We start from the raw sequence: 70,658 nt of genomic DNA on the forward strand, positions 1-70,658 counted from the left end.
CGTCCAGGCGTGGGAGCGCCAGCGAGCATCAGCTCCCACAAGGCAGGAACCACTTCCCAGAATGCCACTGAGAAACCCCAACCCCCCTCCAGCTCCCCCCGTGGAAGCAGTAAGCCCCCCACCATCCCCGACACCTGCCAGAGCAGAAACCACAAGCCCTCCAAACCCTGCCCAACCCCAACAGGGTACACAACCACCTGCTCCACAACATCAACCACGCCACGTAGAAAGCCCTACTGGCAACAGGACTTTAGCCGAGGTTGTAAAAACTGGGCGCACTCCTCCCCCCCCAAATACCACTAAACCAAAGCCGCAACGATCCCCCCTCAAGGCAACTCTGCCTATTAAAAGAACCTCACCCCCCCAGGTTGTCTCTACCCCACAACACATACCCCTCCCCTCCCCAACCCAACCTGAAACAGAGAAGGCAGAGACAACACCACTGCCCTCAACATCAAAAGCCACAAATGTACAACCACCAAGAGCCATACCAGCTCAAGCCATACCCGCCGAATCCGTCCAAGCCACAACTGCACCAGCAGATACCAACAACACTATTGACATCGTCAGTGGCCAGACCACTGCACAGGAACGTTCCGTTCAGGTCGAACAGGAACAGCCACTACAGTTGCTCTCTAAGATTTGGGCGTTAATAAAGTCCCTCATTTCACCAGCCTTCCTAGAAGGCATAACCCAGCTATGCACCAAAATAGCAGCAGCCCCTGACCTCATCTCTACAATCTCAATACTTGCCACCAACATCCTACCGCTGCTCTCCAATGGCAAATGAAGCTGAGAGGCAGCATATCACCATCGCCATCTGGAATGCAGATGGCATCTATCACGACAGGTATGAGCTTGAGATGTTCTTGGATGATCATGGAATAGATGTAGCTCTCCTCAGTGAGACACATCTAACGCCAGACGACACCTTTCACGTCCGAAACTACCAACTAATTAGGACGGACCGTCCTAACAGACAAGGTGGCGGTACAGGTATCCTGATAAAACGGCGCATATGCCATCGTCAGGTACCTGTGCCAAGACTCATTAACACAGAGGCAACAGCGGTGGAAGTTGTTCTCAACAACCGCCCCACTCACCTGGTGGCAGTATACCATCCGCCAAGCACGACACTATTTCCTCACGACCTGGACGGTCTTCTGAATGGCAGTCAGAACACAATAGTAGGAGGGGACCTGAACGCCAAGCACAGGGCATGGGGTTGCCGCTCCACGAACACCAGTGGAAACCGGTTATTAAGATACCTCGATAACCATCCGGCAGTGCGGGTCGTCTCTCCAGACGAGCCCACTCACTTCCCGTATGATTCGAGGTGTCGACCGGACATTCTGGACATATTTCTGTTAAAAAATATCAATCTGGCAACCACCACAGAAGTTGTCAACAGTCTAAACTCTGATCACAGCCCCGTGGTACTCAGATTTGAGGGAGATCAGGAAGTACCCACCAACAGAACACACACAACGGTGTACACTGACTGGGAAAGGTACAAGCGACTGGTCGCCTTTCACATCCCAGACCATGCGCCAGACATGCCAACCCATGTGGAAATTGACCATGCAGTTGAGGAATTTACCAACATTATCAAGGCATGTGGAAAGGCTGCCACCACCAAAATCACACATAACTATGGGCGATCCAACCTGCCCCCAGAACTAGCACAATTAATCTCAGATAAAAACCGCACGCGCAAAAGATGGCAGACCTACCGGGACCCCCAGGATAGGAGACGTATGAATCAAATGGCCCATGAAATTCAGACCAGACTGAAACTCCTGAGGTGTTCCAGGTGGGAACAAAGTCTCCAGGCAGCTGAGAGAAACCCTGAAAAGTTCTGGGGGATAATAAAAGCTAGGCGGCAACCCCACAAAGCCAACAGACCCCTACACGGGCAGAACGGCTTGGTGTACACGCCAGAGGACAAAGCGACTGCCATGTCAAACACCCTCGAGCTCCAATTCCAGGAGAATGTCATAGAGGACGACGAGGACGAAGTAGATGCCCTGGAACAGCGGGTAGAACGACACCTCCATCGTAGACTTCGCGCCAGGTCCGACTCGACCTTCGAACTGACCAGCGAGCGTGTAGTTGCAGCTATCATCAGGCGAATCGGCACTACAAAAGCCCCTGGTCCTGACAACATCAAACCATCCTTCCTTAAGGCCCTCCCCGATCCTGCAATCTCCCATCTCACTGCCATCCTAAATAACTGTCTTACAGCACAATATTTCCCTTCAACCTGGAAGGTTGCTAAAGTAATTTCAATCCCTAAACCAAATAAAGATCACCTATTCCCTCAAAACTATCGACCAATCTCCCTGCTCAACCACCTGTCTAAGCTACTTGAAATCCTCATCCAAAACTCTCTACTACAATTCCTATCTGCCAACAATATCCTTATTCCCGAACAATTTGGTTTTCGTGCTGGGCATAGCACAACGCAACAAGCCATTCGTCTGGTGGAGCACATCTGCACAGAGAAGAGACAGGGCAATAGCACAGCTGCCATTTTCCTGGACATTGAAAAGGCGTTTGACCGGGTTTGGCATGGCGGCCTGCTATACAAACTGTCAAAGATGAATTGCCCACTTCACCTGCTTAAAATAGTTCAATCGTTCCTGGTGGAAAGGAAATTTTACTCTACAGTAGATCGAGCAAACAGCGAACTAAAACAAATAGAAGCAGGTGTCCCACAGGGATCTGTGCTTGGCCCCCTCCTATATCTACTGTACACAAATGATCTGCCGAAGGAGCCGGGCGGTAACATCGCCCTATATGCAGATGACACTGCATTATACCACAGTGGCAGGAACATCAACTATCTAGCCTATCGCCTACAACGACACCTAGACAAAGTGACAAAGTGGTGCAATCTGTGGAAGATAAAAATCAACGCAGACAAATGCCAGACCATATTATTCAGCCACAAAATAAAACGCCCCATACTGAACATCTCACACGACGACCAGGTACTACCCTGGAAAGAAGTAATTACATACCTTGGGCTAAAACTGGATAAGAATCTGACATTTATGCACCACATCAAAGAGGCCAGAAACAAGGGCTCTGCCCGGCTCTTTCAGCTATACCCACTCCTTAAAGGCAGGGGACTCACAGTACCTGCCAAGCTCAAAATTTGGAAAACGATCATTCTCCCAGCCATGCTCTACGGTTCAGAAGCGTGGAGTATGGCAGCAGATACCAATCTCAAACAGTTGGAGATCATCCAAAACAAAGCCTTCCGAATCGTTGCAGACGCTCCGTGGTACTCGAGCAATGAGGAGATCAGAGCAATGTTAGGACAGCCCTCATTCTATCATATCATTAAACAAAAATCATTAAACTTCTACCTATCATCAAACGCATCACCACACCAACTCATCAACTCTCTGGGAAGGGACGAAAACCCTGATCAGAGAGCACCAATCACCACAATCCATCGCCAATTCAGGCGATAGTCATATAAAACCACACTCAAACATACACTTACATCATCATCACTGCCGCCTCCACTAACATCATCAACCCAGGGGAGAAACGACCCCTAACCATTACCACATAACCCCCAATACGCACCACTAAGTTCCAATTCGTAAGACAGAGCGTTTTCAAGGACGCTGGCTCTTCAGACACATCAAGGGTCTATATAGACCCAGCCATTTCACTTCGCTGGGTGCCACTGTGTGGGGAGACGCTGACTAGAGCGGAGCGCTTGCTGCTGGTGTTGCTGCCGTACGTTCTTGTTTGTTTGCGATGCCGCCCAAGACTAGCGGGAAGGCCGCCAAGAAGGCTGGCAAGGCGCAGAAGAACATTTCGAAGGGCGACAAGAAGAAGAAGCGCAAGAGGAAGGAGAGCTATGCCATCTACATCTACAAGGTGCTGAAGCAGGTGCACCCTGACACGGGCATCTCGTCGAAGGCGATGAGCATCATGAACAGCTTCGTGAACGACATTTTCGAGCGCATCGCGGCCGAGGCGTCTCGCCTGGCGCACTACAACAAGCGCTCGACCATCACGTCCCGCGAGATCCAGACCGCTGTGCGGCTGTTGCTGCCTGGCGAGCTGGCCAAGCACGCCGTGAGCGAGGGCACGAAGGCGGTGACCAAGTACACGAGCTCCAAGTAAGGAGGTGGCTCTGGAATGGAAGGAGATCCTCCGTTGCGAGAGCGGCAAAACGGCCCTTTTCAGGGCCACCAAATGGCCTTTGCGGGAAGGGCGGAATTGTTGTTGTTTTTGTTTTGTTTTGTGTGTGAGTGGGTGGACGGCGGCAATAGCTACCGCTTTGGTTGCGACGCGACGGGGTGGGGTGGCCGATGCGATGAATAATTTGATTGTTTAGGGGGCGCGTCGCGTGTTGCGGGGTACGGCCACGGTGTGACGTGGAATGGAGGCACGTGCGCACAACTCGTTGTCTGCGAGGGGGGTGGGGAAGTGCGATCGGTGATGTGCCCTTTGGATGGAGGTGCCGGTTAGTTACGTGACGGGTGGAAACGAAACGCGATTGTTGGGAATGTCAGTGTGTAACGACGGCCGTTTGCGGGTCGGTTTGCACGCCATATATGGCGAGGGTGAAATGTGTCTGTAAATGGAGCGTGGAGGCGTGTGAGTGACGTTTGAATGTGAACGCGCATTGAGACACCACTGTGTATTGCATTGTACGGGCGACACGCACGATGATATGTACCTTTCCCCCGACTCTGATTTCGATAGTCGTGTCTGACTGACTGTGTCTGCTTGTGTGCGTACGACGCACGCACACCGACGTCGTCATTGAAGATGCATGCTCGCGTGTCCAGTGCAGTACAGTAGAGTAAGCGCGACGCTAGAAGACGACGGTCGCTTTGGCGAATGTGCGTACACGTGTTTGTGTGTATGTCGGTGATGTGGTCCGATCCGTCGCCTCTGGGAAACTGTCGATCGGCGCGGTACACCGGACGTCTTGAACACCCGTCATACCGTCATACCGTTGGTACACCGTCGCGCTGAGAACGGTTACCGAAAGGTGAACGAACCTCTGATCGGTCGAATGTCTGGGCAGAACGTGAGGAGAGAATGGTGGAGGAAAGGACAGAGGGGAAAAAAAAAAAAAAAAACAAAAATATAGAGAGAGAGAGAGAGAGAGAGAGAGAGAGAAAACGGAAAAAAAACCAAACAAAACGGAGAAACGCAGTGTAGAGCAACGGAACGTTGCCGTGTCGGAGGTGTATTGTAGCCGCACTGAAATGCGTGTAACGGCGCGGCGGCAAGTGTCTGCCGTGGTGAACGTTACCTTTGACGGCTGAATTGTGCGTTGCGTTGCTTTGCTTTCCCGGATGTGTGTGTAACGTAACGTAACGTTCGTTGAGATGGTTCTGAGGAAGAATGTACGACAGTGCCCGTGCCGTCTATGTTCGTGTGCAAAGCCATTGTGTGTGTGTGTGTGTGTGTGTGTGTGTTGTTTTGAGAATTGCGTCCGGGAATGGCGGTGGGCGTGCCCTGCATGTGGCCCGGAAAGGCTGTTCGTTTCGCGGTAGTGTGTGGACAGGGGAGGGGCACGCGTAACGCTGCTGGCATGGCATGGCATTCGGGAGATGGGAGGGGGCAAACGAAGAAAACAAGACGCGGAGGCTATAAAGACGGGGAGGGGCGCGGTGTGGGTGGCTTGCGCTGCGCTCGGCTGGCGCGTGCGGCGTTGTTTTTGTGCAAAAGAAGAGAAAACGAATGGGTTGCCGGGAGGGGGCCGTTGTGGTGTAGCCGCAGACGCGGCTGTCAGTGAACGTGGTGAGACCGACGGATGCGGGAGGGGCGGGGAAAACACTAGAAGAAGGAGAAAAACGCTGCTGCAACCAACATAAAGTGAGGCCTTTTGTAACCTGCCAGCAACAAAACAACAACAACAAAAAAAAAAAAAAAACAAAAAAAAGAAAGGTCTATCAACATTGAATGGAAATGGAAATGGAAATGGAAATGGACCCAAGTGTAACCTCCCCGCACAAATAGTCGTAAGTAAGTGAGTGAGTGAGTGAGTGAATGATGATAAAAGTGTGCCAGAATGTTGTTAACGTCCCTAGAAAATGAACGAACGAAGATTGATGAGAAACTCGCGATAATATGATGAATGGAAATAATGAACCATGAACATCTCAACAGACATAATTGAAAACCCGCTAAACGTTGTAAGGGCAGCGCTGGCTGACCTTCGGCCCTGTGTATTCTGAAACGTCTCCCTTTGAACAACAATGTATACAAAACTGTGCTTAAACTGACACACAATATTTTGAGCGCAACGCAATCTGACTATCAAAGATCCCTGCAAAAGAATGGCCCTGAGTAACATTAAAGTACACCTGTCGGAAATCACTTACCTCACAAAAATCTTCATTACTCGAACTACTGCAATACAGCGAGCACCACTGCTGCCAGCTAAAATAAGAGATTCCAAACCACGGAGGGCACTAACTACCGATAGGGATAGTTAGCAAAGTAAAGATGTTTAATAGAGAACAACAAACAATGTATTTACCCTTAATATCATCACCAGTCATAATATATGTAATTTGAAAAGTCCGCCATCTCTGTCCGCACATGCACCAGTGCTGGCGGCTCACCCCTAACTGCGCAACGCTACGCGCTGTTCACATCCAGCTATAGCAGTTCATGACAACAATGCAAACTAGCCACAGACTGCACACAGCACAGGCAGTGATTTTCACGCGGAGCGCTACGTGGCATGACCAATATAAAAATCTAAACAAACAGCGTACGTACAAATTAGAATAAGAAGAGCAAAAGATCGTTACGTCAAAAAAAAAAACAAAACAAAAACAAAAAAGAGACAAAAGAGAAAAAAAACAAACTGCATCTATATGTGCTCTTAACTGTCGATACCTGTACACAGCGTCGTGCAATGAATGCCGGCTCACATTTAATTTTGATTGTTGGAGGAAATGCGTAGGAAATATTCTTTAAATGGAAATGAATGGTTGTACTTTAAAAAAGTTTGTTTGGAAACAAAGTATTATTGGGGCATTTTGTTGTGAAGAAAATAGTTACAATTGACATACAGTATTAGATTTGCGCAATGCAGCTTCATTACCTTACCTGTAATAACAATATGCATCGTCCCGAACGGAGACCAGAGTCGCGAGAAGAGCACGCCGCCGCCCGCTCAGTACAACCGTCCACTCGCTGATACTGTCGACTGACTACTACCTCTCCCGACCCGCCACATATAGATGACAACTGTTCCTGCCGACCCGCTACGTGCTACTAGTGTCGTGTGGCGCAGACTAGCGACGATAAGAAACGCTCTGGTCAGAGATTGTGTCGTGCCTCGCCATCGCTGGTAATGAGTACATACGTGTTTCAGCGCGCGTACCGGAAGACGCAGTGCGGAGCCAGAGACTGTGTTGTCGAGGCCGTCGACGCAGTGCATGTCGGTCGGTCGGTCGAGTGCGTGCGGGAGGGCAGAGAGGCAGCGTCGGCACGGAGATGCACGCACGGGGGCTGCGGCGTGGCGCGTTTGCGGTAGGCGCCTTTGGTGGCAACGGCCGGGACAAGCAGCGGTGTATGGTGTGGTGCGGGCCGGACAGGGGCGGAGGAGGAGGCGGCGCGACGATGGCATTGGGGCGGAAACGGGGACGGGGACGGCGACGGCGGATGTTGAGAGGCGTCACGCGCGGACCGACACAGACGCACAGATAGATAGATAGATAGATAGGTAGGAAGAAGAAGGGGCGGCTGGTGAGTGAGTGCAATTTAGGCGGTAGACACAAGAGGTCGGCACGGCATTTGCGTGATGTGGCGTTGTGACGGGGTGTGCTCGCTTGCCTCGTTTTGTTGATGCGCGCAGGAAGATGTGCAGAGCAGCGGCGGGCGGCTCGGTTCGGTTTGGCCCGGCGGGCCGCGCTGTTGTCGCGGACGTGAGCGCCCCCTGGCGGGTGGCCGGAGGCGGCGCGGCGTGTTGGACGTGTGGCTGGCGGCAGTGCACAATTGCGAGTGGCTGGCGGTGTGGCGGTTGGCGCGTCGGGCGGCCGAGAGAGAGGAGAGGTATGTGTTTGCGGGCGCCTTTGCTGCGCGGCGTCGTGCAGGGAGGGAGGGCGGGCGGGCGCCTGTCGACTGTGTGACTGTGTGTGTGTGGCGAATTGGCGGCGTTGTGCTCCGGCCGAAGGCGTCGGGAGAGGAGAGTTGAGTTGGTCGTGATGTCATGTCGCGCCGTGTCATGTTTGCGAAACGGCTGCCGAGAGGTGTGGTGGTAGCGAGCCGGTCGGTGTCGGTGCGATGGGAATGTGCGTTTGGCGGTTTCGGTGTGCTTTTTTGCGGCGTGAGAGTGGGGCGGGCGGGCGGGCGGGCAGGCTTGCTGTTGTTGGTCCCTTGTGTCTTGTGTGTAGCTTGATGGCAACGTGGAAGGGCGCCGGTTTCGAGCCGTGCGTGTGGTTGTCGACGTTGACTGGTTGGGGTGTGCCGTTGCACGTGCATGTTTGGGTCGTTGGTGTGGTTTTGGCTGGCTGGCTGGCTGTGTGTGTGTGTACGACGGGAAGGGGGAGGCGGCGGTGGATAGTGCAGTAGTTGTGTCGTTGCCACGGGCGTCGGGTGCGGCTGTGCGTAGTGGCGGAAAGGTGTCGGTTGCGGGAAGCGAGGCCGTCGTTGGCGGTGTCGCGTGCCTTCGTGAATCGAGTGGGGCGGGGAAAGGAGCAGCGTGCCGCTGCGTCGTGGCCGTTAGCCAGAGGCTGTGCTTTGATAGTTTTGTGGACGGTTCGTGCGAGGCGATTTGTTGCCTGCCCTATGTTTGTTTGTTGTTTTGGAGACGACGACTGGTTGGTGGCGTGCGCGCGAGCGAAGTGGCGGTGTGCGTTTCCCGTGTCGACTGCCGGCCGGCGACAGGTGCGCCGTCGGTGGGGTGGGTGGCCGGCACAAGTAGAGGCGGCGGCGTCGTTGCGGTGTGTTTGTGTTGTCGGCGACAGCTGTTTGTGCGGTGCGTGTGAATGGTGGTGCAAACGTGTGCTGGCGTTGAGGCTGCGACCGCGGCGTGTTGTTGGTTGACGTTGAACAGCGGCTGTGTGCGGTGGTGGTGTTGCCGCACGTGCATCCGGCCCGGCGCGGAAAGCGCAGTTGCGGCGGCCCTTCGGTGCCAGCCAGCCACGTCGCGTGAGCGGCGGGTTGCTCTGGTCGACACGTGGTGCTCTCTGGTTTGTTGTTTGGTGCCCTTTGGCCGGTGGGTGGTCCGTGTGTCTCGTTCGCGCTCGGTATCTGGTCGTGGCCGTGCTGCCCGTTTGTCGGCGTTGTCTGTGGCTTCGCTTTTGTTTTTGCGGCGTGCCGACGACCCGACGCGACCTTTACACCCAAAGTGTGGCGCCCGAAGGTGAACCAACGTCGTAATCCGACCTCGGCGCTTAAGCTCTAAGCCTAAGCTGAGCGAACCGAACCGAACCTGTAGCGTTGCGTAGCGCGAGGTGAGGTGAGGTGCGGTGAGGTCAGCCTCAGCGCCAAGTAAGCCAAGCTGTCCGGCCGTGAGGTGGGTGGGTAGGTAGGTGCGGCTGCTGCGGCCACCTGACGCCCGACGTGTGTTTGAATGCTTAACCTAAGTTTTGAGGCTTAACCTAACCCAAGTGGCCTTAACCTAACCTAACCTAACCTAACCTCTGACGCCCGACGTGTGTTTGAATGCTTAACCTAAGTTTGACGCTTAACCTAACCCAAGTGGCCTTAACCTAACCTAACCTAACGTAACCTCTGACGCCTGACGTGTGTTTTGAATGCGTAACCTAACCCAAGTGCCCTTAACCTAACCCACGTCCACCGAACCTAACCGAGACGTGTGAACCTAATGTCTAACTCGTAACGCGTGATGTTGGCTGTCGTGTGTGCTGACGGCAGATTGGGTTGGTCTGTAGTTGCGGATTTCGGGTTTGCCTCGGGCGAGGGGTTGGCTCGTAAGCGGCGAGGGGCGCTCCGGCGGAGCATGTTGCTTTGCAGGCGGCGCCCGTTTTTTGCGGCGGGCACAATTGAAATTGTTGGGAAACGAACGAAAGGGCTGTGAATGTTGGCGGGCGAGAGGAGGAGGACGTGGCCCGACGGCTGCGGGCCGATCGGGAAACGGTGGGAGGGCGATGGGGCGGCGGAGGTGCGTTTGCACGGCCGTCATCGCCGCACGCCTCCGCTTGTGTGGCTGTGGCGCCGGCCGCGCTGGCCGGGCTGCCGCGGCGACGGTGTGGGGCTTTTGCCGAAGGTTTGGCCATTGTGGCCGGTCGCCGGCTGGGGCTGTGGGGGCGGCATTTGGGCGTGGGCGGCGATTCTCGGCGGGCCGACCCAGGCTGTAGCGCGCGGTGGCTGCAGTTTGGCCGTGGTTTGCGGCGCTGCCGTGGCGACTGGTTGGCGGCTGTGGTGTGGCTGTGTGTAGCCCCATCCTCGGTGGTTTGAAAGGCGCGGGTGGTTGTGGCGCAGGTGTGGGGCTGCTCCGCACAGGCTGTCGGACGTTGGGCGGTAGCAAGCGCTCCGTCCACCTTCTTATGGCTACTTATTAGCTATGTGGCGCAGGATTTACTTGTTAAGCATTGCCTGCTTCTTCTGGGGTTGGCGTGTGGGGTCTGTGCTTCTTTATTTTGTGTGTATCTTGTGTGTGTGTGGGACGGGGGTTGAACTTCTTTGCATTAAAGCGTTACGGAGTTTTCGTCAATGTTTCGTTTCTTCTGAGCATTTCACAGCTGTATTTGTTCGTCTTGTTGTTGCGTCGTTTTTATCGGTCCAGTAGTGCTATAGGTCTCTTGTATTTATCTCGCGGATTTTGCGGTGCGCCTAATGCTCTTATGAGTGGGTTGTCTGCTTCTTGTGTCTTGCTGTAAAATCTTCTTGCCAGGTCTTGGTGTCGTTGCATTACTTCAGGTTCTTCTGCAGCTTCTTGGAGATAGCGGTGCGGAAACTGTGAATGGACGTGAAAGATGCGTCGGAGAATTTTGTTTTGGAGAGACTGGAGTCGCTGGATATGCGTTTTTGCTGCACCTCCCCAAACTTCGGCGGCGTAATCCATGAGTGGCCTGATGTACATTCTGAAGATTAAAATTCCATTTTCTATTGAGAGGTCCGAGTCTTCGTTGATAAGGGGGTATAAAGCCCCTATTCTCTGGTTTACTTTCGCTCTTACGTCTTCTATGTGGAGTTTCCACGTCAGTCGTTTGTCCAAGATGACTCCCAGGTATTTGGCGGAGGTGTCCCACGGTAGTTCTACGTCGTAAAGTCTGAGATGGCGTGCAGGCATGGTCTTACGTCGCGTGAAAATGACGGCTTGGGTCTTGGCAGGGTTGAAACTGATGCGCCACTTGGCAGCCCATTGCTCAAGGGCGTTAAGAGAGCTCTGAAGGCGAGGCACGAGGACTTCTCTCCATCTGCTTCGCGTGAAGATCATTGTGTCGTCTGCGTAGATGGCCTTTTCCACCCTCGGCTGCGATGGGATGTCAGAGGTGAAGATTGAGTACAGGACTGGCCCAAGGACAGATCCTTGCGGCACTCCGGCGTTTATAGGGCGATTTGTTGACAGTGAGTTGTCAACCCGGACAGCGAACGTGCGATTCTTCAGGTATGATGCTATGAGACGAATGTATGGCTTCGGAAATTGTAGTCTGTTAAGTTTCCAGATGAGGCCTTTGTGCCAGACGGTATCAAAAGCTTTGGTGACGTCCAGCAGTACGGCGCCGCAGAATTCCTTCTTGTTGAATGCTTCCGTGATGTATTCCACAGCTCGAAGTATCTGCTGCGTCGTACTGTGTCCGCTGCGGAATCCAAATTGTTCTTGCGGTAGCACTTCGTTTCTATTGATGATATTTTGTAGCCTTGGCAGGAGAATGCGTTCAAATAGCTTGCTGATGTGCGGCAGGAGGCTTATGGGACGATAATTCTGCGGGTGATGGCGATCCTTTCCCGGTTTAGGTACTGCTGTGACTATGGAGTGCTTCCATTGTGATGGATATGTGGCGGTGGCGATGATCCAGTTGAAAATGGCTGCGAGTCGCACGATCGCTGTCCAGGGCAGTTGCTTCAAGACACGTCCTTGGATGTCGTCTGCGCCGGGTGCTTTGTTCGAGGGTAACGCCCGGATGCCAGCCTGTACTTCTTCTGCGCTGATGGGTGGAATGAGATCGTCTTCTGCGTCGTCGTCTTCGTCGTCTTGATGATGGAGTATGGCGTCTGCTTCCCTTTCGATGATTGCGATACGTTCCGGGTCAGTCCTGTCGTTCAGTGGTTGGAAATTAGCTTCAAATGTATCTGCCAGCATGTTGGCCTTGTCTTCTGGTCGGTAGGCTGTTCTGTCTTGATGTTGGAGCGGTGGGGTTGTCGTCCTGCGGTTTGTGAAGAAGCGTATCATATGCCAGTGTTTTGGGTCCGGTGTGAATGCTCGGAGTTTGGCAGCCCATTGTTGATTTCTGTGGGTGACTATGGCGGCTTTGATGTCTCTTCGTAATCGATTAATTAGCTGCTTGAGGTGCGGATCTCACGTGATGCGCCATTCTCGGTTGAGGCGATTCCGGTGTCGGATTGAGGCGAGAATTCCTGGCGGCAGTCCCGGAGTTGGCAGATGCGGTGCTCTCGGTGGTGGTGTGGCATGAGTGAGGGCTTCTGTGATGGAGTCCGTGAATGTGGTGATGGAGTCTTCTGTGATGTCCTCGTCGCCGTGCAGTTCGTCCACAGAGAAGGTGACTTCCTCTCGGAATGCGTCCCAGTTTGTGCGTCTGAGGTTGAGGCGGCCGGTGTGATGTTCAGGTGCGGTATGAAGGTAGAAGATGACTGGAAGATGGTTAGAATTAAGCGCGTGGATGACTTCTGCGGTCATAAACTGAGGGATGCCCTTCGTTATGGATATATCGATGACGTCTGGGCGACCGCGCGATGGGTAGCATGTCGGTTCTTCCGGTCCGCAAACATACGCGTTTGCCTCTTCTGTGGCCTGTAGAAGAAGGCGACCGCTCATATTCGTCGTCAAGGAGTTCCAGGCCGCATGTTTCGAGTTCAGGTCTCCTGCGATGAATAGTCGTCCGGGCGCTCGGAGCAGTTCTCGCGCGTCGTCCAGGTCCAGTAGTTGTCGTGGGCTGCGATATACGGAGATGAACGTAATGGGTCCGGTTTGCGTCTGCACAGAAACGGCGGTGGCTTCAATGTGGCGGGTGATGGGTGGCTGAACTTCGTGATGGATGATGGAGCGGCGTATGAAAATGGCGGTGCCTCCTCCGTGCGTCGGTCGATCCGTCCGATAGCAGTTGTAGTTAGGTATGTTTGAGCGGATGCCGGGCTTCAGGAATGTCTCGTTCACCATGCATATGTCAATGTTGTGGTCGGTCAAGAATTGCTGCAGCTCTGGGATGTCGTGGGTCAGGTTATCCGCGTTGTACGCCATAATGCGTAGCTCTTCAATCTGTGGCGCTCTAGGCATGTTGCTGTGATGTAACTGCTGTGGCTGCCGGCAAGGCTCTGCTGATCGTTGCTTCAATGGTAGCAGCGATGGTGTGCGGGAGTTGTGCAAGAGTTTTGCTCACTTCCGCAAGTGTTGAGGCAATCTGCGTGAGCAGGACGTAGATGTCAGGCTGGTCAGGCGTAGGTGGTGGCAGTCGCGGCGCTGGAGGTGGCTGTTGTCGGTGTATTGTCGGTGCTGCCTGTCGTTGTGGTGCTGGTGGTGGTGGCGGTGGCGCGGTGGGCGGGAGGCCCTGCTTCAGTGCGTCTGCCGCAGAGAGGTCTGCTCGTAGGCGATTTGCCCGATGCTGCATGGGTGTGGGCCAGCTTCGCTGGTCCGTGATCGGCGTTGGAGGTGGTGGCGGTCGTTGCCGCCGAACAGAAGGCTTCATTGGTGGCAAGCCACGGAATCTTCTACTGGCTTCCTTGTGTCTAGGGCAGGTGCGATAATTCGCAGGATGTGCCCCGCCGCATAGTCCACAGGTTGGTGCGTCTTCTTTTGGTCTGTTGCATTCTCGGCTGTCGTGTTCCGCGCCGCATTTTACGCAGACAGGCGGCATGGTACAGTATCGTGCCACGTGATTGAAGCCTTGGCATCTGAAGCATTGTACGTGGCCGCGCGAGCGGCGCAGGCGTTCAACCTTGATTGATAGGTCGTATATTCTTGTCAACTGAAAGATGCTGCGGTGGTCGGGCGTGTCAGACAGTATGACCACCCGATGTCCTGTCATCTGGTTTGTTCCTGGCATACGGTGGTGTTCGATAAGTGTCGCTACGTATCCGAGGTCTTCCAATTCTTCTTTTACCTCCGCGTGTGTTAGCGACACGGGGATTCCTTTGATCAGCGTCTTCAATGTCGGTGGTCTGACTGCTGGTGTGGTATACATTGGTATGCCGTCTTCCCCAAGTTTGCCAACGACTTTTACATAATCCTCTGTAGTGTTCAGGATAAGTTTGAGCGTTTCCTCGCCGGTCTGCTTGACTGTAAAAGATGCTTTGCAGTGCTGTTTAAGCCATGTATGTAATGTTTTGTACGATTCCTTGTAGCGGATGACTATTGGTGGAATCTTCTGGTGTGCCGTACGGGCTGGCTGTTGTGGCGCAGCCGGTTGGTCTGCTTCCATTGTCTCGTTTTCTTGTCTTCTTTCTTGCTCATTTTGCGCGCGCTGTTGCGCTTCTCTGAGCTGTTGTCTTTCTATGAGGTCAGCTGTTGCTGCATTCAGTGTTGCCCCCGTCCCTTGGAGAGGTTGGTATCTGTTTGACGTGTTTAACTCTCTTGCGACTATGACTGGTTGTAGTCGTGCTTGCTTCTTTCTAGGCGGCAGCTGGAAGTCAGCACCGCTTGTGCTCGCCTGTGCTCGCTGCTCGTCATTAGAGTACTCGCCGTCTCGTCTTCTATGGTGCTTTCCGTCTCTCAACTCTTCAGCGTGCACCGTGTTATCTTCATCTTCAGGCAATTCCGGCGTAAAATCCATCTCGGTGTCCGTAGGCATCTCCGGCGCAAGGGTACTACTACTTCCCCTCGCGCCGGGTCGAGTTGTCATCGCAGGTGTGCCGGCTGGTGGCGGGGCGGCCGATGGGGCAAGCCCCATCGGACCGCGGCCGGCCGGCACGTGATCGCTCGCATCTCGCGCGCGCGCTAGCACCCCGTCCGCACTATGCGACATCTCAGTCGGCACTGGTAGCAAGCGCACCGGTCCGCATCATCTAAACTACCGGCAGGGTTGAGGGAATGTAGTATTTACCCGAAGGCATTGACTACTAAGTCTGGGTATGGGAGAAGGAACTTCAGGTGGAGGAAAATGTCTTCTTTATTGGCGGATTAGAGAATCAAATGGAATTGGACTTCTGTGGGTTGGACACTGCCAGGTGCGTTACCTGTTAAGCAGTGCGACTGGTCGTTGGTATGTGTCCCGAACATCTGACGGGACTCCGATGTTCCGTATGAGTGGGTTCTCCGAGACCACGGCTTTGTGATACAGGCGTCTGGCTTTTTGTTGAAATCTGCGAAGGACCTCAGGTTCCTGCAGAGCGTCGTGTACGTAACGAGACGGGAACTGCGGGTGCACGTGGAGGATTCTTCGGAACGCCTTATTCTCCAGCGCTTGAAGTCGTTGAATGTGGCGGGTGGCAGCATTGCCCCAGGCGACGCAGGCATAGTCCATAATCGGCCGTACGAACAGCCTGTAGATGAGGAGGCCATTCGCAACCGACAGTGAGGAGCCTTCATTAAGCAGCGGGTAAAGGGCTCCCAGGCGCTGGTCCACTTTCCGGCGGGTGGCCGTGACATGCTGTTGCCAGATGAGCTGACGATCCAGCACGACACCGAGATACGTCACTGAGGGCAGCCACGCGATGACTTCGCCGAATAACCGAAGTTCCGGCACTTGCGGCGGTCTTCTCCTGGTAAAGATGACGGCCTGGCTCTTCTGTGCGTTGAAGCGGATCCGCCATTTGCGGGACCATCCTTCAAGGTCGGAACAGGCTTCCTGAAGCCGACGGTGCATGGCCTGAGGCCAGCGGCTGCGGGTGTAGATGGCGGTGTCGTCAGCGTATATAGCTTTTTCCACCCTGGGGGAGGTGGGGATGTCCGACGTAAAGAGGCAGTAAAGGATCGGCCCAAGGACGGATCCCTGAGGGACGCCAGCGTCGATGTTCCGGAGAGTCGAACAGGAGTTGGCAACGCGAACAGAAAAGGTTCGCCCTCGGAGGTAGGAGGCGAGCAGCTGTACCATCGATCGGGGAAAGCCGTGCTGCATCAATTTCCAGAGAAGCCCCTGATGCCAGACGCTGTCGAATGCCTTGGAGATGTCGAGGAATACGGCCCCACAGTATTCCCGGTTATTAAAGGCGAGGGTGATGTCTTCGACGACGCGGATCACCTGTTGTTCGGTGGAGTGGCCGCGTCGAAACCCAAACTGCTCCGGCGGGAGGAGCCTCCGTTGGTCCATTATGGTGCGGATTCGTCGTAGCAGCAGCCGTTCGAAGACCTTACTGATATGAGGGAGGAGGCTGATAGGTCGATAACTGGCCGGTTCCTTCCTGTTCTTCCCCGGTTTTGGAACGGGGATAACTGCAGCCCGTTTCCATGCCTCGGGATACGTCAGCGCCCGGAATATGTTGTTAAAAACCGCAGCCAGCCAGACATAGGCTGCTGGAGGAAGTTCCTTCAGGGCTCGGTTGGGTATGTCATCTGCCCCCGGCGCCTTGGTGGTGTTCAGGCCAGCGATGCACGTCCGAACTTCGTCCGTCGTAACGGGCGGAATTTGGTCCTCACCGACAGCAGCAGGTTGGTCCAGGTAGTGCCGGACTTCCGCTTCCACGCGCTGAACGTGATGGACGTCTATCGGGTCATTCACAGGGACGAAGTTAGCTTCAAATACATCGGCGAGTGCGTTGGCCTTGTCCTCAGGGGTGTAGACGAGTCCAGCTGGGGCGTCCAATGGAGGAACAGTCGTCCGACGTTTAGTGAAGAATCGAACCGTGTCCCAATGATTGGCATCCGGCGTAAAGGCCTCGAGTTTCGAGGCCCACTGCTGGTTCCTGTGGGCGATGAGGGCGGCCTTGACGTCGCGCCGAAGTTGGTTGATACGTCTCTTAAGGTCCGGATCCCTGGTGAGACGCCAGTCTTTGCAGAGACGATTGCGAAGACGGATAAGGTCCAGGATCTCATGAGGTAACCCTGGACGAAGTGGCTGCCGCTGACCGGCCTGTGGCGTGGACTGCCGGAGGGCCGTGGTAACAGCAGTGGTGAACTCCGCCGCGGCAACATCGACGGGCGCATCCGGTGGAGTGAATGCCAGCAGATGGGGGAGCCGTTCCCGGTAGCCATCCCAACGTGTACGTCGCAGATTCCACCGCGGCGTCTGCGGAGGAAGATGGACATTCAGCTGGAAAATGACAGGCAGATGGTTAGAATTGAGAGCATGTCTCACTTCTGCCGTCATGAACTGATTCAGGCCCTTGGTGATTGCGATATCCAGGACGTCCGGAGTGCCCCTGGAGGGGTAGCATGTCGGTTCATCGGGCCCACAAGCATGCGCATCAGCTTGCTCAAGGACGTGGAGGAGACGTCGACCGTCATAAGTGGTGGTGAGTGAGTTCCACGCTGCATGCTTTGCGTTAAAGTCACCGGCGAGGAACAGCTTCCCAGGAAGGCGCAACAAAGCCTTCGCATCGTCGACGTCAATATGCGGCTTAGGTGGGCGGTAGACGGCCACAAAGGTGACGGTGCCGACCGAAGTCTCGACGGCCACAGCTGTCGCTTCCATCTTCCGCAAAGGAGGCGTCGGGACAACATAGTGCGAGATCGTCCTCTTGATGTAGATGGCTGTACCGCCGCCTTGAGTGGGGCGATCGTTCCGATAGCAGAGATAATTCGCGAGATTAGCCCTCAGGCCCGGCTTCAGATGCGTTTCGCTGACCATGCAGATGTCGACATGCTCATCTTCTAAGAATTGGCGAACCTCCAGTAGGTCGTGGTAAATGCCATCCGCATTATAGGTGGCTATACAGAGGTCTTCATAGCGACGGGGCCTAGGCATGGTGAGTAGGTGCGACGTCGCTGGTGGCTCGAAGCGAACTACGAATGGCCGCTTCAACTGTCGTGGCAAGAACTGCCGGGAGCGCTTGAATTGCTCGGCTCATCTCGGTGACGGCCGTCATCATGGTCTGCATGAGCGCCAGAAGTTGGTTGACGTCAGCTGCCGCAGTGGTCGGTTGGGGACGTCCAAAGTCGTCGGTGCGCCGGCCGCGAAGAGGTGGAAAGGACGCCGAGGCAATCTCAAATGCCGCTGGTGGGGGTGCCGCCGGAGAGGCGTCGCCCCGCAAGACATCCGCCGCCGTCGGAGACTGGAGGACGTAAGCGGCGCGTCGTTGCATCAGTGGAACGCGCTCCTGCCGCGGTGCATCGGTGTATCTGCTGCTGGCAGGTGTGCTTCTGACGACATGGGTCCCAGCACGTCTAGTCTTGGCATTGAGAGGCGGTAAACCCCTCTGTCGGCGACTAGCATCTTTGTGTTTCTGGCAGGAACGATAGCTGGCTGGGTGCTTGCCGCCACACAGTCCGCATTTTGCAGGTTCTTCTTTGGGGACGGGACACTGGCGGCTGTCATGAGGGCCGCCACACTTCACACATAGAAACGGCATTGTGCAGAGCCGCGCCACGTGGTTAAAGCCCTGACAGCGGAAGCACTGAGTCACTCCTCGTGACTTACGCAGCTTCTCGACAGAAACGGAGAGTGCACAAATTCTGGTGACTTTAAACACATCACGATTTTCTGGTGTGTCCGGGAGAACCACCACACGGAGGCCTGACTTCTGCTGCGTGCCAGGCATCCGATGGTAGTCGACGACCGTTGCCGCAAATCCCAATGCAGACAATTCGTCCTTGAGTCTGTCGTTCGGAAGAGAATCGACGATACCTCGAAATATCAGCTTCAGAGTGGGCGGTCGAACAGTGGGAAACGTGTAGCACGGGATTCCCTCGGCGCCCACCATGTCCATAACCGTGACGTAGTCTTCAGTGGCCGTGACAGTGAGTTTTAACTTATCGCCTCCAGCCTGCTTCGCTGTGAAAGGCTGCTTCAGATGTTGCGTCAGCCAATCGTACAACTTCAGATAAGTGTCCGGATATTGCAGGACGATCGGTGGAATTTTATGCTGCTGCTGTCGTGGTTGCTGCTGCTGCTGTTGTTGGTGGTGGTGTTGTGACTGCTGTGGTGCCGCATTAGCCGGCGGCGCCACACCTCCATCGTCGATGACGTCAAACCTGTTGCTTACAGGCACGACAGGCGCGGCCGCCGGGGCCTTGGTCTTCGCCTGCTTCTTTTTCGGCGGACGAAGAAAGCCGTCTTCAGTGGGCGCCACATGGGGCAGTCCAGGTCCAGGATCGCTGCGCTTCCGTCGAAACTGGGACGTCGACGGGCGAGTAGCGTCGTCGTCCAACGACGCGTCAGTAGAATAATCCATTGCCATGTCCAGAGTCCTCGCTGTGGTCGTCAATAGATCATTGCCCTTACGCCTTTGCCGGGTCGTCATGGTTGGGGGGCCGGATGGGGCCGCCGACGAAGCGAGCTCCGCCGGACGGCGATCCGCCACACCCTCCGCTGAGCTAGATGCCGAACTCATGGCAGCGCACGCGTAGCACGTCTGCACACTACGGAAGACTAACTCGAACTGGGTAGCAAGCGCGGGAGGCGCGGCGCGGCGGCGCGCAGAGTGGCGGCCGCTCTCTCGGCCGTCCGCGCCCGCCCGCGACACTGGCTGGGCCTGTGGCGCGAGGCGGCTATTCCTCTGCTGTGCGCTCCGCTCGCTGCGTGTCTCCTCTCGCTCTCGCTGCTCGCTGTGTTGTGTGTTAACGCGCGTCGTCGAAATGGCAGATCAGGCGGCTACGAACGAGACTGCTGCGGCACCCGCCGCCACCGGCACTACGAAGAAGGCAAAGTCTGCGTCGTCTGCGAAGAAGCCGCGCGCCAAGCCTGCGCACCCGCGCACCTCTGAGATGGTGACGGCCGCCATCAAGAGTCTGAAGGAGCGCGGCGGATCGTCGCTGCAGGCGATCAAGAAGTACATTGCCGCGCACTACAAGCTGGACGCGGAGAAGCTGGCGCCGTTTATCAAGAAGTACCTCAAGTCGGCCGTGGTGGCGGGCGAGCTGGTGCAGACGAAGGGGAAGGGCGCGTCCGGCTCTTTCAAGCTTGCCGGCGCCGGCGGCGGGGCGGCTGAGGGCGGCAAGGCTCGGGCCGGCGGTGCCAAGAAGAAGCGCGCCGCTCCGGCCAGCAAGGAGAAGAAGGGCGCCCGTGCGGCCGGCGCAAAGAAGGCTGGTGGCGTGAAGGCGGCGACTGGTCGGAAGGCGGGCGCCGCCAAGAAGGCGTCTGCGGCGTCGGCCGCTCCCGCCGGTGCGAAGAAGGCGGCTGCTGCCAAGCCGGCCAAGGCCAAGTCGCCGTCGAAGGCGAAGAAGGCCGCCAAGGTTCCGACGAAGAAGCCGAAGGCGCCGCGCCCGAAGAAGGCGACGACGCCGTCTAAGGCGAAGGCTTCGCCCAAGAAGAAGAAGTAGAGGAGAAGAAGAGAGGAATGGGAAAGGAAGGGTTGGCGGTTGACTCCGTCGTCCGCACCCCCCGTCCCCGTCGTCTAGTGGCGCGCAACAGACGCGCGGCCCAAAACGGCCCTTCTCAGGGCCATCAAAGCACGTCTGGAAGGTTTTGATTGTCGTGTTTGTGTTGCGGTGTGGTTGTGTCGTCTGGCGTTTCCTGTATGCCCGTGTGTGGACACTGTTTGCGTGCCGTGGTGGTTGGATTGCGGGGGGGTCGGTGGCGGGTGCGGGCGGCGGTAGCGGTTTTGTCGTTGCGGTTGATTGTCGCCGTTTTTTTTTTTTGGTCGCGGCCGGCCGACGGTTGGTTTTGTGTCATGTTGTTTGAATACTTTGGTTTGCCTGCCTGCCGTCTTCTCGGATGTGTCTTGTCTTTTGTGTGTGTGTGTTTGTTCTTGCAACGGGGGCGGGGGACGTTGAGATGTGGAAAGGGTCGGTGGCGTTGGACGTGCCTGGCTTTTTGTTTGTTTTTGTTTTTTTTTTTTTTTCTTTTCGAAACGAAGCGTCGGCCGGCCGTGTGGTTGACGGCGTCGGCCGATGGGTATTGTGCGCTTTGAGCGCCGCGCCGGGGAGGGATGATGTTGATTGTTGCGCGCGCCAGCAAGCTGGCAGAGGAGAGCGGCTGTGGCGGACGGACGGGAAGTGGAAGTGGTGTTTTGTCTTTCGTTCTGTGGTTGTGGGGCGAGAGGCGACCGACAAAGTTTGCTCGCGACGGAGTGATGTTAGTGGCCCTGAAAAGGGCCGTTTTGTTTGTTGCGTGCGTGGGCGGTGCCCAGCGGCTGGCGCGGTGTTTAGGCGCGCTCGCCGCGGATGCGGCGCGCGAGCTGGATGTCCTTGGGCATGATGGTGACGCGCTTGGCGTGGATTGCGCACAGGTTGGTGTCTTCGAAGAGGCCGACGAGGTAGGCCTCGCTGGCCTCCTGCAGGGCCATGACCGCGGAGCTCTGGAAGCGCAGGTCGGTCTTGAAGTCCTGGGCGATCTCGCGCACTAGGCGCTGGAATGGCAGCTTGCGGATGAGCAGCTCTGTGCTCTTCTGGTAGCGCCTGATTTCTCGCAGGGCGACGGTGCCCGGCCTGTAGCGGTGGGGCTTCTTGACGCCGCCGGTGGCGGGCGCGCTCTTCCTCGCCGCCTTGGTGGCGAGCTGTTTGCGCGGCGCCTTTCCGCCGGTGGACTTGCGGGCCGTTTGCTTTGTGCGGGCCATAGCGGTAGCGGTAGCGGAGCGGCGTGGAGGCGAGGTGCTGCGTCGGGTGCTGCCTTGACGACACGGGCGCGCGCCAGCCACCGTGGTGCGCTTATATGCCCTCGGTTGCGCGTGGTGGGGGGAGGGCGGGCCAGAGTCTATATAGGGGGGCTGGCGCGTGCGCCGGGCGCGGCGCCCGGCATACCGAGTTAGTATTCGCTGCTCGACTCGCTGCGACACATTGCTACTGTCACCGCGCACGTCACGCTATGGCTGTACAGCAGTTTGCCGCCGCACTGGAAGTTCTCCTCCACGCGTTGGGGTTCACCGGCCGCCGCCCACGTCCGCCACGGCGCAGGCGAACGCAGCAGCATCGGATGGGCCTCCAGTGCTACAATTGCCAGCAACTGGGGCATGCCGCGCGGGAGTGCACGAACGCCGTCGCGTGCTTGAAGTGCGCGGCGGCTCACGACACTCGCCGCTGTACGAAGCCTCGTGGTTCGACCAGCAGGTGCGTGAATTGTGGCGGGTCGCACGCCGCGAATTCGCGTAGCTGCGGCTACCTTCGGGAGTTTCGCCGTCTGTCCGCCGCACCACGTCCTGCGGCGGCGTCCACGACCACGTCGGCCGCCCCGCCCCCCCGCTCCGGCGTGGGGTGCGAGCCGCGCCGTCTTGAAGCCGCTACCGACCACGCTATGGCCGGCTTCCAAGCCGCCTTTGCGGCCGAACGGGCCGCGCTGAAAGAAGAGCTCACGGCCGTCCATCGCCAGCTCCAGCAGCTGCGCGATGAGCTGCGAGCCGTCAAGAAGACGTCGGCGGTTTCCGCCGCCGCCCCCCCCCGTGCCCCGGCCGGCGGGGGTCGATGCGGCCACGCAGGCACCTGCCGACCCGTCCCCTGCCGCGACGCAAGTGGTTGCGCCTATGGACACCGGCGATGTGCCGCCGCAGCCGTCCCTCTCAGTTCCGACGCCTGCCGGCCACCGTGCTGTGACAATGACCGACTCATCCCCTGTGGAGCAGCCGCTCATCAAGAGGTTGCAGCGCCCCAAGAAGACGTCGGCGGTTCCCGCCGACGCCCCGCCCGTGCGTCGGCCGGTGGGGGTTGATGCGGCCGCACAGCCGACCGCCGCTCCGTCCCCTGCCGCGCCGCCAGTGGTTGCGCCTATGGACACCGACGCTGTGCCGCCTCCGTCGTCCACCTCGGTTCCGACGTCTGCAGGTCAGCGTGCTGTGGCAACAACCGACTCCTCCACGGTAGAGCAGTCCATCATCCAGAGGTTGCGGCAACCCCGCTTTCCCTCTGAACGCGAGATGCAGCCTTTTCTTCGGGGCCTAGTGTCATCGCTCCAGGACGGGTCTTATCCCTTCTTTGACCACCCGTACCCCTACACTCTGCCACGTTTTCGGCCTCCCCTCCCCCATCACCCTAATCGCTTTACCCAGTATCAGCTCAGGTGGCTCAATTTCTTGACCAGGAAGGAGTTACTCCTCATTGACAAACATCCCATCTTCTCGAGCAGAGAATGGCAACTGTTGGCCGAACTCATGGAACTCCATGTGACGGGCCGTCCCCCCGCCGAGTATCGCCAGTACTTCGACTTCGGATAGCCATGCAGTGCGAGGTCATCATCATCATCCGTCAGCGTGCGTCATTCTCCCCTCCGGCCAGCCATTTCGGCCGTTCGTTTTCCGCCTCTCTAACTATTCCTCTGCCTATTCTTTCATCTTTCAAAAAAAAAAAAAAAAAAAAAAAAAAAAAAAAAAAAAAAAAAAAAAAAAACCAGCACAAGTCAAGCAGCAGAAACACCCGCCATGTTATCCCGTAGCATCACCCCGCCATTTCAGAAGGAGAAGCGCGTAAGCGCTAGAACTTCGTTTCCGGAAGAGGGTCCATCCCTCAGCAATGTGCGAAGTGGCGCCGGGCGCAGACCGTAGCCGACTCGCTAGCGCCGGGTGAGGAGCCAGCCGCTGCAGCAGACGTTTTGCTTGCCTTGAGCTTTTTTGAGGATTTAGAAGAGATGACTGGCCGCGGCAAGGGAGGAAAGGGGCTCGGCAAGGGTGGCGCCAAGCGGCACCGCAAGGTGTTGCGCGACAACATCCAGGGCATCACGAAGCCCGCGATCCGCCGCCTGGCTCGCAGGGGCGGCGTGAAGCGCATCTCTGGTCTGATCTACGAGGAGACCCGCGGAGTGCTGAAGGTGTTCCTGGAGAACGTGATCCGCGACGCGGTGACGTACACTGAGCACGCCAAGCGCAAGACTGTGACGGCGATGGACGTGGTGTACGCCCTGAAGAGGCAGGGGCGCACCCTGTACGGTTTCGGCGGTTAGGCGCGTCGCAGCCGGTGTGCTGTGCCGCGATGGCCTTCCCGCGGCCGTGGGAGAGACGAAAACGGCCCTTTTCAGGGCCACCACACTGTTCGGAAATTGAAAAGTGCGAAAGAGTCTGTGTTGTTGCTGCGTGTGTTGCCTGCCTGCCTGCCTGCCTGCCTGCCTGCCTGCCTTCTTTCTTTCATTCTTCATTTCATTTCGTTTGCGTTTGACTGACGTGACGTGACTGGGAGAAAGGAAAGGAAGCGGGTCTTGTGGCTGTGTGTGTGTGTGTGCGCGCGAGAGAGGGCGTTGTGTGTTTGTTTTGTTTATCGATCGATGGAGACGCCGGGCTGTGTGTTGTTGTTGTTGTGCGAGAGGCGGTGAATATTTGCGTGGTTTTGGCTGTGTGTTTGCGGCGGCGTTGGAGTTGCCGAGGCAAGGCGTGCCCATAGGCGGCCGCATCAGCTGTTTCGTTTGTATGGGGCGCGCGGGAGTGGAGGGCGGTGTGTCGACACGCTCGTTTAACAGTGGTGATTATTGCTGTCGTTGTCGTTTGGAAGGCGACTGTGCGTGCGTGGAGGTGCTTGAGGCAAACGAAACAAAACAAGAGAAATGTGTGTGTGTGTGTGTGTGTGTGTGTGTGTGTGTGTGTGTGTGTGTGTGTGTTTGTTTGTTGGGCCACACGGGCTGTGGACGACAAGATGGCGGCGGCTCTTCTTGTTCTTCTCTGTTTTAGTCCTCTACCGTTAGAGGGGGAGTTGGTGGAGGTTATTGTCGCCTGTGGACATTTGCTCCTCTTTTCTGTGTGTTGTTCTTATCTTTGGTAGTGTGCTTTTTCGGACGTTGCTGTTTGTTGAGAGTGATTATGTGTTCTGTTTGTGCTACTGCTGGAGTAGCGACTCGGGTCGGGTCTTGCACATCTGTTCATATTGCCCAAGGGTCAAGACGTAATAGTCATTTTCTGAATTCCGCGCGGTGGCGTAGAACGCTTCTGCCAGGGCGCGGAATCGTGTTGTGGGTGGTTCTAGGCAGGTCTGCCGCGGGGACGTGTAAGGCCCGTCGTAGAGCGCTCTGCTTTGGACCCTTCTGTAGGCGATGCATCGTCGATCTGGCTGCATAGCCCCATACAGGGCGCGCATATTTCCAGTATCGCTACCCCTGTTGCGGGGTCGAGGGAACAGGGGTACAGGATCTGCATCCTGGCGTGAGCGTTTGTGCCAAGTTCCCCTATGTGACACTTGGATGTCAGGCGTGACACCGAGGTACCTCGCAGAATATCTCCCCCTGCAATCGTAGCAGTTGGTACGGTCTTCTTGCCGGCGGCGGCTGTGGAAGTGAAGTTAAAGTAAAGTAAAGCGCGGCGAGGACGACTGAAATTTTGCTTTGGACGTAGGTTTGTGTGGTGGCCCTGAAAAGGGCCGATTGTTGTGAGCCGAGGCGAGCCGGCAAAGCGCGGCGTGCCGAGTGCCTGGCCTCTCTGTTTAGGCCTTCTTCTCGGTCTTCTTTGGCAGCAGGACGGCCTGGATGTTGGGCAGGACACCACCCTGTGCGATGGTGACGCCCGACAGGAGCTTGTTGAGCTCCTCGTCGTTGCGGATGGCAAGCTGCAGGTGGCGCGGGATGATGCGCGTCTTCTTGTTGTCGCGGGCCGCGTTTCCGGCCAGCTCGAGCACCTCAGCCGCGAGGTACTCCATGACGGCGGCGAGGTAGACGGGCGCCCCGGCGCCGACGCGCTCGGCGTAGTTTCCCTTGCGCAGGAGGCGGTGGATTCTGCCGACCGGGAACTGGAGCCCGGCCCTGCTTGAGCGGGACTTTGACTTGCCCTTGACTTTGCCTCCCTTTCCGCGTCCGGACATGGCGATGCGCTGTGGTGTAAAAACGAGACGAGACGAACGACGGTGCGAGCCGCAGCGAGTCGAGCAGCGGAGTGGCGGCGCCGCCAGGGGTGGGGGTCCTTTATGCTCTCGGGTGCGGCGGCCGGTTGCGCTCGCGGCCCATTGGTCGGCGGCCACAACGGGGCGAGCTGGTAAAGGTGCGGCGGCGGGGCGCGCTGGGTGCCAGGCCATTCCGAGGTGGGACTGCGAAGCGGACGGACGTGCGTCTACCTGTGCTCCGCGCCGCTATTGTGCTCCAGCCCTGGAATTTCCCACCGCGCGCTCTCGCCGCCTTTGTCCGGAGCTCGCCTCGTTGCTTGGCTCTCGTGTGCTTGGTCGCCGTCTTGCGTGCTCGCGCTATAGCGGCGTGCTCTGCCGTGTCGTTAGGGCTAGCGGGTCGCGCTGTGTTCTGGTTCTCCGGACTTGGTCGAGTGTGTGTTTCTCAGGAAAAGCAAAACTGTCGATTCTAGAAAAGCAAAAGTCGTGCTGCACACTCGCGACCGGGGACGGAATTCTGGACCACTTGAGCGCTCGTTCTGACATGGGATAGATCGAGAAGAAGGAAGTACATCGCGCCGCGGGTAGGCGTATTAATCAGCGATATTGTTCGAGAATTTCTGTGCCATAGGTGTTAGGGAAGCTGCAGTCCAGGGACCCGCCGAGCCACATAGTCAAACAGACTGACTGTGAGGCCCTTGGTGGTATCCCGCGCCTGCCAGGTGTAGGGAAAGGTCACTGGCACGGAAATTGTCGAAATATAGGACAAACTCTGTAAACCGTTTCATTTCACGGTTGCCCCACTATGGGGCACCCACAAGATCGACATCCAAGCAGCGACTCACACAGTGTGGACCCGACATCTATCACGACTTCATCATCATCTCTTGCTCCATCAATGGACCACCCACCCCCATCACCATCTTCAGTCACTAGCTCGGACTCTGACAATCTTGTCATTGCCACCGACAGTGACGCCAGCTCTATCTCATCACAGGGCGAGGGACGTCTGCGGCGAAGCGGGAGGCTGCTTCAAAAACAGGAAAAGTCTGGGCAGCCCCTGCAACCCGCTATTGCGGAAGAAAATCAACTGCACACGCCACCTGCCTCAGCAAAAGAAAACCCAAAACATGTCGAAACAGCTGAACAGGTAAATCCTGTACTGCCACAACAATGCCAGGGCACAGAAATCGAAATCACGAAATCTGACCGCCCCCATAAACCAACAACAGATACTAGTGCAAACGCAGAAAGCGCAGCACCAACACCAAATGTCACCCAGAGGACGCCAGAGGGCGGAAACAGGGGACAGGAGAAAACAGGCCCAGTAGCCCCCCAGGCGCAAGGTGGCCCCACCCAAAATAGAAACCAAAGAACCAACAGAGGCCGAAGGGTTCCCCCTATCACCGTGTTCGAGACAAAAGGGTACACGACCTTGATAGGGCAAATCCAGGGAAAACTAACGGGTGCCCTCAGTACCACATACAAGGGTGATAGCATCGTATACCAGGCTACCAACCCAGACGATTTTCAATACCTCAAGCAAGAATTCAGGAAGCGCAATCTAGAATTCTTCACGTACAACGACGACCCGAAGAGTACACTGAAGGTCGTCGTTAAAAGACTGACGCCCTACTGGACCCCAGAGGACGTCAAGAACGCACTCGCCGAGAAGGGCTTTCCGGTGCAAGACGTATTCCAAATGTCTAAACCACAGACAGAAATCGATGACGCTGGAAACATAGTATCAGCGCCAAGAAGAAAAACGGCCAATTTTCAGGTCAACCTATTGAACACAGCGGAGGCTAGAAAAATATTCAAAGTAGAGAGACTACTTCATATGAAGGTTACCATAGAATTATACCAAAAACCTAGTGGGCCCACACAATGCTATCTATGCCAGAGATTTAGACATGGGGCAAACCAATGCGAACTCGCCCCCAGATGCGTTAAATGTGCAGGACCGCATCTTTCTGGTGCCTGCACAAAGAAAAGGGAGGAACCGGCCATATGTGCCAACTGTAGGGGCAACCATCCAGCCTCCTTCAGGGGCTGCCCAGAAAGACTGAAGATCGTCCAGGCGTGGGAGCGCCAGCGAGCATCAGCTCCCACAAGGCAGGAACCACTTCCCAGAATGCCACTGAGAAACCCCAACCCCCCTCCAGCTCCCCCCGTGGAAGCAGTAAGCCCCCCACCATCCCCGACACCTGCCAGAGCAGAAACCACAAGCCCTCCAAACCCTGCCCAACCCCAACAGGGTACACAACCACCTGCTCCACAACATCAACCACGCCACGTAGAAAGCCCTACTGGCAACAGGACTTTAGCCGAGGTTGTAAAAACTGGGCGCACTCCTCCCCCCCCAAATACCACTAAACCAAAGCCGCAACGATCCCCCCTCAAGGCAACTCTGCCTATTAAAAGAACCTCACCCCCCCAGGTTGTCTCTACCCCACAACACATACCCCTCCCCTCCCCAACCCAACCTGAAACAGAGAAGGCAGAGACAACACCACTGCCCTCAACATCAAAAGCCACAAATGTACAACCACCAAGAGCCATACCAGCTCAAGCCATACCCGCCGAATCCGTCCAAGCCACAACTGCACCAGCAGATACCAACAACACTATTGACATCGTCAGTGGCCAGACCACTGCACAGGAACGTTCCGTTCAGGTCGAACAGGAACAGCCACTACAGTTGCTCTCTAAGATTTGGGCGTTAATAAAGTCCCTCATTTCACCAGCCTTCCTAGAAGGCATAACCCAGCTATGCACCAAAATAGCAGCAGCCCCTGACCTCATCTCTACAATCTCAATACTTGCCACCAACATCCTACCGCTGCTCTCCAATGGCAAATGAAGCTGAGAGGCAGCATATCACCATCGCCATCTGGAATGCAGATGGCATCTATCACGACAGGTATGAGCTTGAGATGTTCTTGGATGATCATGGAATAGATGTAGCTCTCCTCAGTGAGACACATCTAACGCCAGACGACACCTTTCACGTCCGAAACTACCAACTAATTAGGACGGACCGTCCTAACAGACAAGGTGGCGGTACAGGTATCCTGATAAAACGGCGCATATGCCATCGTCAGGTACCTGTGCCAAGACTCATTAACACAGAGGCAACAGCGGTGGAAGTTGTTCTCAACAACCGCCCCACTCACCTGGTGGCAGTATACCATCCGCCAAGCACGACACTATTTCCTCACGACCTGGACGGTCTTCTGAATGGCAGTCAGAACACAATAGTAGGAGGGGACCTGAACGCCAAGCACAGGGCATGGGGTTGCCGCTCCACGAACACCAGTGGAAACCGGTTATTAAGATACCTCGATAACCATCCGGCAGTGCGGGTCGTCTCTCCAGACGAGCCCACTCACTTCCCGTATGATTCGAGGTGTCGACCGGACATTCTGGACATATTTCTGTTAAAAAATATCAATCTGGCAACCACCACAGAAGTTGTCAACAGTCTAAACTCTGATCACAGCCCCGTGGTACTCAGATTTGAGGGAGATCAGGAAGTACCCACCAACAGAACACACACAACGGTGTACACTGACTGGGAAAGGTACAAGCGACTGGTCGCCTTTCACATCCCAGACCATGCGCCAGACATGCCAACCCATGTGGAAATTGACCATGCAGTTGAGGAATTTACCAACATTATCAAGGCATGTGGAAAGGCTGCCACCACCAAAATCACACATAACTATGGGCGATCCAACCTGCCCCCAGAACTAGCACAATTAATCTCAGATAAAAACCGCACGCGCAAAAGATGGCAGACCTACCGGGACCCCCAGGATAGGAGACGTATGAATCAAATGGCCCATGAAATTCAGACCAGACTGAAACTCCTGAGGTGTTCCAGGTGGGAACAAAGTCTCCAGGCAGCTGAGAGAAACCCTGAAAAGTTCTGGGGGATAATAAAAGCTAGGCGGCAACCCCACAAAGCCAACAGACCCCTACACGGGCAGAACGGCTTGGTGTACACGCCAGAGGACAAAGCGACTGCCATGTCAAACACCCTCGAGCTCCAATTCCAGGAGAATGTCATAGAGGACGACGAGGACGAAGTAGATGCCCTGGAACAGCGGGTAGAACGACACCTCCATCGTAGACTTCGCGCCAGGTCCGACTCGACCTTCGAACTGACCAGCGAGCGTGTAGTTGCAGCTATCATCAGGCGAATCGGCACTACAAAAGCCCCTGGTCCTGACAACATCAAACCATCCTTCCTTAAGGCCCTCCCCGATCCTGCAATCTCCCATCTCACTGCCATCCTAAATAACTGTCTTACAGCACAATATTTCCCTTCAACCTGGAAGGTTGCTAAAGTAATTTCAATCCCTAAACCAAATAAAGATCACCTATTCCCTCAAAACTATCGACCAATCTCCCTGCTCAACCACCTGTCTAAGCTACTTGAAATCCTCATCCAAAACTCCCTACTACAATTCCTATCTGCCAACAATATCCTTATTCCCGAACAATTTGGTTTTCGTGCTGGGCATAGCACAACGCAACAAGCCATTCGTCTGGTGGAGCACATCTGCACAGAGAAGAGACAGGGCAATAGCACAGCTGCCATTTTCCTGGACATTGAAAAGGCGTTTGACCGGGTTTGGCATGGCGGCCTGCTATACAAACTGTCAAAGATGAATTGCCCACTTCACCTGCTTAAAATAGTTCAATCGTTCCTGGTGGAAAGGAAATTTTACTCTACAGTAGATCGAGCAAACAGCGAACTAAAACAAATAGAAGCAGGTGTCCCACAGGGATCTGTGCTTGGCCCCCTCCTATATCTACTGTACACAAATGATCTGCCGAAGGAGCCGGGCGGTAACATCGCCCTATATGCAGATGACACTGCATTATACCACAGTGGCAGGAACATCAACTATCTAGCCTATCGCCTACAACGACACCTAGACAAAGTGACAAAGTGGTGCAATCTGTGGAAGATAAAAATCAACGCAGACAAATGCCAGACCATATTATTCAGCCACAAAATAAAACGCCCCATACTGAACATCTCACACGACGACCAGGTACTACCCTGGAAAGAAGTAATTACATACCTTGGGCTAAAACTGGATAAGAATCTGACATTTATGCACCACATCAAAGAGGCCAGAAACAAGGGCTCTGCCCGGCTCTTTCAGCTATACCCACTCCTTAAAGGCAGGGGACTCACAGTACCTGCCAAGCTCAAAATTTGGAAAACGATCATTCTCCCAGCCATGCTCTACGGTTCAGAAGCGTGGAGTATGGCAGCAGATACCAATCTCAAACAGTTGGAGATCATCCAAAACAAAGCCTTCCGAATCGTTGCAGACGCTCCGTGGTACTCGAGCAATGAGGAGATCAGAGCAATGTTAGGACAGCCCTCATTCTATCATATCATTAAACAAAAATCATTAAACTTCTACCTATCATCAAACGCATCACCACACCAACTCATCAACTCTCTGGGAAGGGACGAAAACCCTGATCAGAGAGCACCAATCACCACAATCCATCGCCAATTCAGGCGATAGTCATATAAAACCACACTCAAACATACACTTACATCATCATCACTGCCGCCTCCACTAACATCATCAACCCAGGGGAGAAACGACCCCTAACCATTACCACATAACCCCCAATACGCACCACTAAGTTCCAATTCGTAAGACAGAGCGTTTTCAAGGACGCTGGCTCTTCAGACACATCAAGGGTCTATATAGACCCAGCCATTTCACTTCGCTGGGTGCCACTGTGTGGGGAGACGCTGACTAGAGCGGAGCGCTTGCTGCTGGTGTTGCTGCCGTACGTTCTTGTTTGTTTGCGATGCCGCCCAAGACTAGCGGGAAGGCCGCCAAGAAGGCTGGCAAGGCGCAGAAGAACATTTCGAAGGGCGACAAGAAGAAGAAGCGCAAGAGGAAGGAGAGCTATGCCATCTACATCTACAAGGTGCTGAAGCAGGTGCACCCTGACACGGGCATCTCGTCGAAGGCGATGAGCATCATGAACAGCTTCGTGAACGACATTTTCGAGCGCATCGCGGCCGAGGCGTCTCGCCTGGCGCACTACAACAAGCGCTCGACCATCACGTCCCGCGAGATCCAGACCGCTGTGCGGCTGTTGCTGCCTGGCGAGCTGGCCAAGCACGCCGTGAGCGAGGGCACGAAGGCGGTGACCAAGTACACGAGCTCCAAGTAAGGAGGTGGCTCTGGAATGGAAGGAGATCCTCCGTTGCGAGAGCGGCAAAACGGCCCTTTTCAGGGCCACCAAATGGCCTTTGCGGGAAGGGCGGAATTGTTGTTGTTTTTGTTTTGTTTTGTGTGTGAGTGGGTGGACGGCGGCAATAGCTACCGCTTTGGTTGCGACGCGACGGGGTGGGGTGGCCGATGCGATGAATAATTTGATTGTTTAGGGGGCGCGTCGCGTGTTGCGGGGTACGGCCACGGTGTGACGTGGAATGGAGGCACGTGCGCACAACTCGTTGTCTGCGAGGGGGGTGGGGAAGTGCGATCGGTGATGTGCCCTTTGGATGGAGGTGCCGGTTAGTTACGTGACGGGTGGAAACGAAACGCGATTGTTGGGAATGTCAGTGTGTAACGACGGCCGTTTGCGGGTCGGTTTGCACGCCATATATGGCGAGGGTGAAATGTGTCTGTAAATGGAGCGTGGAGGCGTGTGAGTGACGTTTGAATGTGAACGCGCATTGAGACACCACTGTGTATTGCATTGTACGGGCGACACGCACGATGATATGTACCTTTCCCCCGACTCTGATTTCGATAGTCGTGTCTGACTGACTGTGTCTGCTTGTGTGCGTACGACGCACGCACACCGACGTCGTCATTGAAGATGCATGCTCGCGTGTCCAGTGCAGTACAGTAGAGTAAGCGCGACGCTAGAAGACGACGGTCGCTTTGGCGAATGTGCGTACACGTGTTTGTGTGTATGTCGGTGATGTGGTCCGATCCGTCGCCTCTGGGAAACTGTCGATCGGCGCGGTACACCGGACGTCTTGAACACCCGTCATACCGTCATACCGTTGGTACACCGTCGCGCTGAGAACGGTTACCGAAAGGTGAACGAACCTCTGATCGGTCGAATGTCTGGGCAGAACGTGAGGAGAGAATGGTGGAGGAAAGGACAGAGGGGAAAAAAAAAAAAAAAACAAAAATATAGAGAGAGAGAGAGAGAGAGAGAGAGAGAGAAAACGGAAAAAAAACCAAACAAAACGGAGAAACGCAGTGTAGAGCAACGGAACGTTGCCGTGTCGGAGGTGTATTGTAGCCGCACTGAAATGCGTGTAACGGCGCGGCGGCAAGTGTCTGCCGTGGTGAACGTTACCTTTGACGGCTGAATTGTGCGTTGCGTTGCTTTGCTTTCCCGGATGTGTGTGTAACGTAACGTAACGTTCGTTGAGATGGTTCTGAGGAAGAATGTACGACAGTGCCCGTGCCGTCTATGTTCGTGTGCAAAGCCATTGTGTGTGTGTGTGTGTGTGTGTGTGTGTTGTTTTGAGAATTGCGTCCGGGAATGGCGGTGGGCGTGCCCTGCATGTGGCCCGGAAAGGCTGTTCGTTTCGCGGTAGTGTGTGGACAGGGGAGGGGCACGCGTAACGCTGCTGGCATGGCATGGCATTCGGGAGATGGGAGGGGGCAAACGAAGAAAACAAGACGCGGAGGCTATAAAGACGGGGAGGGGCGCGGTGTGGGTGGCTTGCGCTGCGCTCGGCTGGCGCGTGCGGCGTTGTTTTTGTGCAAAAGAAGAGAAAACGAATGGGTTGCCGGGAGGGGGCCGTTGTGGTGTAGCCGCAGACGCGGCTGTCAGTGAACGTGGTGAGACCGACGGATGCGGGAGGGGCGGGGAAAACACTAGAAGAAGGAGAAAAACGCTGCTGCAACCAACATAAAGTGAGGCCTTTTGTAACCTGCCAGCAACAAAACAACAACAACAAAAAAAAAAAAAAAACAAAAAAAAGAAAGGTCTATCAACATTGAATGGAAATGGAAATGGAAATGGAAATGGACCCAAGTGTAACCTCCCCGCACAAATAGTCGTAAGTAAGTGAGTGAGTGAGTGAGTGAATGATGATAAAAGTGTGCCAGAATGTTGTTAACGTCCCTAGAAAATGAACGAACGAAGATTGATGAGAAACTCGCGATAATATGATGAATGGAAATAATGAACCATGAACATCTCAACAGACATAATTGAAAACCCGCTAAACGTTGTAAGGGCAGCGCTGGCTGACCTTCGGCCCTGTGTATTCTGAAACGTCTCCCTTTGAACAACAATGTATACAAAACTGTGCTTAAACTGACACACAATATTTTGAGCGCAACGCAATCTGACTATCAAAGATCCCTGCAAAAGAATGGCCCTGAGTAACATTAAAGTACACCTGTCGGAAATCACTTACCTCACAAAAATCTTCATTACTCGAACTACTGCAATACAGCGAGCACCACTGCTGCCAGCTAAAATAAGAGATTCCAAACCACGGAGGGCACTAACTACCGATAGGGATAGTTAGCAAAGTAAAGATGTTTAATAGAGAACAACAAACAATGTATTTACCCTTAATATCATCACCAGTCATAATATATGTAATTTGAAAAGTCCGCCATCTCTGTCCGCACATGCACCAGTGCTGGCGGCTCACCCCTAACTGCGCAACGCTACGCGCTGTTCACATCCAGCTATAGCAGTTCATGACAACAATGCAAACTAGCCACAGACTGCACACAGCACAGGCAGTGATTTTCACGCGGAGCGCTACGTGGCATGACCAATATAAAAATCTAAACAAACAGCGTACGTACAAATTAGAATAAGAAGAGCAAAAGATCGTTACGTCAAAAAAAAAAACAAAACAAAAACAAAAAAGAGACAAAAGAGAAAAAAAACAAACTGCATCTATATGTGCTCTTAACTGTCGATACCTGTACACAGCGTCGTGCAATGAATGCCGGCTCACATTTAATTTTGATTGTTGGAGGAAATGCGTAGGAAATATTCTTTAAATGGAAATGAATGGTTGTACTTTAAAAAAGTTTGTTTGGAAACAAAGTATTATTGGGGCATTTTGTTGTGAAGAAAATAGTTACAATTGACATACAGTATTAGATTTGCGCAATGCAGCTTCATTACCTTACCTGTAATAACAATATGCATCGTCCCGAACGGAGACCAGAGTCGCGAGAAGAGCACGCCGCCGCCCGCTCAGTACAACCGTCCACTCGCTGATACTGTCGACTGACTACTACCTCTCCCGACCCGCCACATATAGATGACAACTGTTCCTGCCGACCCGCTACGTGCTACTAGTGTCGTGTGGCGCAGACTAGCGACGATAAGAAACGCTCTGGTCAGAGATTGTGTCGTGCCTCGCCATCGCTGGTAATGAGTACATACGTGTTTCAGCGCGCGTACCGGAAGACGCAGTGCGGAGCCAGAGACTGTGTTGTCGAGGCCGTCGACGCAGTGCATGTCGGTCGGTCGGTCGAGTGCGTGCGGGAGGGCAGAGAGGCAGCGTCGGCACGGAGATGCACGCACGGGGGCTGCGGCGTGGCGCGTTTGCGGTAGGCGCCTTTGGTGGCAACGGCCGGGACAAGCAGCGGTGTATGGTGTGGTGCGGGCCGGACAGGGGCGGAGGAGGAGGCGGCGCGACGATGGCATTGGGGCGGAAACGGGGACGGGGACGGCGACGGCGGATGTTGAGAGGCGTCACGCGCGGACCGACACAGACGCACAGATAGATAGATAGATAGATAGGTAGGAAGAAGAAGGGGCGGCTGGTGAGTGAGTGCAATTTAGGCGGTAGACACAAGAGGTCGGCACGGCATTTGCGTGATGTGGCGTTGTGACGGGGTGTGCTCGCTTGCCTCGTTTTGTTGATGCGCGCAGGAAGATGTGCAGAGCAGCGGCGGGCGGCTCGGTTCGGTTTGGCCCGGCGGGCCGCGCTGTTGTCGCGGACGTGAGCGCCCCCTGGCGGGTGGCCGGAGGCGGCGCGGCGTGTTGGACGTGTGGCTGGCGGCAGTGCACAATTGCGAGTGGCTGGCGGTGTGGCGGTTGGCGCGTCGGGCGGCCGAGAGAGAGGAGAGGTATGTGTTTGCGGGCGCCTTTGCTGCGCGGCGTCGTGCAGGGAGGGAGGGCGGGCGGGCGCCTGTCGACTGTGTGACTGTGTGTGTGTGGCGAATTGGCGGCGTTGTGCTCCGGCCGAAGGCGTCGGGAGAGGAGAGTTGAGTTGGTCGTGATGTCATGTCGCGCCGTGTCATGTTTGCGAAACGGCTGCCGAGAGGTGTGGTGGTAGCGAGCCGGTCGGTGTCGGTGCGATGGGAATGTGCGTTTGGCGGTTTCGGTGTGCTTTTTTGCGGCGTGAGAGTGGGGCGGGCGGGCGGGCGGGCAGGCTTGCTGTTGTTGGTCCCTTGTGTCTTGTGTGTAGCTTGATGGCAACGTGGAAGGGCGCCGGTTTCGAGCCGTGCGTGTGGTTGTCGACGTTGACTGGTTGGGGTGTGCCGTTGCACGTGCATGTTTGGGTCGTTGGTGTGGTTTTGGCTGGCTGGCTGGCTGTGTGTGTGTGTACGACGGGAAGGGGGAGGCGGCGGTGGATAGTGCAGTAGTTGTGTCGTTGCCACGGGCGTCGGGTGCGGCTGTGCGTAGTGGCGGAAAGGTGTCGGTTGCGGGAAGCGAGGCCGTCGTTGGCGGTGTCGCGTGCCTTCGTGAATCGAGTGGGGCGGGGAAAGGAGCAGCGTGCCGCTGCGTCGTGGCCGTTAGCCAGAGGCTGTGCTTTGATAGTTTTGTGGACGGTTCGTGCGAGGCGATTTGTTGCCTGCCCTATGTTTGTTTGTTGTTTTGGAGACGACGACTGGTTGGTGGCGTGCGCGCGAGCGAAGTGGCGGTGTGCGTTTCCCGTGTCGACTGCCGGCCGGCGACAGGTGCGCCGTCGGTGGGGTGGGTGGCCGGCACAAGTAGAGGCGGCGGCGTCGTTGCGGTGTGTTTGTGTTGTCGGCGACAGCTGTTTGTGCGGTGCGTGTGAATGGTGGTGCAAACGTGTGCTGGCGTTGAGGCTGCGACCGCGGCGTGTTGTTGGTTGACGTTGAACAGCGGCTGTGTGCGGTGGTGGTGTTGCCGCACGTGCATCCGGCCCGGCGCGGAAAGCGCAGTTGCGGCGGCCCTTCGGTGCCAGCCAGCCACGTCGCGTGAGCGGCGGGTTGCTCTGGTCGACACGTGGTGCTCTCTGGTTTGTTGTTTGGTGCCCTTTGGCCGGTGGGTGGTCCGTGTGTCTCGTTCGCGCTCGGTATCTGGTCGTGGCCGTGCTGCCCGTTTGTCGGCGTTGTCTGTGGCTTCGCTTTTGTTTTTGCGGCGTGCCGACGACCCGACGCGACCTTTACACCCAAAGTGTGGCGCCCGAAGGTGAACCAACGTCGTAATCCGACCTCGGCGCTTAAGCTCTAAGCCTAAGCTGAGCGAACCGAACCGAACCTGTAGCGTTGCGTAGCGCGAGGTGAGGTGAGGTGCGGTGAGGTCAGCCTCAGCGCCAAGTAAGCCAAGCTGTCCGGCCATGAGGTGGGTGGGTAGGTAGGTGCGGCTGCTGCGGCCACCTGACGCCCGACGTGTGTTTGAATGCTTAACCTAAGTTTTGAGGCTTAACCTAACCCAAGTGGCCTTAACCTAACCTAACCTAACCTAACCTCTGACGCCCGACGTGTGTTTGAATGCTTAACCTAAGTTTGACGCTTAACCTAACCCAAGTGGCCTTAACCTAACCTAACCTAACGTAACCTCTGACGCCTGACGTGTGTTTTGAATGCGTAACCTAACCCAAGTGCCCTTAACCTAACCCACGTCCACCGAACCTAACCGAGACGTGTGAACCTAATGTCTAACTCGTAACGCGTGATGTTGGCTGTCGTGTGTGCTGACGGCAGATTGGGTTGGTCTGTAGTTGCGGATTTCGGGTTTGCCTCGGGCGAGGGGTTGGCTCGTAAGCGGCGAGGGGCGCTCCGGCGGAGCATGTTGCTTTGCAGGCGGCGCCCGTTTTTTGCGGCGGGCACAATTGAAATTGTTGGGAAACGAACGAAAGGGCTGTGAATGTTGGCGGGCGAGAGGAGGAGGACGTGGCCCGACGGCTGCGGGCCGATCGGGAAACGGTGGGAGGGCGATGGGGCGGCGGAGGTGCGTTTGCACGGCCGTCATCGCCGCACGCCTCCGCTTGTGTGGCTGTGGCGCCGGCCGCGCTGGCCGGGCTGCCGCGGCGACGGTGTGGGGCTTTTGCCGAAGGTTTGGCCATTGTGGCCGGTCGCCGGCTGGGGCTGTGGGGGCGGCATTTGGGCGTGGGCGGCGATTCTCGGCGGGCCGACCCAGGCTGTAGCGCGCGGTGGCTGCAGTTTGGCCGTGGTTTGCGGCGCTGCCGTGGCGACTGGTTGGCGGCTGTGGTGTGGCTGTGTGTAGCCCCATCCTCGGTGGTTTGAAAGGCGCGGGTGGTTGTGGCGCAGGTGTGGGGCTGCTCCGCACAGGCTGTCGGACGTTGGGCGGTAGCAAGCGCGGGAGGCGCGGCGCGGCGGCGCGCAGAGTGGCGGCCGCTCTCTCGGCCGTCCGCGCCCGCGAGACTGCTGCGGCACCCGCCGCCACCGGCACTACGAAGAAGGCAAAGTCTGCGTCGTCTGCGAAGAAGCCGCGCGCCAAGCCTGCGCACCCGCGCACCTCTGAGATGGTGACGGCCGCCATCAAGAGTCTGAAGGAGCGCGGCGGATCGTCGCTGCAGGCGATCAAGAAGTACATTGCCGCGCACTACAAGCTGGACGCGGAGAAGCTGGCGCCGTTTATCAAGAAGTACCTCAAGTCGGCCGTGGTGGCGGGCGAGCTGGTGCAGACGAAGGGGAAGGGCGCGTCCGGCTCTTTCAAGCTTGCCGGCGCCGGCGGCGGGGCGGCTGAGGGCGGCAAGGCTCGGGCCGGCGGTGCCAAGAAGAAGCGCGCCGCTCCGGCCAGCAAGGAGAAGAAGGGCGCCCGTGCGGCCGGCGCAAAGAAGGCTGGTGGCGTGAAGGCGGCGACTGGTCGGAAGGCGGGCGCCGCCAAGAAGGCGTCTGCGGCGTCGGCCGCTCCCGCCGGTGCGAAGAAGGCGGCTGCTGCCAAGCCGGCCAAGGCCAAGTCGCCGTCGAAGGCGAAGAAGGCCGCCAAGGTTCCGACGAAGAAGCCGAAGGCGCCGCGCCCGAAGAAGGCGACGACGCCGTCTAAGGCGAAGGCTTCGCCCAAGAAGAAGAAGTAGAGGAGAAGAAGAGAGGAATGGGAAAGGAAGGGTTGGCGGTTGACTCCGTCGTCCGCACCCCCCGTCCCCGTCGTCTAGTGGCGCGCAACAGACGCGCGGCCCAAAACGGCCCTTCTCAGGGCCATCAAAGCACGTCGGGAAGGTTTTGATTGTCGTGTTTGTGTTGCGGTGTGGTTGTGTCGTCTGGCGTTTCCTGTATGCCCGTGTGTGGACACTGTTTGCGTGCCGTGGTGGTTGGATTGCGGGGGGGTCGGTGGCGGGTGCGGGCGGCGGTAGCGGTTTTGTCGTTGCGGTTGATTGTCGCCGTTTTTTTTTTTGGTCGCGGCCGGCCGACGGTTGGTTTTGTGTCATGTTGTTTGAATACTTTGGTTTGCCTGCCTGCCGTCTTCTCGGATGTGTCTTGTCTTTTGTGTGTGTGTGTTTGTTCTTGCAACGGGGGCGGGGGACGTTGAGATGTGGAAAGGGTCGGTGGCGTTGGACGTGCCTGGCTTTTTGTTTGTTTTTGTTTTTTTTTTTTTTTCTTTTCGAAACGAAGCGTCGGCCGGCCGTGTGGTTGACGGCGTCGGCCGATGGGTATTGTGCGCTTTGAGCGCCGCGCCGGGGAGGGATGATGTTGATTGTTGCGCGCGCCAGCAAGCTGGCAGAGGAGAGCGGCTGTGGCGGACGGACGGGAAGTGGAAGTGGTGTTTTGTCTTTCGTTCTGTGGTTGTGGGGCGAGAGGCGACCGACAAAGTTTGCTCGCGACGGAGTGATGTTAGTGGCCCTGAAAAGGGCCGTTTTGTTTGTTGCGTGCGTGGGCGGTGCCCAGCGGCTGGCGCGGTGTTTAGGCGCGCTCGCCGCGGATGCGGCGCGCGAGCTGGATGTCCTTGGGCATGATGGTGACGCGCTTGGCGTGGATTGCGCACAGGTTGGTGTCTTCGAAGAGGCCGACGAGGTAGGCCTCGCTGGCCTCCTGCAGGGCCATGACCGCGGAGCTCTGGAAGCGCAGGTCGGTCTTGAAGTCCTGGGCGATCTCGCGCACTAGGCGCTGGAATGGCAGCTTGCGGATGAGCAGCTCTGTGCTCTTCTGGTAGCGCCTGATTTCTCGCAGGGCGACGGTGCCCGGCCTGTAGCGGTGGGGCTTCTTGACGCCGCCGGTGGCGGGCGCGCTCTTCCTCGCCGCCTTGGTGGCGAGCTGTTTGCGCGGCGCCTTTCCGCCGGTGGACTTGCGGGCCGTTTGCTTTGTGCGGGCCATAGCGGTAGCGGTAGCGGAGCGGCGTGGAGGCGAGGTGCTGCGTCGGGTGCTGCCTTGACGACACGGGCGCGCGCCAGCCACCGTGGTGCGCTTATATGCCCTCGGTTGCGCGTGGTGGGGGGAGGGCGGGCCAGAGTCTATATAGGGGGGCTGGCGCGTGAGCTGACCACAGCACCGCTTGGCACAAGCAATTCCTTCGACGCCCTCAGCGACTCGGAAGACGAGGACCTGGCGCTGCCACCACCGCAACAGCGACAGACGCCGCCGCCGCTCGTGATCAAGTTTGAAGGACATTTTCGCGAGCTTCAGAACGCTCTTATTTGCTGATCGGCAGGGACAATTATAGTGTCAGCGTGTCAGGCGAAGACCTGCACAGAGTGAGAGTTAAGAGCAGTGAACACTTCGCAAAAGTGAGTGAGGAGTGTACCAAACGCGGATGGCACTTTTTCACTTACAGCGCCAACAGGAAGAAGCCTATTAAGGTGGTCTTCCGCAAAATACCTCGCAGCATGAAACCTGCAGAGGTTAAAGAAGACCTCGAAGAGATGGGTTATTGCGTTGAGGATGTGATTAGAATGGGACCTCATCGCACCAAAGCGCGAAACCCGCTATTCCTCGTTATTGCGGCCAACACCGCGGAAAACAGGAAGCTATTCCAGCTGAAACGAATAGGCAACATCGAGGTGATTGCTGAAGTTCTTCGTAATAAGGCGGCATATACACAGTGTTTCCGTTGCCTCGAACTTGGCCACTCCACGAAATACTGTGGCATGCCCGCTTTCTGCGTAAAGTGCGGCGAACAGCACGCCACTGAAGGGTGTGAAAAATTGGGAGTGCCGCACAAAGACTTTACACCCAAGTGCAAACTGTGCGGCGAAGAACATTGCGCCAACTACAGAGGTTGCACAAAACATAAAGCGTTTGCGGCCCGCGCACGCGGAAACGACGCACAGCAACGGCGAGTTCCGGCGGGAAACTCTCACCCACGTGGAGCCCCAGCGCCCGCCAACAGCCGGACAAAGAGAAGACGCGGTCGCCGAGGCCGCGCCACCGGAAGAGCGCATTCCGGAGCGGTCGTCAACCCCGGCCAGCAGCAGGGGAACTCCAACGCCCGGAACAAAGAACCACAGCGGCACCACAGGCAGCCGCAGAACACCGCCCCGGCAGCAAAAGGAAATGGCGGACCAGCTCCGCACGCCGCCATACTCCAGGTACCTGCGCGCCAACCCGCTGCCCCTGCAGCAGCTCACCAGGCCGTAGCTCCGCCCTCCCCGCCGCAGCGCGAGGCCAGGACGGCGGCGCAGCGGGTGGTAGCCCCGCCTCCCGCGCCCCTGCCACGGCAAGCGGCCCCCTCGGCCGTTCCTCGCACCGGCCGGGCGGACCAATCAGCGCAGCCCGCCCCGGACCAGAACAGCATGGCGGACTTTCCGGAGCCGCGATGGCGGCAGCAGCGGCCAACCACGGCTCAGCAGCGACCTCCACGGCAGCAGCGGCCAACCACGGTACAGCAGCAAACTCCCGCAGCCCTCGTCGACGCCTGTCAACAAAATGGCGGCATCCGGGAGACTGGAAGCGGCCATGTTGTCGGGCCCCGACAAGATGGCGACCGCATTGACCGCCTCCTCGACACAATGCAGCACATGATGGCTCGGATGTCCGAGCTAATGGCCGCAGTACACCAGGTACTCGCCGTTGCAACATCCTCAGCCCAGCATGCCTGAACACCACAGGAGCACGAGGATCTGCGTGTTCAACGCTAATGGCCTGAGGACGCAAGACGGCGAGTTCCGGCAGTTTCTACGCGACGAAGACATCGACATCTGCCTCGTCGCGGAAACGCACCTAAAGCCTGGCGTACGAGTCGGTGTGGCCAACTACGCCTGCTACCGATTCGACCGACCGACTGCAGGGGGCGGCACGGCTGTTTACGTCCGACGCTCCATTCGTCACCATCGTGTTCCTGTGCCGGAGCTCACTGCAATGGAAGCAGCCGCCGTTGCAGTCGACACCGTGCACGGACGAATCACGTTCGGCGCCGTCTACAGGCCTCCACGCGGTGCACTGAACGCAGAAGACGTTAACAAGCTCCTGTCCCTCCCAGGCAACATCATACTGGGAGGCGACTGGAACGCTAAGCACGCTGCCTGGAACAGCCGCGTCACCAACACCAGCGGTCGCCGGTTGCAACGTGTGGTCGAACGACACGACGCGATAGCCGTGGGACCACACGAACCGACCATCTTCCCAGCAAGAGGGCGTGAGGACGTGCTGGATTTCCTTATCCTTAAAGGAATCCGGCAACACGTAGCAGCCAGCACCCGGACGGCACTCTCCTCAGACCACCTGCCGGTAATCTTCACGCTCGACTCGGAGATAATGCCGATGCGACGACACGGACTCGACCTCAGGGGCATCAACTGGGAAGAGTACCGTGAAAACGTCGCAGAAGCATTGGAGGCTATACCCGACGTCGACGCTGAAGGCGCAGAGGTCGCACTGCAACACTTAACCCAAGCCATCACGGAGGCAGCAACGGCCGCAACACCCGCAAGGCGCCAGGCGGCAGGCGAGCACACGCCGCGCATGCTGCCACGCGCCATAAGGGACCAGATAGCTGCCAAAAACAGGCTACAACGGGAATGGCAGCTAACCAAGGACCCGAGGACGAAAAGGCAACTGAACAGGCTGCGCCGCCACATCAAGGCAGACGTAGACGCCCACAGGAACGCCGAGTGGGCCGCCAAAATTGGAGGGCTGAACATCGAGGACGGGACGGCGTGGAAGACAATGAAAAGCTTCCTCCGCCGCACTCAGCCCATCCCTCCTCTACAAGTGGGCAACAGATTTGTCAGCGAACCGGACGCCAAGGCAAACGCACTGGCGGACGCGTTCGCTGCAAATTTCACAACAATTGAAGAGCCCGTCGACGAGGAACACTTACGCCTAGTAGCGGACCGCCTTCCTGTATTTCTCCGCGAACGTGCGGAGGACGATGAGATACAGCCCGTCTCGCCGGAAGAGGTCCAGCTGCAACTTCGCCGCCTGCAACACAAGAAAGCCGGCGGACCAGATAACGTCACTAACATGTTGCTGAAGCAGCTTCCCGACGCCGCAGCACACCATCTTGCGGCAATCTTTAACGGGATACTGCGCACCAGCGTATACCCATCTTGCTGGAAGCATGCGGAGGTAGTTGCCCTTCCCAAGCCAGGGAAGGACACTCGCTTGGCAAAGAACTACCGCCCCATCAGCCTCCTGCCAGCAACATCAAAGGTGTTCGAAAGACTCTACCTGGTCCGCCTGCTGGCCCACGTAAACGCCGAGGGAATTCTCCCCGACGAGCAGTTCGGGTTTCGTCGGGAGCACTCGACGACGCACCAGCTGCTGCGACTGACGGAGGAAGCGTTCGGAGCCGTTGACCGACGTAAGTATTTCGGCGCTCTCTTGCTGGACGTGTCTCGTGCCTTTGACTCCGTGTGGCATGACGGCCTCCTGTACAAGCTTCTTGTGCAGGGGGTACCTGTGTCGCACGTGAGGCTCCTGCAGAGCTATCTGCAGGAAAGGACGTTTCACGTCCGCGCAGCCAGTGGAATTTCCACGGAGCGCCGAATACTTGCGGGTGTACCTCAAGGCTCGGTCATCGGTCCGACGCTGTACTCCCTCTACACCGCCGACCTGCCACGCACGAACCGCGTCCAGACGGCGCTTTATGCTGACGACACGGCGATCTACAGCAGCAGCTGGAGCGTCGACGTCCTGCAGCGGCGTCTACAGGCGGCCACCGACGAGCTCACCGAGTGGGCAATGAAGTGGCGCCTCGCCTACAATGGTGAGAAGAGCCAGGCGATTATCATAGCCAGTCGCCCCTTCCGCCACGACGCGCCAACAGTATCGGTGTGTGGAGTGCCAGTCGAATGGAACGACACCGCCAAGTACCTAGGCGTCACATTAGACCGGCGTCTCACATGGCGGCAGCACGTTGAAAACATCAGGGGCAAGGCGCTGGGTAGGTTGAGGCTGCTCTACCCTGTGCTCAACCCCACGTCAACGCTGCCAGAAGACGTCGGTCTTACACTGTACAAGGCCGCCATACGACCGCTGCTGGAATACGCAGCGGTCGTGTGGGGAAACACGGCCGACACAAATCTGAAGCGCCTACAGACGATCCAAAACAGGGCGCTACGACTGGCACTTCACCTGCCCAAGGACTTCCCCACGGAGGAGCTCCACCGCGTCGCTGCTGTCCAGCCTCTACGCCAGAGGTTTAAGGACGCAGCGACAACTTTCTACAACAAAGCCGAGAGGTCGACCAACCAGCTGGTCAGAGGACTCGGCAGCCGACCACACTGGCGGGCGTCACTACGCTGGCCAGACCTGCTGCGCCGGTAAATCGATGCAGCAACCATAACAACACTTGTCCCCGTGCAGGACAGCTTAGGAAGTCAAATGCATAACCCATAACCTGATCATACTTAATGTAGGAAAAATAGCGCTAGGCTATTAAAACCTACACCCTCACCAAGTGGAACACACTCACACCGTTCCACACATTAGCACACCTGGCGCCGGGCGCAGACCGTAGCCGACTCGCTAGCGCCGGGTGAGGAGCCAGCCGCTGCAGCAGACGTTTTGCTTGCCTTGAGCTTTTTTGAGGATTTAGAAGAGATGACTGGCCGCGGCAAGGGAGGAAAGGGGCTCGGCAAGGGTGGCGCCAAGCGGCACCGCAAGGTGTTGCGCGACAACATCCAGGGCATCACGAAGCCCGCGATCCGCCGCCTGGCTCGCAGGGGCGGCGTGAAGCGCATCTCTGGTCTGATCTACGAGGAGACCCGCGGAGTGCTGAAGGTGTTCCTGGAGAACGTGATCCGCGACGCGGTGACGTACACTGAGCACGCCAAGCGCAAGACTGTGACGGCGATGGACGTGGTGTACGCCCTGAAGAGGCAGGGGCGCACCCTGTACGGTTTCGGCGGTTAGGCGCGTCGCAGCCGGTGTGCTGTGCCGCGATGGCCTTCCCGCGGCCGTGGGAGAGACGAAAACGGCCCTTTTCAGGGCCACCACACTGTTCGGAAATTGAAAAGTGCGAAAGAGTCTGTGTTGTTGCTGCGTGTGTTGCCTGCCTGCCTGCCTGCCTGCCTGCCTGCCTGCCTTCTTTCTTTCATTCTTCATTTCATTTCGTTTGCGTTTGACTGACGTGACGTGACTGGGAGAAAGGAAAGGAAGCGGGTCTTGTGGCTGTGTGTGTGTGTGTGCGCGCGAGAGAGGGCGTTGTGTGTTTGTTTTGTTTATCGATCGATGGAGACGCCGGGCTGTGTGTTGTTGTTGTTGTGCGAGAGGCGGTGAATATTTGCGTGGTTTTGGCTGTGTGTTTGCGGCGGCGTTGGAGTTGCCGAGGCAAGGCGTGCCCATAGGCGGCCGCATCAGCTGTTTCGTTTGTATGGGGCGCGCGGGAGTGGAGGGCGGTGTGTCGACACGCTCGTTTAACAGTGGTGATTATTGCTGTCGTTGTCGTTTGGAAGGCGACTGTGCGTGCGTGGAGGTGCTTGAGGCAAACGAAACAAAACAAGAGAAATGTGTGTGTGTGTGTGTGTGTGTGTGTGTGTGTGTGTGTGTGTGTGTTTGTTTGTTGGGCCACACGGGCTGTGGACGACAAGATGGCGGCGGCTCTTCTTGTTCTTCTCTGTTTTAGTCCTCTACCGTTAGAGGGGGAGTTGGTGGAGGTTATTGTCGCCTGTGGACATTTGCTCCTCTTTTCTGTGTGTTGTTCTTATCTTTGGTAGTGTGCTTTTTCGGACGTTGCTGTTTGTTGAGAGTGATTATGTGTTCTGTTTGTGCTACTGCTGGAGTAGCGACTCGGGTCGGGTCTTGCACATCTGTTCATATTGCCCAAGGGTCAAGACGTAATAGTCATTTTCTGAATTCCGCGCGGTGGCGTAGAACGCTTCTGCCAGGGCGCGGAATCGTGTTGTGGGTGGTTCTAGGCAGGTCTGCCGCGGGGACGTGTAAGGCCCGTCGTAGAGCGCTCTGCTTTGGACCCTTCTGTAGGCGATGCATCGTCGATCTGGCTGCATAGCCCCATACAGGGCGCGCATATTTCCAGTATCGCTACCCCTGTTGCGGGGTCGAGGGAACAGGGGTACAGGATCTGCATCCTGGCGTGAGCGTTTGTGCCAAGTTCCCCTATGTGACACTTGGATGTCAGGCGTGACACCGAGGTACCTCGCAGAATATCTCCCCCTGCAATCGTAGCAGTTGGTACGGTCTTCTTGCCGGCGGCGGCTGTGGAAGTGAAGTTAAAGTAAAGTAAAGCGCGGCGAGGACGACTGAAATTTTGCTTTGGACGTAGGTTTGTGTGGTGGCCCTGAAAAGGGCCGATTGTTGTGAGCCGAGGCGAGCCGGCAAAGCGCGGCGTGCCGAGTGCCTGGCCTCTCTGTTTAGGCCTTCTTCTCGGTCTTCTTTGGCAGCAGGACGGCCTGGATGTTGGGCAGGACACCACCCTGTGCGATGGTGACGCCCGACAGGAGCTTGTTGAGCTCCTCGTCGTTGCGGATGGCAAGCTGCAGGTGGCGCGGGATGATGCGCGTCTTCTTGTTGTCGCGGGCCGCGTTTCCGGCCAGCTCGAGCACCTCAGCCGCGAGGTACTCCATGACGGCGGCGAGGTAGACGGGCGCCCCGGCGCCGACGCGCTCGGCGTAGTTTCCCTTGCGCAGGAGGCGGTGGATTCTGCCGACCGGGAACTGGAGCCCGGCCCTGCTTGAGCGGGACTTTGACTTGCCCTTGACTTTGCCTCCCTTTCCGCGTCCGGACATGGCGATGCGCTGTGGTGTAAAAACGAGACGAGACGAACGACGGTGCGAGCCGCAGCGAGTCGAGCAGCGGAGTGGCGGCGCCGCCTGCACACTGCACACTCTAATTTCTTCCTCTGTCTTTAGATAGAGGTTGTTTTCTGCGAAGGTTTTTGTCCTATTCGGACATTTCCTTCAATTTTTGGTGAGTTTTTTGGATGTGCCTGTCTTTTGTTAATTCTGTTCTTTAGAGTATCGTGTGCTTCTTTTCTGTCACTGTGGTAGTGACGGTTTTTTTTTTTTTTTTTAAATTTTATTTTAAGCGACGAGTAATGCTTTTGGTCTTTTGTATCGGTCTGGTACGTTGTTGTACCGACCAAGTGAGTTTATTAGCTCGTTTGGCGACCTTTCCGCGTTGGCGTAAAACTGCTCCGCCAGGGTACGGAATCGCGTGTTTAGTTTTACAATGTCTGCCGCTATGTGGAGGTCTTCCGTCGGGAAGCGCGGCGGTGTGTGTAGGGCTCTTCTGAGCGCTCTGTTTTGAATTTTTTGTAGCCGTTCTACCGTCGATCTAGCAGCGTAACCCCATACTGGGCACGCATACTCCAGTATCGGTCTAATTAGACTTCGATAGACGGCTACTCCTGTGCTCGGGTCAAGGGAACTTGTACTGTTTAGTATTGGGTAGAGGATCTGCATCCTACCTAGGGCCTTTTTGCGAACTTCCTCGATGTGGCACTTCCAAGTCAGACGCTTGTCTAGTGTCACACCGAGGTATCTCGCAGAATTTCTCCAGGGGAGGTTTTGGCCCTGCAGGTGCAGCATTTGGTAGGGTCTTCTGGGGGGGCGGCGTTTGCCATAACGTCTTGTCATTAGCATGGCTTGGGTCTTCTCGGAGTTCAGTGAGATTCGCCATTGTTTGGCCCATTCGTCTGTCTTATTTAGGGCGGTTTGAAGACGTCTCGTGACCAGGTTCCTGTTTGTTGAGCAGGAGAAGAATGCGGTGTCATCAGCATACTGTGCTGTTTGTACGTGTTGTGTGGTGGGTATGTCTGCGGTGTAGAGACTGTACAGGGTTGGTCCAAGAACCGAACCCTGTGGTACCCCTGCCTGTATTCTTCTCCTGCTTGACAGTGATGTTTCTACTTTTACGGAGAATGTCCTACCGGAGAGATAGCTTTTTATAAGTTTCACAATCTTTCCGGGGAAGCCCTGGGTGTACATTTTGTGGAGTAGCCCGGTGTGCCAAACAGAATCAAAGGCTTTTGCCACGTCTAGTAAGACTATCCCGCAGTAGCCTTTGCGGTTGAAGCTTTCTGTGGCTGCCTCAACCACCCTCATTATTTGTTGTGGGGCCGAATGATGTGGGCGAAACCCAAACTGGAATTTGGGCAGGATTTGCTCTCTTGTGATGTGATCCTGTATCGCTACTAAGAGGAGGCGCTCATATAGTTTACTGAGGGTAGGCAGTAGACTAATTGGTCTGTAGTGTTGCGGGAACACCGGGTCTTTTCCAGGTTTTGCGATCGAAACTACTTCAGCGTGTTTCCACTGTGTCGGGAATTTTAGCGATCGCGTAATTTCGTTGAGTATCTCTGTTAAGTGTGTTATTGCCATGGGCGGGATATGTTTTAGTAGTTCGTTGGTGAGCTGGTCGTGGCCTGGTGCCTTTTTTGTTGGCAGCGATTTGATGACACTCGCCACGTCTTCAGAGCTGAAGATCGGCGTGTAGTCCTCGTCGTCGTCTGCCTCTAAAAAGGTGGCCAGTTGTCTGCGGACGATTGCGACGTGTTCTCTGTCTTGTACCTCTGCTGGCGTAAATTGTTTTTCGAACACGTCTGCTAGCGCATTTGCTTTGTCTTCAGTGCTGAATTGCAGTCCACGTTCACCATGCAGAGGAGGCATTCTTGCGCGTCTTCTCGTGAACTGCTTTGTGGCTTGCCACAAGCTGTGGTCATCTAGTTTGAGAGTTGATAGTCGTTCTGACCATTGCTGGTTGCGATACTCAGTGAGTGTAACTTTCAACTCTCTACGGCGCCGCCAGGGGTGGGGGTCCTTTATGCTCTCGGGTGCGGCGGCCGGTTGCGCTCGCGGCCCATTGGTCGGCGGCCGCAACGGGGCGAGCTGGTAAAGGTGCGGCGGCGGGGCGCGCTGGGTGCCACTGTGTGGGGAGACGCTGACTAGAGCGGAGCGCTTGCTGCTGGTGTTGCTGCCGTACGTTCTTGTTTGTTTGCGATGCCGCCCAAGACTAGCGGGAAGGCCGCCAAGAAGGCTGGCAAGGCGCAGAAGAACATTTCGAAGGGCGACAAGAAGAAGAAGCGCAAGAGGAAGGAGAGCTATGCCATCTACATCTACAAGGTGCTGAAGCAGGTGCACCCTGACACGGGCATCTCGTCGAAGGCGATGAGCATCATGAACAGCTTCGTGAACGACATTTTCGAGCGCATCGCGGCCGAGGCGTCTCGCCTGGCGCACTACAACAAGCGCTCGACCATCACGTCCCGCGAGATCCAGACCGCTGTGCGGCTGTTGCTGCCTGGCGAGCTGGCCAAGCACGCCGTGAGCGAGGGCACGAAGGCGGTGACCAAGTACACGAGCTCCAAGTAAGGAGGTGGCTCTGGAATGGAAGGAGATCCTCCGTTGCGAGAGCGGCAAAACGGCCCTTTTCAGGGCCACCAAATGGCCTTTGCGGGAAGGGCGGAATTGTTGTTGTTTTTGTTTTGTTTTGTGTGTGAGTGGGTGGACGGCGGCAATAGCTACCGCTTTGGTTGCGACGCGACGGGGTGGGGTGGCCGATGCGATGAATAATTTGATTGTTTAGGGGGCGCGTCGCGTGTTGCGGGGTACGGCCACGGTGTGACGTGGAATGGAGGCACGTGCGCACAACTCGTTGTCTGCGAGGGGGGTGGGGAAGTGCGATCGGTGATGTGCCCTTTGGATGGAGGTGCCGGTTAGTTACGTGACGGGTGGAAACGAAACGCGATTGTTGGGAATGTCAGTGTGTAACGACGGCCGTTTGCGGGTCGGTTTGCACGCCATATATGGCGAGGGTGAAATGTGTCTGTAAATGGAGCGTGGAGGCGTGTGAGTGACGTTTGAATGTGAACGCGCATTGAGACACCACTGTGTATTGCATTGTACGGGCGACACGCACGATGATATGTACCTTTCCCCCGACTCTGATTTCGATAGTCGTGTCTGACTGACTGTGTCTGCTTGTGTGCGTACGACGCACGCACACCGACGTCGTCATTGAAGATGCATGCTCGCGTGTCCAGTGCAGTACAGTAGAGTAAGCGCGACGCTAGAAGACGACGGTCGCTTTGGCGAATGTGCGTACACGTGTTTGTGTGTATGTCGGTGATGTGGTCCGATCCGTCGCCTCTGGGAAACTGTCGATCGGCGCGGTACACCGGACGTCTTGAACACCCGTCATACCGTCATACCGTTGGTACACCGTCGCGCTGAGAACGGTTACCGAAAGGTGAACGAACCTCTGATCGGTCGAATGTCTGGGCAGAACGTGAGGAGAGAATGGTGGAGGAAAGGACAGAGGGAAAAAAAAAAAAAAAAAACAAAAATATAGAGAGAGAGAGAGAGAGAGAGAGAGAGAGAGAGAGAGAGAGAAAACGGAAAAAAAACCAAACAAAACGGAGAAACGCAGTGTAGAGCAACGGAACGTTGCCGTGTCGGAGGTGTATTGTAGCCGCACTGAAATGCGTGTAACGGCGCGGCGGCAAGTGTCTGCCGTGGTGAACGTTACCTTTGACGGCTGAATTGTGCGTTGCGTTGCTTTGCTTTCCCGGATGTGTGTGTAACGTAACGTAACGTTCGTTGAGATGGTTCTGAGGAAGAATGTACGACAGTGCCCGTGCCGTCTATGTTCGTGTGCAAAGCCATTGTGTGTGTGTGTGTGTGTGTGTGTGTGTTGTTTTGAGAATTGCGTCCGGGAATGGCGGTGGGCGTGCCCTGCATGTGGCCCGGAAAGGCTGTTCGTTTCGCGGTAGTGTGTGGACAGGGGAGGGGCACGCGTAACGCTGCTGGCATGGCATGGCATTCGGGAGATGGGAGGGGGCAAACGAAGAAAACAAGACGCGGAGGCTATAAAGACGGGGAGGGGCGCGGTGTGGGTGGCTTGCGCTGCGCTCGGCTGGCGCGTGCGGCGTTGTTTTTGTGCAAAAGAAGAGAAAACGAATGGGTTGCCGGGAGGGGGCCGTTGTGGTGTAGCCGCAGACGCGGCTGTCAGTGAACGTGGTGAGACCGACGGATGCGGGAGGGGCGGGGAAAACACTAGAAGAAGGAGAAAAACGCTGCTGCAACCAACATAAAGTGAGGCCTTTTGTAACCTGCCAGCAACAAAACAACAACAACAAAAAAAAAAAAAACAAAAAAAAGAAAGGTCTATCAACATTGAATGGAAATGGAAATGGAAATGGAAATGGACCCAAGTGTAACCTCCCCGCACAAATAGTCGTAAGTAAGTGAGTGAGTGAGTGAGTGAATGATGATAAAAGTGTGCCAGAATGTTGTTAACGTCCCTAGAAAATGAACGAACGAAGATTGATGAGAAACTCGCGATAATATGATGAATGGAAATAATGAACCATGAACATCTCAACAGACATAATTGAAAACCCGCTAAACGTTGTAAGGGCAGCGCTGGCTGACCTTCGGCCCTGTGTATTCTGAAACGTCTCCCTTTGAACAACAATGTATACAAAACTGTGCTTAAACTGACACACAATATTTTGAGCGCAACGCAATCTGACTATCAAAGATCCCTGCAAAAGAATGGCCCTGAGTAACATTAAAGTACACCTGTCGGAAATCACTTACCTCACAAAAATCTTCATTACTCGAACTACTGCAATACAGCGAGCACCACTGCTGCCAGCTAAAATAAGAGATTCCAAACCACGGAGGGCACTAACTACCGATAGGGATAGTTAGCAAAGTAAAGATGTTTAATAGAGAACAACAAACAATGTATTTACCCTTAATATCATCACCAGTCATAATATATGTAATTTGAAAAGTCCGCCATCTCTGTCCGCACATGCACCAGTGCTGGCGGCTCACCCCTAACTGCGCAACGCTACGCGCTGTTCACATCCAGCTATAGCAGTTCATGACAACAATGCAAACTAGCCACAGACTGCACACAGCACAGGCAGTGATTTTCACGCGGAGCGCTACGTGGCATGACCAATATAAAAATCTAAACAAACAGCGTACGTACAAATTAGAATAAGAAGAGCAAAAGATCGTTACGTCAAAAAAAAAAACAAAACAAAAACAAAAAAGAGACAAAAGAGAAAAAAAACAAACTGCATCTATATGTGCTCTTAACTGTCGATACCTGTACACAGCGTCGTGCAATGAATGCCGGCTCACATTTAATTTTGATTGTTGGAGGAAATGCGTAGGAAATATTCTTTAAATGGAAATGAATGGTTGTACTTTAAAAAAGTTTGTTTGGAAACAAAGTATTATTGGGGCATTTTGTTGTGAAGAAAATAGTTACAATTGACATACAGTATTAGATTTGCGCAATGCAGCTTCATTACCTTACCTGTAATAACAATATGCATCGTCCCGAACGGAGACCAGAGTCGCGAGAAGAGCACGCCGCCGCCCGCTCAGTACAACCGTCCACTCGCTGATACTGTCGACTGACTACTACCTCTCCCGACCCGCCACATATAGATGACAACTGTTCCTGCCGACCCGCTACGTGCTACTAGTGTCGTGTGGCGCAGACTAGCGACGATAAGAAACGCTCTGGTCAGAGATTGTGTCGTGCCTCGCCATCGCTGGTAATGAGTACATACGTGTTTCAGCGCGCGTACCGGAAGACGCAGTGCGGAGCCAGAGACTGTGTTGTCGAGGCCGTCGACGCAGTGCATGTCGGTCGGTCGGTCGAGTGCGTGCGGGAGGGCAGAGAGGCAGCGTCGGCACGGAGATGCACGCACGGGGGCTGCGGCGTGGCGCGTTTGCGGTAGGCGCCTTTGGTGGCAACGGCCGGGACAAGCAGCGGTGTATGGTGTGGTGCGGGCCGGACAGGGGCGGAGGAGGAGGCGGCGCGACGATGGCATTGGGGCGGAAACGGGGACGGGGACGGCGACGGCGGATGTTGAGAGGCGTCACGCGCGGACCGACACAGACGCACAGATAGATAGATAGATAGATAGGTAGGAAGAAGAAGGGGCGGCTGGTGAGTGAGTGCAATTTAGGCGGTAGACACAAGAGGTCGGCACGGCATTTGCGTGATGTGGCGTTGTGACGGGGTGTGCTCGCTTGCCTCGTTTTGTTGATGCGCGCAGGAAGATGTGCAGAGCAGCGGCGGGCGGCTCGGTTCGGTTTGGCCCGGCGGGCCGCGCTGTTGTCGCGGACGTGAGCGCCCCCTGGCGGGTGGCCGGAGGCGGCGCGGCGTGTTGGACGTGTGGCTGGCGGCAGTGCACAATTGCGAGTGGCTGGCGGTGTGGCGGTTGGCGCGTCGGGCGGCCGAGAGAGAGGAGAGGTATGTGTTTGCGGGCGCCTTTGCTGCGCGGCGTCGTGCAGGGAGGGAGGGCGGGCGGGCGCCTGTCGACTGTGTGACTGTGTGTGTGTGGCGAATTGGCGGCGTTGTGCTCCGGCCGAAGGCGTCGGGAGAGGAGAGTTGAGTTGGTCGTGATGTCATGTCGCGCCGTGTCATGTTTGCGAAACGGCTGCCGAGAGGTGTGGTGGTAGCGAGCCGGTCGGTGTCGGTGCGATGGGAATGTGCGTTTGGCGGTTTCGGTGTGCTTTTTTGCGGCGTGAGAGTGGGGCGGGCGGGCGGGCGGGCAGGCTTGCTGTTGTTGGTCCCTTGTGTCTTGTGTGTAGCTTGATGGCAACGTGGAAGGGCGCCGGTTTCGAGCCGTGCGTGTGGTTGTCGACGTTGACTGGTTGGGGTGTGCCGTTGCACGTGCATGTTTGGGTCGTTGGTGTGGTTTTGGCTGGCTGGCTGGCTGTGTGTGTGTGTACGACGGGAAGGGGGAGGCGGCGGTGGATAGTGCAGTAGTTGTGTCGTTGCCACGGGCGTCGGGTGCGGCTGTGCGTAGTGGCGGAAAGGTGTCGGTTGCGGGAAGCGAGGCCGTCGTTGGCGGTGTCGCGTGCCTTCGTGAATCGAGTGGGGCGGGGAAAGGAGCAGCGTGCCGCTGCGTCGTGGCCGTTAGCCAGAGGCTGTGCTTTGATAGTTTTGTGGACGGTTCGTGCGAGGCGATTTGTTGCCTGCCCTATGTTTGTTTGTTGTTTTGGAGACGACGACTGGTTGGTGGCGTGCGCGCGAGCGAAGTGGCGGTGTGCGTTTCCCGTGTCGACTGCCGGCCGGCGACAGGTGCGCCGTCGGTGGGGTGGGTGGCCGGCACAAGTAGAGGCGGCGGCGTCGTTGCGGTGTGTTTGTGTTGTCGGCGACAGCTGTTTGTGCGGTGCGTGTGAATGGTGGTGCAAACGTGTGCTGGCGTTGAGGCTGCGACCGCGGCGTGTTGTTGGTTGACGTTGAACAGCGGCTGTGTGCGGTGGTGGTGTTGCCGCACGTGCATCCGGCCCGGCGCGGAAAGCGCAGTTGCGGCGGCCCTTCGGTGCCAGCCAGCCACGTCGCGTGAGCGGCGGGTTGCTCTGGTCGACACGTGGTGCTCTCTGGTTTGTTGTTTGGTGCCCTTTGGCCGGTGGGTGGTCCGTGTGTCTCGTTCGCGCTCGGTATCTGGTCGTGGCCGTGCTGCCCGTTTGTCGGCGTTGTCTGTGGCTTCGCTTTTGTTTTTGCGGCGTGCCGACGACCCGACGCGACCTTTACACCCAAAGTGTGGCGCCCGAAGGTGAACCAACGTCGTAATCCGACCTCGGCGCTTAAGCTCTAAGCCTAAGCTGAGCGAACCGAACCGAACCTGTAGCGTTGCGTAGCGCGAGGTGAGGTGAGGTGCGGTGAGGTCAGCCTCAGCGCCAAGTAAGCCAAGCTGTCCGGCCGTGAGGTGGGTGGGTAGGTAGGTGCGGCTGCTGCGGCCACCTGACGCCCGACGTGTGTTTGAATGCTTAACCTAAGTTTTGAGGCTTAACCTAACCCAAGTGGCCTTAACCTAACCTAACCTAACCTAACCTCTGACGCCCGACGTGTGTTTGAATGCTTAACCTAAGTTTGACGCTTAACCTAACCCAAGTGGCCTTAACCTAACCTAACCTAACGTAACCTCTGACGCCTGACGTGTGTTTTGAATGCGTAACCTAACCCAAGTGCCCTTAACCTAACCCACGTCCACCGAACCTAACCGAGACGTGTGAACCTAATGTCTAACTCGTAACGCGTGATGTTGGCTGTCGTGTGTGCTGACGGCAGATTGGGTTGGTCTGTAGTTGCGGATTTCGGGTTTGCCTCGGGCGAGGGGTTGGCTCGTAAGCGGCGAGGGGCGCTCCGGCGGAGCATGTTGCTTTGCAGGCGGCGCCCGTTTTTTGCGGCGGGCACAATTGAAATTGTTGGGAAACGAACGAAAGGGCTGTGAATGTTGGCGGGCGAGAGGAGGAGGACGTGGCCCGACGGCTGCGGGCCGATCGGGAAACGGTGGGAGGGCGATGGGGCGGCGGAGGTGCGTTTGCACGGCCGTCATCGCCGCACGCCTCCGCTTGTGTGGCTGTGGCGCCGGCCGCGCTGGCCGGGCTGCCGCGGCGACGGTGTGGGGCTTTTGCCGAAGGTTTGGCCATTGTGGCCGGTCGCCGGCTGGGGCTGTGGGGGCGGCATTTGGGCGTGGGCGGCGATTCTCGGCGGGCCGACCCAGGCTGTAGCGCGCGGTGGCTGCAGTTTGGCCGTGGTTTGCGGCGCTGCCGTGGCGACTGGTTGGCGGCTGTGGTGTGGCTGTGTGTAGCCCCATCCTCGGTGGTTTGAAAGGCGCGGGTGGTTGTGGCGCAGGTGTGGGGCTGCTCCGCACAGGCTGTCGGACGTTGGGCGGTAGCAAGCGCGGGAGGCGCGGCGCGGCGGCGCGCAGAGTGGCGGCCGCTCTCTCGGCCGTCCGCGCCCGCCCGCGACACTGGCTGGGCCTGTGGCGCGAGGCGGCAAGGAAGGGTTGGAGTCCCTTAGCGATCGTAGTGTGTGTAGAAGCCTTGTGCGACTCGCCGCTATCGAGAGCTAGAAAACTCTGCGATTCACTTGCTTCTTAGCGAGTACTAAGCAAATTGTCGTGTTATAGGACCGACATAGAGTGCAGGCGAGATAGTGCGGACTAGCCGCACTTGTAGGATGGACAGAGTAGGGGACGCCGAGGAGCCAGGGCCCCACCCGCGGGTGGCAAGCCCGCGTTCCTCTAGGCCAGAACAGACGCACAGGGCTGAGGTAGAACTCGCGAGCAGGACCACTCAGGGCGCTCGACCACGACACCCCGCCCCACCGGCCCCCACGCCTGAAGACTTATGCACTGCGATGATACAAGAGAAACTGGAACAACTCCGCCGCGACCGCGACGCACGAGCAAAGGAACTCGCAAGACGGCGGGAGCAAGACTGCCCAACCACCAGTGCCAGCTCATCTTCTGACGACTGCCGAACGAAGAGTCAAATTCCGACGGAAACACACCATGCCATGGACTATCAGGATGAATCCAGCGACTCTGATGCACCATTCCAGGAAGTCAGACGCCGCCGGAAAGGCACCAAACGCAGGAAAGCCGAAGAAAACACCCCCATGCAGACGGAATCACGAGCTGTACCCACCACCAACTACTACGCACCACTACAGCAACAGGACCCAGCAATTGAAGATCAACACCAGCCTCAGCCTAACGACACAAATACTCAGGACGCCACAGCTCCGCCGCCGCCGAAACCGAGAATACCACCTGTCACAATCAACTACACCGGCAAATACCTGGAACTAAACGCTAAATTAAAGCAGAAGATCAGCGGACCACTCAAGGCGATCTACAAAAATAATCAAATCAAATACCACTTTGAAACGCTGGCAGACCAACGAGCGGCACTGGACTACCTCCATTCCATCAACATGCCGTATTTCACCCACCAAGCAGCAGAAGACAGAGAACTCCAAGTGGTCCTCAAGAATATCCCAGAGGAAATTACCGAAGAAGAACTCGCCGCCGAACTTCGCCACATGCAGTTCACAGTCACGAACGTACACCAGTTCAAGAAACGGGACCTGACCTCCAAGAAACTGATTCCACAGTCGGCTTACTGTGTATCTCTGCCACGTGGACAAAAAAGCCGCACCATCTACGACGTACAATATCTCTTCCACACCAGAATAAAGGTGGAAGATTACAAGCCCCTTGATGGACCTGCCCAGTGCAAGAAATGCCTCAAATTCAACCACACTGGCCGGTACTGTCAGATGCCGGTCAGGTGTGTACGCTGTGGCGGCCACCACCACGCAAAGGATTGCACCAAGCCACGGACAGAACCACCCATCTGCGCAAACTGTCGCCAAGAAGGCCACCCTGGGACTTGGCGTGGTTGCCCTGAATTTCAGAAGGCGATACACGCCTACCACCTGCGACCTCCACCATCCAAGGAGCCCCAACAACCATCACAGCCGTCGTTTGCGGCGACACCGAAGGACTTTCCATCTCTCCGAACACCCTGGACGGCTGCATCGTCGTTATTTCAAACACCAACCCAGCAACAACCAACTCGCCAGAAAAACACGGCGCGCCAACGTCTGCACGATCTTCGCCAGCAACAACAGCAGCAACAATCCACGGACAACGCCCTCGGACTGTCTGATATCATCGCCGCGCTATCTAACATGGGCTCAATCATCAACTTACTAAAAACCAAGAACGTATTTGCCATATTAGCAGATACAGCTCGCAAATTCAACGACGCACCGGATCTGTTATCCAAACTACTCACTCTACTTGAAGGAATCATGGCCTTTTTCACCGACTAACATGGATCAAGAGCGGCATCAACACAGAAACCTTACATTCTGCTTTTTTAACGCCAATGGAGTCGCTCCCAAGAAAGTAGAACTCACCGACTTCGTCGAACGCCACAAAATTGATGTGCTACTATTGTCAGAAACGCATCTGCGACCTACCCAAACCTTCAACATTCGCAACATGGTGGGCTACCGCACTGACCGCCAAAATCGGCGAGGTGGAGGTACAGCAATCTACCTGCGATCTTCCCTCACTCACTCTCTCGAAACCTTGCCTGACATGACGAGTCTTGAAGCCACAGCAGTCACGATCGCCACCACACACGGGAAGCTCACGTTCGTCGCAGCCTACTTAAGCCCTGGCGCAGCCTTCACGGATGAAGACTTCATCTCCATCTTTGATAGATACGATCGAGTCCTCCTTTGTGGGGATCTAAATGCAAAACATGTAGCATGGAACTCGCGGCAGACGAACGCCAAAGGCACCCGCCTCTACGAACTTGAAACTCGGCTCCAAGCCTTCACACAAGGTCCTGAAGAACCGACTTACCTACCAACTGTTCCACGTCATCAGCCAGATGTCCTAGATGTGGCCATAATAAAAAATATGAATCCCGATCTGTCACTGCAAACGATCAATGACTTGACTTCGGATCACCAACCTGTTCTCGGAACACTGTCTGGAGCTCTTCCAACATTGCCACCGAAAACGAAAGTCTCCACTGATTGGATATCCTTCGCCAGGTGGCTAAACAACAATGTGCGCCCCACGGAGCCATTAGCAACTCCGGAACAACTTGATGACGCCATCACTCGTCTGACTTCGAAAATCAAGAAGGCCGCCCATCAGGCCTCCACGAAGTTACTCTTCTCGACACCATATCGCGACCCACTGCCGCCGGCACTGCAAGACCTGAAATATTTGAAGAATCGAGCTCGGAAAAAATGGCAACAAACTCGCAACCCAGCATATAGACGCGAAATGCACCAGCTCTCCAGAGAACTCACGTGGCGTTGCAAGGAATGGCGCGCCGAACTGTGGGAGGACCGGATGGCACAAATCCAACACCTATCGCGCGATGAATGGGCACTCATCCGCAATATCAAGAAACCCAGGCCACCAAAAACGGCGCTCACGGATGGTACCAACCTCATATTTGACAACCTCCAAAAGGCCGAACTTTTTGCGGAAACTTACGAAACGCAATCCCGCCTGAATTTTGCGGACTTTGAGAACGACGAAGAAGAGGACGCCCGCACTCGGGCAGAGGCACACCACATCAGACAACACCCCAGCGGAGACCGGCCAGAACTGACGTCGCCAAGGGAAATTCGTCGCATCCTCAGGCACTTACACTCCACATCAGCTCCTGGGCCTGACGGAATATCGAACGACCACCTAAAACACCTCCCACGGAAACCACTAGTGCTCCTTACGAGAATATTCAACGAATGCCTGCTGAAGGAGCATTTCCCACCACAATGGAAACTGGCCAAGATTATACCCATCCCGAAACCGGGGAAGGACCTACTCCAGCCTGAGCACCACCGACCAATCAGTCTCCTCTCCACGATGGGCAAAACGTTTGAACGTGTCATCTTGGCCCGCATCAAGCCGCCCCTCTTGGAAAACGACGTCATTCGACCTGATCAATTTGCCTTTCAACCCAAACTTTCCGCTGAAATCCAGCTGCTCCGCATCTCAGAACACCTTACAAACCAAATCAACCTCAACCACTACACAGCAGCCATTTTCCTGGATGTTCAACAAGCTTTTGACAAAGTATGGCGAGAGAAGCTCTTAAGTAAACTCCGGAACACCACCGACATCCCAAACTGCTACATCAAGATCATCGACAGCTTCCTGACCGACCGCCGCTTTTACGTCCAACAGGCCGACCAACACTCAGACACCAAACCTCTCTCAGACGGCATACCGCAAGGATCGGTACTCTCGCCCATCCTGTTCACCATTTACGTGAATGACATGCCCAAACTGCCGAACATCATGCTCGCACAATTCGCTGATGATACGGCTCTTCTAACCAGCAGCCGTTCATTAGACACAGCCATCACCCGCTTGCAGCACCAGATCGATATCCTCCTCTTGTGGGCAACTGACAATAAAATCACGATCAACGCACTCAAGACGAAGGCCATACTCTTCACTCGCCGGAGACCGGTTCTTCACCGTCGCCTCCAGATCAATAACCACGCCATCGATTGGTCCACCACCACGAAGTATTTAGGGGTCACCCTGGACCATAAACTTACATTTTCAGCCCACGTTACCGACAAAAGCCTCAAACTCATTCGCGCCATCCATGGCCTCTACCCCTTCTTAGCAAGCACTGATATGAACGTAGCAACGAAACTCCGCATCTACCGTGCGACAATACTCCCGATGATGCTCTATGGCTGCGCTACGTGGGGAATCACATCCACAACCAACATCCGAAAACTACAACGCTTACAAAACCGGTGTCTCCGAATCATCCTCAAAGCGCCCAGGTGGTCCCGAATTATTTCATTACATGATGAACTGCAGGTCTCAACGATAGCTGAAGTAATCCAACTACATGTCCAGCGTCTCATCACCAAAATAGACGACTTAAGGTTATCGACAAGGCAACTCGAAGTAGTCGCAACCATCCAACCTGAACCCTGGCATAAAGTCAAGGTTCCTAGGGCCCTCACAACACAATAAAAAGTGAAGCTAAGGTATGTAGGGCACAAAGGACCCCTGTGAGCCCAAAGTCCTACAAAAGATGACAATAAAGATATACAAAACCTACCTTTCAGCCCTGGAAGTCCAGCCGCCAAAGGCGGTAGCACTTCGGCATCGACACCACACAGGTAAAAAAAAAAAAAAAAAAAAAAAAAAAAAAAAAAAAAAAAAAAAAAAAAAAGGCGCGAGGCGGCTATTCCTCTGCTGTGCGCTCCGCTCGCTGCGTGTCTCCTCTCGCTCTCGCTGCTCGCTGTGTTGTGTGTTAACGCGCGTCGTCGAAATGGCAGATCAGGCGGCTACGAACGAGACTGCTGCGGCACCCGCCGCCACCGGCACTACGAAGAAGGCAAAGTCTGCGTCGTCTGCGAAGAAGCCGCGCGCCAAGCCTGCGCACCCGCGCACCTCTGAGATGGTGACGGCCGCCATCAAGAGTCTGAAGGAGCGCGGCGGATCGTCGCTGCAGGCGATCAAGAAGTACATTGCCGCGCACTACAAGCTGGACGCGGAGAAGCTGGCGCCGTTTATCAAGAAGTACCTCAAGTCGGCCGTGGTGGCGGGCGAGCTGGTGCAGACGAAGGGGAAGGGCGCGTCCGGCTCTTTCAAGCTTGCCGGCGCCGGCGGCGGGGCGGCTGAGGGCGGCAAGGCTCGGGCCGGCGGTGCCAAGAAGAAGCGCGCCGCTCCGGCCAGCAAGGAGAAGAAGGGCGCCCGTGCGGCCGGCGCAAAGAAGGCTGGTGGCGTGAAGGCGGCGACTGGTCGGGAAGGCGGGCGCCGCCAAGAAGGCGTCTGCGGCGTCGGCCGCTCCCGCCGGTGCGAAGAAGGCGGCTGCTGCCAAGCCGGCCAAGGCCAAGTCGCCGTCGAAGGCGAAGAAGGCCGCCAAGGTTCCGACGAAGAAGCCGAAGGGCGCCGCGCCCGAAGAAGGCGACGACGCCGTCTAAGGCGAAGGCTTCGCCCAAGAAGAAGAAGTAGAGGAGAAGAAGAGAGGAATGGGAAAGGAAGGGTTGGCGGTTGACTCCGTCGTCCGCACCCCCCCGTCCCCGTCGTCTAGTGGCGCGCAACAGACGCGCGGCCCAAAAACGGGCCCTTCTCAGGGCCATCAAAGCACGTCGGGAAGGTTTTGATTGTCGTGTTTGTGTTGCGGTGTGGTTGTGTCGTCTGGCGTTTCCTGTATGCCCGTGTGTGGACACTGTTTGCGTGCCGTGGTGGTTGGATTGCGGGGGGGTCGGTGGCGGGTGCGGGCGGCGGTAGCGGTTTTGTCGTTGCGGTTGATTGTCGCCGTTTTTTTTTTGGTCGCGGCCGGCCGACGGTTGGTTTTGTGTCATGTTGTTTGAATACTTTGGTTTGCCTGCCTGCCGTCTTCTCGGATGTGTCTTGTCTTTTGTGTGTGTGTGTTTGTTCTTGCAACGGGGGCGGGGGACGTTGAGATGTGGAAAGGGTCGGTGGCGTTGGACGTGCCTGGCTTTTTGTTTGTTTTTGTTTTTTTTTTTTTTTCTTTTCGAAACGAAGCGTCGGCCGGCCGTGTGGTTGACGGCGTCGGCCGATGGGTATTGTGCGCTTTGAGCGCCGCGCCGGGGAGGGATGATGTTGATTGTTGCGCGCGCCAGCAAGCTGGCAGAGGAGAGCGGCTGTGGCGGACGGACGGGAAGTGGAAGTGGTGTTTTGTCTTTCGTTCTGTGGTTGTGGGGCGAGAGGCGACCGACAAAGTTTGCTCGCGACGGAGTGATGTTAGTGGCCCTGAAAAGGGCCGTTTTGTTTGTTGCGTGCGTGGGCGGTGCCCAGCGGCTGGCGCGGTGTTTAGGCGCGCTCGCCGCGGATGCGGCGCGCGAGCTGGATGTCCTTGGGCATGATGGTGACGCGCTTGGCGTGGATTGCGCACAGGTTGGTGTCTTCGAAGAGGCCGACGAGGTAGGCCTCGCTGGCCTCCTGCAGGGCCATGACCGCGGAGCTCTGGAAGCGCAGGTCGGTCTTGAAGTCCTGGGCGATCTCGCGCACTAGGCGCTGGAATGGCAGCTTGCGGATGAGCAGCTCTGTGCTCTTCTGGTAGCGCCTGATTTCTCGCAGGGCGACGGTGCCCGGCCTGTAGCGGTGGGGCTTCTTGACGCCGCCGGTGGCGGGCGCGCTCTTCCTCGCCGCCTTGGTGGCGAGCTGTTTGCGCGGCGCCTTTCCGCCGGTGGACTTGCGGGCCGTTTGCTTTGTGCGGGCCATAGCGGTAGCGGTAGCGGAGCGGCGTGGAGGCGAGGTGCTGCGTCGGGTGCTGCCTTGACGACACGGGCGCGCGCCAGCCACCGTGGTGCGCTTATATGCCCTCGGTTGCGCGTGGTGGGGGGAGGGCGGGCCAGAGTCTATATAGGGGGGCTGGCGCGTGCGCCGGGCGCGGCGCCCGGCATACCGAGTTAGTATTCGCTGCTCGACTCGCTGCGACACATTGCTACTGTCACCGCGCACGTCACGCTATGGCTGTACAGCAGTTTGCCGCCGCACTGGAAGTTCTCCTCCACGCGTTGGGGTTCACCGGCCGCCGCCCACGTCCGCCACGGCGCAGGCGAACGCAGCAGCATCGGATGGGCCTCCAGTGCTACAATTGCCAGCAACTGGGGCATGCCGCGCGGGAGTGCACGAACGCCGTCGCGTGCTTGAAGTGCGCGGCGGCTCACGACACTCGCCGCTGTACGAAGCCTCGTGGTTCGACCAGCAGGTGCGTGAATTGTGGCGGGTCGCACGCCGCGAATTCGCGTAGCTGCGGCTACCTTCGGGAGTTTCGCCGTCTGTCCGCCGCACCACGTCCTGCGGCGGCGTCCACGACCACGTCGGCCGCCCCGCCCCCCCGCTCCGGCGTGGGGTGCGAGCCGCGCCGTCTTGAAGCCGCTACCGACCACGCTATGGCCGGCTTCCAAGCCGCCTTTGCGGCCGAACGGGCCGCGCTGAAAGAAGAGCTCACGGCCGTCCATCGCCAGCTCCAGCAGCTGCGCGATGAGCTGCGAGCCGTCAAGAAGACGTCGGCGGTTTCCGCCGCCGCCCCCCCCCCGTGCCCCGGCCGGCGGGGGTCGATGCGGCCACGCAGGCACCTGCCGACCCGTCCCCTGCCGCGACGCAAGTGGTTGCGCCTATGGACACCGGCGATGTGCCGCCGCAGCCGTCCCTCTCAGTTCCGACGCCTGCCGGCCACCGTGCTGTGACAATGACCGACTCATCCCCTGTGGAGCAGCCGCTCATCAAGAGGTTGCAGCGCCCCAAGAAGACGTCGGCGGTTCCCGCCGACGCCCCGCCCGTGCGTCGGCCGGTGGGGGTTGATGCGGCCGCACAGCCGACCGCCGCTCCGTCCCCTGCCGCGCCGCCAGTGGTTGCGCCTATGGACACCGACGCTGTGCCGCCTCCGTCGTCCACCTCGGTTCCGACGTCTGCAGGTCAGCGTGCTGTGGCAACAACCGACTCCTCCACGGTAGAGCAGTCCATCATCCAGAGGTTGCGGCAACCCCGCTTTCCCTCTGAACGCGAGATGCAGCCTTTTCTTCGGGGCCTAGTGTCATCGCTCCAGGACGGGTCTTATCCCTTCTTTGACCACCCGTACCCCTACACTCTGCCACGTTTTCGGCCTCCCCTCCCCCATCACCCTAATCGCTTTACCCAGTATCAGCTCAGGTGGCTCAATTTCTTGACCAGGAAGGAGTTACTCCTCATTGACAAACATCCCATCTTCTCGAGCAGAGAATGGCAACTGTTGGCCGAACTCATGGAACTCCATGTGACGGGCCGTCCCCCCACCGAGTATCGCCAGTACTTCGACTTCGGATAGCCATGCAGTGCGAGGTCATCATCATCATCCGTCAGCGTGCGTCATTCTCCCCTCCGGCCAGCCATTTCGGCCGTTCGTTTTCCGCCTCTCTAACTATTCCTCTGCCGATTCTTTCATCTTTCAAAAAAAAAAAAAAAAAAAAAAAAAAAAAAAAAAAAAAAAAAAAAACCAGCACAAGTCAAGCAGCAGAAACACCCGCCATGTTATCCCGTAGCATCACCCCGCCATTTCAGAAGGAGAAGCGCGTAAGCGCTAGAACTTCGTTTCCGGAAGAGGGTCCATCCCTCAGCAATGTGCGAAGTGGCGCCGGGCGCAGACCGTAGCCGACTCGCTAGCGCCGGGTGAGGAGCCAGCCGCTGCAGCAGACGTTTTGCTTGCCTTGAGCTTTTTTGAGGATTTAGAAGAGATGACTGGCCGCGGCAAGGGAGGAAAGGGGCTCGGCAAGGGTGGCGCCAAGCGGCACCGCAAGGTGTTGCGCGACAACATCCAGGGCATCACGAAGCCCGCGATCCGCCGCCTGGCTCGCAGGGGCGGCGTGAAGCGCATCTCTGGTCTGATCTACGAGGAGACCCGCGGAGTGCTGAAGGTGTTCCTGGAGAACGTGATCCGCGACGCGGTGACGTACACTGAGCACGCCAAGCGCAAGACTGTGACGGCGATGGACGTGGTGTACGCCCTGAAGAGGCAGGGGCGCACCCTGTACGGTTTCGGCGGTTAGGCGCGTCGCAGCCGGTGTGCTGTGCCGCGATGGCCTTCCCGCGGCCGTGGGAGAGACGAAAACGGCCCTTTTCAGGGCCACCACACTGTTCGGAAATTGAAAAGTGCGAAAGAGTCTGTGTTGTTGCTGCGTGTGTTGCCTGCCTGCCTGCCTGCCTGCCTGCCTGCCTGCCTTCTTTCTTTCATTCTTCATTTCATTTCGTTTGCGTTTGACTGACGTGACGTGACTGGGAGAAAGGAAAGGAAGCGGGTCTTGTGGCTGTGTGTGTGTGTGTGCGCGCGAGAGAGGGCGTTGTGTGTTTGTTTTGTTTATCGATCGATGGAGACGCCGGGCTGTGTGTTGTTGTTGTTGTGCGAGAGGCGGTGAATATTTGCGTGGTTTTGGCTGTGTGTTTGCGGCGGCGTTGGAGTTGCCGAGGCAAGGCGTGCCCATAGGCGGCCGCATCAGCTGTTTCGTTTGTATGGGGCGCGCGGGAGTGGAGGGCGGTGTGTCGACACGCTCGTTTAACAGTGGTGATTATTGCTGTCGTTGTCGTTTGGAAGGCGACTGTGCGTGCGTGGAGGTGCTTGAGGCAAACGAAACAAAACAAGAGAAATGTGTGTGTGTGTGTGTGTGTGTGTGTGTGTGTGTGTGTGTGTGTGTGTGTGTTTGTTTGTTGGGCCACACGGGCTGTGGACGACAAGATGGCGGCGGCTCTTCTTGTTCTTCTCTGTTTTAGTCCTCTACCGTTAGAGGGGGAGTTGGTGGAGGTTATTGTCGCCTGTGGACATTTGCTCCTCTTTTCTGTGTGTTGTTCTTATCTTTGGTAGTGTGCTTTTTCGGACGTTGCTGTTTGTTGAGAGTGATTATGTGTTCTGTTTGTGCTACTGCTGGAGTAGCGACTCGGGTCGGGTCTTGCACATCTGTTCATATTGCCCAAGGGTCAAGACGTAATAGTCATTTTCTGAATTCCGCGCGGTGGCGTAGAACGCTTCTGCCAGGGCGCGGAATCGTGTTGTGGGTGGTTCTAGGCAGGTCTGCCGCGGGGACGTGTAAGGCCCGTCGTAGAGCGCTCTGCTTTGGACCCTTCTGTAGGCGATGCATCGTCGATCTGGCTGCATAGCCCCATACAGGGCGCGCATATTTCCAGTATCGCTACCCCTGTTGCGGGGTCGAGGGAACAGGGGTACAGGATCTGCATCCTGGCGTGAGCGTTTGTGCCAAGTTCCCCTATGTGACACTTGGATGTCAGGCGTGACACCGAGGTACCTCGCAGAATATCTCCCCCTGCAATCGTAGCAGTTGGTACGGTCTTCTTGCCGGCGGCGGCTGTGGAAGTGAAGTTAAAGTAAAGTAAAGCGCGGCGAGGACGACTGAAATTTTGCTTTGGACGTAGGTTTGTGTGGTGGCCCTGAAAAGGGCCGATTGTTGTGAGCCGAGGCGAGCCGGCAAAGCGCGGCGTGCCGAGTGCCTGGCCTCTCTGTTTAGGCCTTCTTCTCGGTCTTCTTTGGCAGCAGGACGGCCTGGATGTTGGGCAGGACACCACCCTGTGCGATGGTGACGCCCGACAGGAGCTTGTTGAGCTCCTCGTCGTTGCGGATGGCAAGCTGCAGGTGGCGCGGGATGATGCGCGTCTTCTTGTTGTCGCGGGCCGCGTTTCCGGCCAGCTCGAGCACCTCAGCCGCGAGGTACTCCATGACGGCGGCGAGGTAGACGGGCGCCCCGGCGCCGACGCGCTCGGCGTAGTTTCCCTTGCGCAGGAGGCGGTGGATTCTGCCGACCGGGAACTGGAGCCCGGCCCTGCTTGAGCGGGACTTTGACTTGCCCTTGACTTTGCCTCCCTTTCCGCGTCCGGACATGGCGATGCGCTGTGGTGTAAAAACGAGACGAGACGAACGACGGTGCGAGCCGCAGCGAGTCGAGCAGCGGAGTGGCGGCGCCGCCAGGGGTGGGGGTCCTTTATGCTCTCGGGTGCGGCGGCCGGTTGCGCTCGCGGCCCATTGGTCGGCGGCCGCAACGGGGCGAGCTGGTAAAGGTGCGGCGGCGGGGCGCGCTGGGTGCCAGGCCATTCCGAGGTGGGACTGCGAAGCGGACGGACGTGCGTCTACCTGTGCTCCGCGCCGCTATTGTGCTCCAGCCCTGGAATTTCCCACCGCGCGCTCTCGCCGCCTTTGTCCGGAGCTCGCCTCGTTGCTTGGCTCTCGTGTGCTTGGTCGCCGTCTTGCGTGCTCGCGCTATAGCGGCGTGCTCTGCCGTGTCGTTAGGGCTAGCGGGTCGCGCTGTGTTCTGGTTCTCCGGACTTGGTCGAGTGTGTGTTTCTCAGGAAAAGCAAAACTGTCGATTCTAGAAAAGCAAAAGTCGTGCTGCACACTCGCGACCGGGGACGGAATTCTGGACCACTTGAGCGCTCGTTCTGACATGGGATAGATCGAGAAGAAGGAAGTACATCGCGCCGCGGGTAGGCGTATTAATCAGCGATATTGTTCGAGAATTTCTGTGCCATAGGTGTTAGGGAAGCTGCAGTCCAGGGACCCGCCGAGCCACATAGTCAAACAGACTGACTGTGAGGCCCTTGGTGGTATCCCGCGCCTGCCAGGTGTAGGGAAAGGTCACTGGCACGGAAATTGTCGAAATATAGGACAAACTCTGTAAACCGTTTCATTTCACGGTTGCCCCACTATGGGGCACCCACAAGATCGACATCCAAGCAGCGACTCACACAGTGTGGACCCGACATCTATCACGACTTCATCATCATCTCTTGCTCCATCAATGGACCACCCACCCCCATCACCATCTTCAGTCACTAGCTCGGACTCTGACAATCTTGTCATTGCCACCGACAGTGACGCCAGCTCTATCTCATCACAGGGCGAGGGACGTCTGCGGCGAAGCGGGAGGCTGCTTCAAAAACAGGAAAAGTCTGGGCAGCCCCTGCAACCCGCTATTGCGGAAGAAAATCAACTGCACACGCCACCTGCCTCAGCAAAAGAAAACCCAAAACATGTCGAAACAGCTGAACAGGTAAATCCTGTACTGCCACAACAATGCCAGGGCACAGAAATCGAAATCACGAAATCTGACCGCCCCCATAAACCAACAACAGATACTAGTGCAAACGCAGAAAGCGCAGCACCAACACCAAATGTCACCCAGAGGACGCCAGAGGGCGGAAACAGGGGACAGGAGAAAACAGGCCCAGTAGCCCCCCAGGCGCAAGGTGGCCCCACCCAAAATAGAAACCAAAGAACCAACAGAGGCCGAAGGGTTCCCCCTATCACCGTGTTCGAGACAAAAGGGTACACGACCTTGATAGGGCAAATCCAGGGAAAACTAACGGGTGCCCTCAGTACCACATACAAGGGTGATAGCATCGTATACCAGGCTACCAACCCAGACGATTTTCAATACCTCAAGCAAGAATTCAGGAAGCGCAATCTAGAATTCTTCACGTACAACGACGACCCGAAGAGTACACTGAAGGTCGTCGTTAAAAGACTGACGCCCTACTGGACCCCAGAGGACGTCAAGAACGCACTCGCCGAGAAGGGCTTTCCGGTGCAAGACGTATTCCAAATGTCTAAACCACAGACAGAAATCGATGACGCTGGAAACATAGTATCAGCGCCAAGAAGAAAAACGGCCAATTTTCAGGTCAACCTATTGAACACAGCGGAGGCTAGAAAAATATTCAAAGTAGAGAGACTACTTCATATGAAGGTTACCATAGAATTATACCAAAAACCTAGTGGGCCCACACAATGCTATCTATGCCAGAGATTTAGACATGGGGCAAACCAATGCGAACTCGCCCCCAGATGCGTTAAATGTGCAGGACCGCATCTTTCTGGTGCCTGCACAAAGAAAAGGGAGGAACCGGCCATATGTGCCAACTGTAGGGGCAACCATCCAGCCTCCTTCAGGGGCTGCCCAGAAAGACTGAAGATCGTCCAGGCGTGGGAGCGCCAGCGAGCATCAGCTCCCACAAGGCAGGAACCACTTCCCAGAATGCCACTGAGAAACCCCAACCCCCCTCCAGCTCCCCCCGTGGAAGCAGTAAGCCCCCCACCATCCCCGACACCTGCCAGAGCAGAAACCACAAGCCCTCCAAACCCTGCCCAACCCCAACAGGGTACACAACCACCTGCTCCACAACATCAACCACGCCACGTAGAAAGCCCTACTGGCAACAGGACTTTAGCCGAGGTTGTAAAAACTGGGCGCACTCCTCCCCCCCCAAATACCACTAAACCAAAGCCGCAACGATCCCCCCTCAAGGCAACTCTGCCTATTAAAAGAACCTCACCCCCCCAGGTTGTCTCTACCCCACAACACATACCCCTCCCCTCCCCAACCCAACCTGAAACAGAGAAGGCAGAGACAACACCACTGCCCTCAACATCAAAAGCCACAAATGTACAACCACCAAGAGCCATACCAGCTCAAGCCATACCCGCCGAATCCGTCCAAGCCACAACTGCACCAGCAGATACCAACAACACTATTGACATCGTCAGTGGCCAGACCACTGCACAGGAACGTTCCGTTCAGGTCGAACAGGAACAGCCACTACAGTTGCTCTCTAAGATTTGGGCGTTAATAAAGTCCCTCATTTCACCAGCCTTCCTAGAAGGCATAACCCAGCTATGCACCAAAATAGCAGCAGCCCCTGACCTCATCTCTACAATCTCAATACTTGCCACCAACATCCTACCGCTGCTCTCCAATGGCAAATGAAGCTGAGAGGCAGCATATCACCATCGCCATCTGGAATGCAGATGGCATCTATCACGACAGGTATGAGCTTGAGATGTTCTTGGATGATCATGGAATAGATGTAGCTCTCCTCAGTGAGACACATCTAACGCCAGACGACACCTTTCACGTCCGAAACTACCAACTAATTAGGACGGACCGTCCTAACAGACAAGGTGGCGGTACAGGTATCCTGATAAAACGGCGCATATGCCATCGTCAGGTACCTGTGCCAAGACTCATTAACACAGAGGCAACAGCGGTGGAAGTTGTTCTCAACAACCGCCCCACTCACCTGGTGGCAGTATACCATCCGCCAAGCACGACACTATTTCCTCACGACCTGGACGGTCTTCTGAATGGCAGTCAGAACACAATAGTAGGAGGGGACCTGAACGCCAAGCACAGGGCATGGGGTTGCCGCTCCACGAACACCAGTGGAAACCGGTTATTAAGATACCTCGATAACCATCCGGCAGTGCGGGTCGTCTCTCCAGACGAGCCCACTCACTTCCCGTATGATTCGAGGTGTCGACCGGACATTCTGGACATATTTCTGTTAAAAAATATCAATCTGGCAACCACCACAGAAG

General features: G+C 56.4%; 1 protein-coding gene across 1 annotated transcript; it reads left to right on the plus strand.

The window, feature by feature from the left end:
- Positions 1-26,699: 26,699 nt before the first annotated feature.
- Positions 26,700-56,419, plus strand: LOC126159421 (serine/arginine repetitive matrix protein 1-like). The gene is made up of 4 exons (XM_049916523.1): positions 26,700-27,580; positions 29,781-30,006; positions 41,370-42,098; positions 56,393-56,419. Exons 1-4 carry the CDS (start codon positions 26,700-26,702, stop codon positions 56,417-56,419), a joined length of 1,863 nt encoding a protein of 620 aa, XP_049772480.1.
- Positions 56,420-70,658: the final 14,239 nt, after the last annotated feature.

The sequence above is a fragment of the Schistocerca cancellata genome, unplaced genomic scaffold (assembly GCF_023864275.1).
Source record: "Schistocerca cancellata isolate TAMUIC-IGC-003103 unplaced genomic scaffold, iqSchCanc2.1 HiC_scaffold_1141, whole genome shotgun sequence".
In the NCBI taxonomy this organism is placed as follows: Eukaryota; Metazoa; Arthropoda; class Insecta; order Orthoptera; family Acrididae; genus Schistocerca; species Schistocerca cancellata.

What these genes read in the sequence shown, in the direction of transcription:
- LOC126159421 (XM_049916523.1), top strand. Translation starts at nt 26,700, where the DNA reads ATGGGGCACCCACAAGATCGACATCCAAGCAGCGACTCACACAGTGTG. An exon ending in GCCGAGAAGGGCTTTCCGGT is followed by an intron (nt 27,581 to 29,780) that starts GCAAGACGTATT and finishes GAGGTGTTCCAG; the next exon opens with GTGGGAACAAAGTCTCCAGG. An exon ending in TAATGGCCGCAGTACACCAG is followed by an intron (nt 42,099 to 56,392) that starts GTACTCGCCGTT and finishes GTCGTGTTATAG; the next exon opens with GACCGACATAGAGTGCAGGC.